Source organism: Salmo trutta, chromosome 9 (assembly GCF_901001165.1).
Source record: "Salmo trutta chromosome 9, fSalTru1.1, whole genome shotgun sequence".
Lineage (NCBI taxonomy): Eukaryota > Metazoa > Chordata > Actinopteri > Salmoniformes > Salmonidae > Salmo > Salmo trutta.
In genome coordinates this window covers 18,448,472-18,512,928 of record NC_042965.1, presented here as the reverse complement: position 1 = coordinate 18,512,928, position 64,457 = coordinate 18,448,472, and the positions used below count along the sequence as shown (strand labels likewise).

At 43.0% G+C, this 64,457-nt stretch overlaps 1 protein-coding gene across 7 annotated transcripts; it reads right to left on the bottom strand.

Annotated features, from left to right (window-relative positions):
• Positions 1 to 6,923: 6,923 nt before the first annotated feature.
• Positions 6,924 to 59,288, bottom strand: fgfr1a (fibroblast growth factor receptor 1a). 7 transcript variants are annotated; one of them, XM_029762815.1, is made up of 18 exons: positions 58,615 to 59,285; positions 45,221 to 45,401; positions 20,428 to 20,676; positions 20,211 to 20,300; positions 19,393 to 19,565; positions 17,437 to 17,560; positions 16,101 to 16,291; positions 14,613 to 14,763; positions 11,672 to 11,868; positions 11,098 to 11,243; positions 10,847 to 10,968; positions 10,076 to 10,186; positions 8,888 to 9,114; positions 8,684 to 8,806; positions 8,495 to 8,565; positions 8,230 to 8,367; positions 7,941 to 8,046; positions 6,924 to 7,704 (listed from the first exon to the last, which is right to left on the bottom strand). In XM_029762815.1, the coding sequence occupies exons 2-18, from the start codon at positions 45,306 to 45,308 to the stop codon at positions 7,528 to 7,530; spliced, it is 2,484 nt and encodes an 827-aa protein (XP_029618675.1). In that variant the 5' UTR covers positions 45,309 to 45,401; positions 58,615 to 59,285; the 3' UTR covers positions 6,924 to 7,527. The 7 variants fall into 7 exon arrangements, with proteins under 7 accessions (XP_029618675.1, XP_029618678.1, XP_029618676.1 ...); XM_029762818.1 differs by having other exon boundaries at positions 11,678 to 11,868; XM_029762816.1 differs by having other exon boundaries at positions 59,050 to 59,285.
• Positions 59,289 to 64,457: the final 5,169 nt, after the last annotated feature.

The window sequence follows — 64,457 nt, the reverse complement described above, 5'->3', positions numbered from 1 at the left end:
AAAAACTCCTGAGAAAGGCCAAAAACCTAGGAAGAAACCTAGAGAGGAACCAGGCTATGAGGGGTGGCCAGTCCTCTTCTGGCTGTGCCGGGTGGATATTATAACAGAACATGGTCAAGATGTTAAAATGTTCGTAAATGACCAGCATGGTCAAATAATAATAATCATAGTAATTGTCGAGGGTGCAACAAGCACGTCCGGTGAACAGGTCAGGGTTCCGTAGCCGCAGGCAGAACAGTTGAAACTGGAGCAGCAGCATGGCCAGGTGGACTGGGGACAGCAAGGAGTCATCATGCCAGGTAGTCCTGAGGCATGGTCCTAGGGCTCAGGTCCTCCGAGAGAAAGAAAGAAAGAGAGAAAGAGAGAATTAGAGAGAGCATATTTACATTCACACAGGACACCGGATAAGACAAGAGAATACTCCAGATGTAACAGACTGACCCTAGCCCCCCGACACATAAACTACTGCAGCATAAATACTGGAGGCTGAGACAGGAGGGATCAGAAGACACTGTGGCCCCATCCGATGATACCCCCGGACAGGGCCAAACAGGCAGGATATAACCCCACCCACTTTGCCAAAGCACAGCCCCCACACCACTAGAGGGATATCTACAACCACCAACTTACCGTCCGAAGACAAGGCCGAGTATAGCCCACAAAGATGTCCGCCACGGCACAACCCAAGGGGGGGGGGGGCGCCAACCCAGACAGGAAGACCCTACAGGACCCCAAGGCTGGTATTATTTGGTTAGTTAGTATTTGTATAATTCACGTATAATTCATACCATCTTAAAGTTAAAATCACTGGGCAAAAACTGATTAAATCAACTTTGTTTCCACGACATTTCAACAAAAAATATCAAATGTGATACCCTGATGTGATACCCTGAATCCAATGACATGGTGAATTTTTTTTTCTCCATTAGTTGACAACTCAACCAAATGTAAATCAAAACTAGACGTTGAAATGACGTCTGTGCCTAGTGGGTTGTTTTCATCATTTGGCTGCTTGGATTAAGCGGCCATAACAAAACATCATGTGCCTAGCAAGAGACAACAATAGTGACACATGTCAATATCTAGCCAGCATATAGTGATGAAAATTATGCCAGTTTGAATTCAGGACAGTATAAAAAGTCAGATATTTGGCTCAAAATTTCAAGCAGGGAAAGAACCTAAATGGGCATGTACTGAGGGAGTTTCCTCACAAGTAACTTGTTTCTGTTTGGAGAAATTCAAAATGTTACAATTGCCCCTGGTGTCCCCCACAAACATTTTAATGTCTCAAAGAGGCTATGTTTTCAGAGTGGCTATTAGTAGTTCAGAGAGGATATGAATGTGGCTGGACGTCACTGCATGCATTAGTTATCCCTTTCTCTGTGACGTGTGTATGCCAAGTTTATTCTTTCCCTTTGAGTACAAGACCGCTCCCGTGATGGGCATGGAGGGAGGAGCAGGACAGAAACTGAGAGACAATACTGTGATGGCCAGTGAGTGACAGGCCTCGCCCTACGATAACCCCCGACTGTCAGTTCTGTCCCAGTGAGCAGAGGGCACTGGGGACCTGTCACAGACACAGCCATCCCATAGACAGGGGCCCAGCCCTCAACAGAGACCCCTGCATCAACAGCCAAAGTGTATGTATACTCCCTGCCAACAGCTGTCATATTTACCTCAGTGTGCTGTTAGAAATTGTATGCTATACTGCTGAGACTGCTGTTTTCTTTATCCTTTTCTTTTGAAAACATTTACATCATCATAAAAATATTACGTATTTTGTTCCACTGCAAACTGTGTTGCAAGAACTGAACTACACCCCAAAAACCACAATGGCCACAGTAGGATGAAAACACAGATGATCATCAACTCCTAACCCTCAATAAAGAGGCTGGCGAAACAACCCACTAGAGAAAGTAAAATATATTGTTTCTGACGTTATTACTGAGTAATTCACAGACCACGGTTTTCCTTCCTTGTCTGCATTTGTGCTTCAAAATATTTATTTTGGGTTGTAAGTCTTGGTTACAGCTCATTATAAGTGACATGGTTTTAGGGTTCGATTCCATCCGTATCACGGAAGTTCCGAGTTATAGTGTGATTGAAATTTAAAGGCAATGTTTCCGCGTTAGCAGAGACCACATTCACGGTAAATGCTGCATATGTCGTCTGAAACCGAAATGGCCTTTACATTTCTATCACGCAATCTTTAGCGCTTCACAGATACAGACTGAATAGAACCCTTAGTGGCTATTAAAGAGACCAGTATGTTCATCGGCTCTAACAACACAGTGCTGTTCCCTCATTCTGGGAATGTGCCCACCCTTCACTTTGGGCACTGCCTCCCTCACACTCTGGCCTCAGCATGTGGAGAAACCGCCTCTAGGACAGGAGACGGGCCTCGGTCTCCTCCACAACTCATAGCAGATGGAAGCTGGCCGAATTGATATTCATGAGCACCTGCATTGTACCGCTCCCTTTTGTCCCCTTCTACCCCGCATGTGCATTGACAGCCCCCTCCACTTTCTCCTCCCTTGTTCCCATAAATTATCGGCTCAATTGCAATGTGACAGCCAAAGGCGCACAACAACAGGCTGATGTCACCACTTCTCTCTCTGGTGGAGGCTTTAATAAGCAAGTACCCCCTGCCATCCTCACAAGCTCCACTCGCTATTGAAGGTGAATAATGATATCTGATTGACAATGCGTCACCTCTGTGGGGAGTCTGCAAGGTGAAGGGCAGGTCATCTGTCAGTCCTGACAGGGCACAAAGTCTGGACAATAATGGAGGATTTGTGTTGCTTGAAAAACAGGGACTAGGAGCCCAAGGTTGAATAAATCAGGACAACTTAAGTAAACAAGAAAATAAAGCAATTCATCTGAGTCCCTACAGCCATGGACAGGGTCAGTGTTAAAACACCAATAACTAATCCAGCACTCTGTGGAAACGTTATGCATTTTAAATCAGGCATTTTCTTGAAGCTGAAGCAGTTCTGTTTTAAAATATCATTCCCAGACTTCAAATTAGGACTTTTTATTGACTGTTATTTCTTCACACTATGCTTGTTTTTCTCAGTCTCAAAGACTCAATAGCACATCCTAATGACAACGATGAACAAAAAGTGATGCTTGAAGACATCACCTAGCGTTGCCCGCTTCTAAAATAAACAGATATTGAACACTATGAGACATTATTTAACACATTTATGTGCTCATAAATCAAAGCTGCACCCCAAGCAGGTACGGAGCTATTAGTAGCCCTGATCATCTCACTGTTGCTATACTGAACACTCACTAATTAACTTTGCCCCACCCAACTCTTCCTGGACCATCTGTCAGAAGTGATAATACCATCCATTTAATTGCACCTGCCGTCTTAGCAATGCATTAGCTGCCCATAAACCCAGGTTCCTGGGGTCCATTCTATTCCTACATGGAGCCCTTGATGGTCACCTCAGCCACAGCACACAGATGTACCTTTTATTAGTACACGTTTCCAGGGATTAATACAATTCCTCCCAAAAACAACATTCAGGTGACATCATTGGCCTCTCAGATTCCAGGAAGGGAACAGAGGTGGTTTCTCATTTCCTGGTAAAGGACAGATGAGGCACTGTGTCCCTGGAAAGGCCTTTTCTCAAAACAGTGCCATTTGAAATGTTCACTTCATCCCTCCTGCAGCAATTAGTCATTAGTTGACGTTATTTCAGTTCAAATACACAGATCTGAAGGATAAAACAGCTCACACATGAATCAAAAACCTAACTCGTTCTTGCATCCTTCCATATTTACCTTCAGCAATGATATACCGTAGGCACTAAAGGCTACTTCCATTGAACCCAGCAGTCAAAGCTAGCTCTTAACAGGGATCAGGAGCTGTCCCACTGCGTGGCTTTAGTTTAAGCCTGTTGCATGGAGACAGCAATCCAGGTGATGCATCAGCCCATAGCAGGAAGCCAGAGGCAGACATGGGTATCTGGGTCTGTGGGGGTTGATGGATGGCACTGGAGAGCCAGCCAAAGCAAGCCATTTACACTTCAATAAATGAAATGTTTACGGCTGCCCACAGCTCTGTCCTAGCGGACATTTCTTCTGGTGTCAGCAGCACATTATCATATTTAATCGCCCCCAGTAACCTGCACTAAATGGGTAGGAGATTGAAGTGGCCATCAGTCCATCTTTGTAAGTATGATTTACATCATAAACAACAAAATCAAGATATTTATGCACCTGTTTATTAAGTCCTTTCAAACTCTGAAAGCTTTATTGATTTGTTTTTTTCGATAGCATTTCATTTAATGTAATTCTTTTACGATGACATAAGTGCTCTGCAAACCTTTATCAGAAGATCCCTAAAAACAAATGGGCCTCCTGTTAAAGCATGAAGAGGATCAGTTCATTACATGGCAGGCATGCACAATGAAAGTGCATGGTGTTATCTAAAGCATAGAATTCTGGTTCTTTTTAATAAGCATGGTTAACAACTAGAAATCTTTACAGTTGTGATCATACTTAAAATAAACGACAGATCATGAATGAGAAGAGGTACATAAAAGACTAAACCCTCACACGCACACTCCCACAACGTAAAGTACACAAGCATACACTTCAGACATTAAACATATGTACGCACGCACAACTACAGCATGGATTTTAGTAAAAGGAACATTGCTGTTGTCTCTGATCGACACCAACTGCAGATATTGAGCTAAGAATAACGCTGTATTGCAGGTTATGTCATGAAAAACCATTTGGACCTGAAAAGATTGATAGAAAATACATATGTTTCCACTAGTGGTTAAGCAGCCAATTGATTAATGAGAAAAAAGCAAAGCTGACAAATTTAGAAACAGCATAAACTGGCCAAGTAATATTTAATACAATTTATAGTTATTTTCATGTAGCAACTCCCCTCATGGACTATACTCAAAAATGGATCAAACATAAGCTTCCTTGTACAAAAAGAAAATAAAACAAATATGGTAATAAAAATAAAGAGTGCTGTGTAAATATATATTCATATTTATAAATGTAACTGTATTTACAAGGAGATTGTAGTATGAATGAAATAACTGACCACTGCACCAACATATACAAGGTATAGTGCCTTCAGAAAGTATTCACACCTCTTGACTTTTTCCACATTTTGTTGTGTTAGTCTTAATTTAAAATAGATTCAATTGAGATTTTGTGTCACTAGCTTAAACACAATACCCCATAATGTCAAAGTTGAATTAAGTTTTTTTAAATGACAAAAAAATAAAAAGCTGACATGTTTTGAATCAATAAGTATTCAACCCCGTTGTTATGGCAAGCCTACAGTCTAGGAGTAAACATTTGCTTAATAAGTCATATAATAAGTTGCAATAAGTGTTTAACATTTTCTTTTTTATGTCTACCTCATCTCTGTACCCCACACATACAGATTATTGTAAGGTCCCTCAGTCGAGCAGTGAATTTCAAACACAGATTCAACCACAAAGACCAGGGAGGTTTTCCAATGCCTCACAAAGGGCACCTATTGGCAGATTGGTAAAAATAAAAAAGCAGTTATTGAATATCCCTTTGAGCATGGCGAAGTTATTAATTACACTTTCGATGGTGTATCAATAAACACAGTCACTACAAAGATACAGACGTCCTTCCTTACTCAGTTGCCGGAGAGGAAGGAAACCGCTCAGGGATTTCACCATGAGGCCAATGGTGACTTTAAAACACTTACAGAGTTTAATGGCTGTGATAGGAGAAAACTGAGGATCAATAACATTGTAGTTACTCCACAATACTAACCTAAATGACAGAGTGAAAAGAAGGAAGCCTATACCTGGGGCGGCAGGTAGCCTAGTGGTTAGAGCGTTGGGTCAGTAACCGAAAGGTTGTTAGATCAAATCCCCGAGCTGATAAGGTAAAAATCTGTTGTTTTGCCCCTGAACAAGGCAGTTAACCCACTGTTCAAATCAAATCAAATGTATTTATATAGCCCTTCGTACATCAGCTGATATCTCAAAGTGCTGTACAGAAACCCAGCCTAAAACCCCAAACAGCAAGCAATGCATGTGAAAGGACGGCGGCTAGGAAAAACTCCCTAGGAAAAACTCCCTAGAAAGGCCAAAACCTAGGAAGAAACCTAGAGAGGAACCAGGCTATGAGGGGTGGCCAGTCCTCTTCTGGCTCATAGGCCGTCATGTTCATAGGCCGTCATGTTCCTAGGCCGTCATTGTAAATAAGATTTTTTTTCTTAACTAACTTGCCTAGTTAAATAAAAGGTAAAAATAATATTCCATAACATGCATGCAAGTAAAACTGCAAAAAAATTGTCAAAGAATTAAACATTATGTCCTGAATACAAAGTGTTATGTTTATAGCAAATCCAACAACACATCATGGAGTACCACTCTTCATATTTTCAAGCATGGTGATGGCTGCATCGTGTTATGGGTATGCTTGTCATCGGCAAGGACTAGAGTTTTTTTGGGGGGAGGGGATAAAAATAAACAGATAGAGCTAAGCACAGGCAAAATCCCAGAGGGAAATCTGGTTCAGTCTGCTTTCCAACAGACACTGGGAGACAAATTCACCTTTCAGCAGGACAATAATGTAAAACACAAGGCCAAAAATACACTGGCGTACACTGTCCAAGATGACATCGAATGTTCCTTAGTGGCCTAGTTACAGTTTTGACTTAAATTGGCTTGAAAATCTATGGCAAGACTTGAAAATGGCTGTCTAGGAATGATCACAAAGAACTTCAGAGTTTGAAGAACTTTTTTAAGAATAATGGGCAGATATTTTACAATCCAGGAAAGACTAACAGTTGGAATCGCTGCCAAGGGTGATTATAACATGTATTGACTCAGGAATATAAATACTTATCTAATCAAGGTATATTAGTGTTTTAATATTTTTACATAATATTTTTCTTCCACTTAGATATGACTATTTTGTATAGATCGTTGACAAAAAATTATAATTAAATCTATTTTAATCCCACTTTGTAACACAACAACATTTTAAAAAGGTCAAGGGGTGTGAACACTTTCTGAAGGCACTGTATGAATGTCCTTTGTTAATATATTCTCTGGATTTGGTCTTAGAAGCAAAATACTTTCATTTATTATTGATGAACATTGGAAAAAAATACAACAGACATAATCCTAACTCAGATCCATCCAATTCATAATTCTTTCAGTTTAGTACGGTCTGTTTATCTTGTTCCATGGAATGCCCAAAGTGGAGAAATTAGTCTTTCCTTCTCCTGCACCGTTTGACACAAAAAGAAAGACAATCCCAGCAATGCAAAGTGCCCCGAAAACATATCCACCTCAATCACGAGCCAAGAAACTGCGGCAGCCTTGAGTCCTTGATGCCCAACCGGTACGTTTAAAAGTTTCAGAATTAAGCTTGTCCCACTCTAAACCAGTGTTTTGCCTAGTCTCTGGGAGGGTTGGGAGAGTTCATACCAGGCCAGCGGTGCAGAGAAGGAACGACAGTAAGAGGAATGTCAGGGTGTTTGAGGGGAGTGAGGTATCAGCGCTTCTTGAGGGCCACCCCGTTGGAATGGGGAGGGAACTTTGGCAGGCAGGGCTCCTCAGCCCCAGCATCGTGGGAGAAGACAGAGTCCTCGCCAGAGGAACAGGTGGAGCTGCGAGTGTCGGGGTAGCTGGGGGAATACTGGTCCAGAGGCACAGACAGCTCCAAGTACTCCTGCAAACACACACAGATGGAATTTATGAGAGAGGATTGGACACACTGGCCAGAACACAGTCATATATCTGTCTTTGGATATCTTCCATTTCACACCCACATACAGACAAGTGGCTTAAATATCAAGTAAACACAACATTTTAACATTCGGTCCTGACAGTAATACAAGGATGTGAGTTTATCACCTTTGTTGACTGTGTGTGAACTGCTGAGGTGTGCTCAATGTGGAGACTCACCTGGTTGGACGTCATGGCCAGGGTGCGGTCCAGGTCTTCCACCAGCTGTTTGAACGTGGGCCGGTGAGAGGGAACGGCATGCCAGCAGTCCCTCATCATCATGTATCTGTGAGGGAGGAGGAGAAATAGAGAGAATAGAGAGGGAGAGTAAGAGTCCTAATTCTGCTGCTGGCTTGCCTGTCTTTTTTATTATCAGAGATCAATGTCTTTGCAGCAGCTGCATCCCTGTGCTCTAGGATAAACCCATAGCATCCATTCTAATGATAGAACACGGAGGAAGGAGGCTTACAGTTCGTGAGTGCAGGTGGAGGGCTTGTCCATGCGGTGGCCCTCCTTCAGCAGCTTGAACAGCTCTTCTACAGGGACCCCCGGGTACGGCGAGCCCCCCAGGGTGAAGATCTCCCACAGCAGCACCCCGAAAGACCATCTGCCGATACAGAGGGACAGGACAAGCCACATCAGTCAACACACAGGTCATATCATACAAGCCACGGGTATCTGGCCAACTTCTGCCCATTCCAAATATGGTAAATGTGTATTTCTTCCATACTCACACATCACTTTGGTGCGTGTATATCCGGTCAAATAGAGCTTCTGGGGCCATCCACTTGACTGGTAAACGACCCTATGGGTTAAATGCTAGTGTAAATTGGCAAATTGACACAGGAGATGGAATAAGGTCAGGGGAAGCAATTTTCACATTGATTGGCATGGCTGAGGTAGGTAATTAGTAGCATACTGACATTGGTGGTCTTCTTATAGTAATCAATATGGTGGATATCTCTGGCCAGGCCAAAATCTGCGATCTTCATCACGTTGTCCTCTGTCACCAGCACGTTGCGGGCAGCAAGGTCTCGGTGGATACACTGTACACAGACAAACATAAGAACAAGGTCCAGCCGGCCTGGTACATTCACTGCATCTTTACTGTGTACTCTATACTCAACTGTGCTGATGTAGGTAGAGTCGGATCCTGATGTTACCTTCTTAGAGGACAGGTACTCCATGCCGCGGGCCACCTGGTAGGCACAGGACACCAGGTCTTTGATAGACATGTTCTCTATGGGCACCTGGTCAGGGTTGTAGCAGTACTCCATGCCTGGTGGACGCCGAGCTCTCAGGTACTCCCGGAGGTTTCCCTTGGAGGCATACTCCACAATAACATAAAGAGGGCCTGGGGAGGGAGACAAAGGTCACTCCTCAACACCACTGGAGGACGTGACATTTGAAATACCTTTTATGTGACACCTAACGCAACAAGACAGACTGATGGGAGCACACCATGTTTACTGTCAGAGAACAGCATTTCCGGCGGCGAGGAGGGATGTCACTGAGCGGTGGAGGGGTCATGGTGAGAGAGTTAAGCTCTGAATTATAACCAACAGCTGTATCTTTCTCCTAACATGCCAATGAGCACCAAGAGTAATGGTGTATTCTGGACAGCTATTTTGTGGTCAGGGAAAAAGACCATTACAAATCAAGGCATTAAGAATTTACAAGCTGTAACTAAAGAACAAGAAAAAGAAACCAAATGTCTGTTAACACTTGTATGCTGTGTGAAGAAGAAAAACAAAATATCCACCATCTATAGTAAGTAAATGCAAAGACTTGAAAACATTTTGCCAAAGATGAAAGTTTGTATGTCAAACAGGTCCGGGTAATAAGGTGTGAAATGCTAACAGATTGCTACAATAACCTACTGGAACTTCTCAAGGGACCAGGTGGAACAAAGAGCAGCCTCCTGTGTTCTGCTACATGATATTTAGAACAGAGAGCTCTCCAATGTTCACAGCAGGGTCAGAGAAGGCTAATGTTCCTCCCCAGCAGAACACAGCTCATGGTGCCAGGGCTTGTCAGTCAAGATTTGAAAGATATGGCAACCCTGGCAGCAGCTGTGGTCATCTCAAACAGAGCTCGGAAGTTGGTGTCAGAATCCCCTTACTCATACCATTACACACATTTTTGCATGCTGATCTGATCATGCTGTGCTTTTTGTGGTCTTGTTAAACAACTGAACAATGCAAGGGTCTAAAAACACATTCCCAAAACACTCACTTTCCCCTCTCCAAAACGAAACATGTTTTCAGCCTTTCTGAATGAAGGATTTGAAGGGAGTGCGCCAGTGTGAGACCTACCATCCTGGGTACAGGCTCCCAGCAGGTTAATGATGTTCTTGTGCTTCCCAATGATCTTCATCATCTCCATCTCGGAGATCAGATCTGACAGGTCTTTCTCTGTAGCATCAGCTGAGGGGAGGGAAAAAATGAGAAAGAAATTAGACTCATTACAACAAATCACCCAACCCTGAACTCTATGATTGGCAAATCAAAAAGAGTTCTCATGTAAAACATCCCAGTTGTGTACAGCGCAAAAGACACTGCTATGCAAAATGATTTCAAAGTAAATTTACATACCCTATTTAAAAATGTTTCAAAAGGCACCAACTGTAGGGAAAAGTCTACAGACACCACTAAGCTAACCAAGAGGAGAGTCTACTTTCAGAGGGACATGCAGGTAGGGGGGAGGGGGGAGATGAAGGTAGCACTCTCTGGGGGGAGGCACTTAAAAAGTACCAAGCAATAAATGGTTATTTTCCTACATCCCCACTCTTCACAGTTTTATGAACCCTGTCATATATCCAAACTCAGGGGTTCTCATAAATGTTTACTCTGGTCTCCCATTTGCACAGTGGCCAGGAGCCAGTGGCAGATGCCTCTTATAATGTCTGTGCATCACAGCACTAAGTAGAACTCTCCTCCCATCCTGTAATAGCAGTTGTGGTTTTCTGCTCAATTCTGTGCTCCTTGCGTTTGAAATAACTTTCCAACATGCAGTATCGGCAACCCAGCCATGTGCCTAAATCACAGGTTTCATATGGTTTATGAAAGAAAAAAAAATTGACTTACATTTGAGCATCTTGACGGCCACTTTGGTGACCCTATTTGGCTTCTCTTTGTCCATCCCTAAAGCCTCTCCCATCACCACCTGGCCAAAGCAGCCTTCTCCCAGGGGCTTCCCAAGCACCAGTCTAAGTGGGTCACAGGGATAGGAAAAAACAACAAATGTGAGATGATTGAAACAGTCAGGCAATGTTCCCATTCAAAGGAGTGTGATGTTATGTCTGTATTTAATAGGTGTGTTCCAGTCATCTGTGTACCTGTCCCTGGGCAGCTCCCAGCGTGGGTCCTGGGGCAGCTCGTACTCAGACACCCCAGACAGCATAGGAGAGCCGCTGGACGAGAGGCGGGACGGCCGCACCAACATCACCCCGGAGTGGAGGGAGGAGCTAGAGTCCACTGACACCTGGAATACAGAAGCCTGCCGTTACTCTCTCATAGTGGAGCCAGGGAAGGTACAACAGAGACAGACAGAAGGATATCCAGTGTGTGGACAGAAAATAATGTTAAACCTTCAAAATGTTACTTAAATAAGTCTGTAGACACTAAATGTAACAACTAAAACTACTTGAATCCCAGTGGAAGCAGATAGCAGGATGAGACGAACACATGCCCTCTACTCATACCAACCTGACTCACCTCATGGGCTCTTTGAGGAACCAGAAGTTCGAGGAATTAAGGTTTTTTATTTTCACAAGATAATGAACACTTCCATTTGATAAGAATAAGTGATAGGAATACGTTAAAAAAAGTATTAAGATACCATAAAGATTACACTAAATGGGATGAGAAAGCAGAAAAGGTATAAAGATGTCAAACCCCCTATCTACTTTCTGTTACCTGTCTGCGCAGGGGGATGCTTTTAGCCAGCTTGTGGACAGCCAGCTGACTGTTGAAGTCACTTTTCTTGGACGAGCTGCGCATCTTGATGACGATGGCCACGGCCACCATGACAGCAATGAGGAAGAAGCCCACGCAGTAGATCAGCACTTCCAGGTAGGTTTGGTTGGGTGGTGGGGAGCGGGGGACTGCTGGATGAGGGCAACGCGACGGGGGACAATAGGATACGGGGCAATAGGTCAGCCACACAGGGTCAAATCACACAACAGAGGTCCATGCATTCTCAAATATCAATCGCACTTTCACAACAGGCATGTAACAAAAACACTGAACACACAAACACCACCCTGATACATTCACTAAGACCACTCAGCTGACATGTACAGAAAAACAGAGCCCTTAACACCACTGGCATAGAGAGCGGAGCACAAACTCCTATTGTGGCACCATAATCACTTCTTTCAGGCATAGGGTTTCACTCCACATTCTTTGCCAGTTTGACCAGCAGCCATAGTCTCTAGTGGCAGAGAACGGCCAAGTCCTCTTGAGCTGGGACAAACCCAAATAATACAGAGCCTTGTGCAAACTGATGAGCATTAACACGGATGTACATTAAGTTCAATCTTAGCTTCCTAAAACCATTTTTCCCCCAAATGTATTTCTTTTTGTGTGCAAAGGCTCGGTTATTCAGGACAATGCGTGTTAACATCACAGACAAAAACCATGCCACTCCACACTAATACACATTTTTCAAACATACTACTCATTCATAAATGTTGTAATATATGTTATAAATAGAATGTGTTCAGTAGTTTAACTTAAGCTAATTATTTATTTAAAGTAAATGTCCCATTCTGACTTCCTTAGAGCACATAAAATGGTGGTTCTGCATAAAAGCCCAGTTTGGTTTTAAAATGGCGGCTTGTGTGGTGATTGTTGGTACAAACAATTGTCATTATGATTCCCTTGTAATTTAGACAGTACAAAATTTGATATTGTCTCTCGGTATGAGGATCAAATCTACCTACATGCTGAAGACACAAAAGATAAAATGTTTAATCTAATTATCTCCAACATTTTACAATATGGTTTAAAATTAACATATTGGATGTTTCTTTTTTTTACCTCGCTTTCCGAAAAACACCAGAATGACACAAACACCAGCAACACAAGTGAGCTGTCCTTGTGTCTTGAGGCTGAATGACAAGCAGCTTGATAATTGGACAAATGCCTATTCCAACCCAGAGGAATGAGCCGTCCACAACAATGAGCCAATTATCAAAGCTAGCCTTAAGAGCAGGCTTCGTCCTCACAGCAGGAAATGACATCAGGGACATATGTCATTTGTAGTGCTTGTCAGAAAAAAATCAGCCTCACAAGGAATCAAATGTAAACACCAAATTGAAACCAGAATGGGAAAGACAAGTTGGAGTGAAACACCAACAGTACTGCCAAACAAACCCTTCTGAATGGAAAACTTCATCTTAAGGCAGTCAAGTAGAAGTGCATTGTAAAGTTACCCGTTAACCATTTGAAACAATGTGGAAATCTGACAAATGATTTTTATGAAATTGGCAGAGGAAATTGTCATTTATTTATTTTGAGGGTATGAAACACCTAAACTTTCTGATTCAGGGGTTGTCAGTTGAGGTAGATTTTATGGGTCAGATGGGTTGTTTGGCATTCTGTGATTTCTGGGAATCATTTCTCAACATGGACCATACCGTCCCATCCAGAAAGGTTGGATGGGCATGGAACCATGCTGACAGGGGAAGGGAAAAGGTTAGTATCACAACTTGGCCTGGCTTCCACACACATCCACATTACTCACTGAAGTAGGGTCTACAGAGACCATATTCAGATAAATGTGGGCAGTGGATGGCCAAGCCAAAGTGGAGAGGAGGGAGGGGAAGGAGATCAGAGGAGAAAACCATTGATACCTTTAAAAACGATCAACCATGCAGAGTGATGAGAGAACCCGATAGAATTGCCCGCCAAGCAGGTATACTCCCCAGCATCATCAAAAGACACATTCCTCAGTTGGAGGATTTCCATTTCCTTGTCGGTGGTGTTAAGGCCAGCAGTCTAGAAAAGAACAATGGTAGCAGACCCGACAAGAGGCCCAGAGGAAAAATGGAGGCATGAGTAAAAGATTCTGAAAGGGAAAGACTTCTGGTAGAGGAGGGGACAGGACAGAGGGTGGGTGGGGTGTTCATACTCCCCTCTGTCCAACACCATCCCCCCCAAGAGTAAAAACCAGTATCGGCCCTCCAGTCAGTTAGTGGAGGAGCTAGTTAGGTAGAGACCGCACCGCAGCACTGAACCCTTCACTGGACCATCACCATTTGAGAAGGAGCAGGGACGGACATCCCATACCCTAAAGACTCATCTCTACATGCAAGAGATGGGCTACATGGAAAACCCCTCAGCAGAGCACACACACACTCACTCTCAAGGCCACACACACACACTTCACCATACAACAAATCCACGAGACAAACAGCAGGAGCTCAGTGAAAGACGGAAAGGCTGAGTAAGACAGCTGAAAAGTAGGGGGGACAAGGCAGTAATAAGAGAGAGGCAGTCAGAGATCTGAGCAGAAGACTTTGAAGGGCGAGGGAGTGAAACTAACAGCAGTGGATGGCAGGAGAGGCCCTTATTAGGAGGGCACGGGAGAGGCATGGGGCAGGAAAGAGAAAGCAGTCCAACATAAAGCAAGACTAAACACATTCAACCGCTCTGCTGGGAATTTTCCATAGTGTAATTTACAGTCAGGAGCACTGAGGCGGGATAGAAGGGAGGGAGCGAGGGAGGGAGGAGAGAAACAGCTGAGGTCATCCCTAAACAAGTCCCTAGGTCTCCAGGTGGCCCTAGCAGCCCCTGGCTGAGGATCTCTCTATGTGCTGCTGCTGCTGCTGCTGCGTGGGGCGGTTACCTTGGGCCTCATGCCTGACGATGGTCAGCCAGGCCGACTGATTGGCCTCTCCTATATAATTGGACACTTTACATATATACTCCCCGCTCTCCTCCTCAGTGACATTGTAGAGGGTCAACACCTGAGTGTCCGAGCTATTGACCCCAGAGTGCTGTAAACAAAAACATGTCATGTGCAACAACAAGTCAAGATGAGGTTGTAACAAACGTCTCTGTTGAATGAGATCACAATCATTTGTTAGCATTGACTTTCCCCTCTCAAGCATAGACTTTTACAAGGCACAGGAAACTACTTACCGTAATTTCCGGACTATTAAGCGCACCTGAATATAAGCCACACCCACTGAATTTAAAAAGATATATTATTTTGAACATAAATAAGCCGCACATGTCTATAAGCCGCAGGTGCCTACCGGTACATTGAAACAAATGAACTTTACACAGGCGTTAACGAAACACGGCTTGTAACAAAAATAAAAAATTAGCAGTAAGCTTTAGTTGTCTTTTTGCACTGAGTCAATTCCTCACGCTGCTGTTTCCAACGTCTTATCATCGACTCATTAAGACCAAGCTCCCGTGCAGCAGCTCTATTTCCTTTTCCAACAGCCAGATCAATCGCCTTCAACTTGAAAGCTGCATCATATGCATTTCTCCGTGTCTTTGCCATGATGAGGGTGACAAAATGACTACCGTAATCAGAATGATGGGAAGTTTGAGAGCGCTCGATTTAATCTAAACAGTAAACAAAAAAGTTGTTTGACCTTAACCCGTTCGGCAATTTCATTGGTCTAATGAAAGCTTCATGCCGCCAAAAAACTGAGCACGTCACAGAATGTGTGTTTTTGGAAGAAAAAAAATTGAAAGCGGGAAAAATCCATATATTAGCCGCGTCATTGTTTAAGCCGTGAGGTTCAAAGCCTGGGAAAAAAGTTGCGGCTTATAGTCCGGAATTTACGGTATATAGAAAGATAAAATGTAAATTTTAGTCATTTAGCAGACACTCTTATCCAGAGTGACTTACAGAAGCAATTAAGGTTAAAGTGCCTTGCTCAAGGGCACGCCGACAGATTTTTCACTAGGTCGGCTAGGGGATTGGAACCCACGACCTTTTGGTTACTGGCCCAACGCTCTTAACTGCTAGGCTACCTACCTGCCATATCCTCGAAGATGGATACTATTTGCTATCCTTTGCCAGACAGTCTTGAAGGGTTATAATAGACATGATGCAACAGGAAATGAAAATGATACAAACTACTCAACAAAGACATGCGCTTAAGAGTGTACTACACAATTTAATTGAAATCTAATACGGTTTGGCTGTATTACTACACAGTTGTATGTCTGCATTCCCCCAAGCATAACATGGGGTGTCATCTCTTACTTAATGGAGGTTTTCACATTTAGTTCCTGACTGAACAGAATAAACAAAGCTATGTTGTGTCCTGTGTAGGCTGGTGGTGGACCCAGTCAGTGCGCTGCGAGCCCCTACCTTGAGGACGCGGACGTAGGGTAAGCCATCAGGGCCTACGCGACTCCCATTGACCTCGATGTGCTTCAGCCACTGGATGTGGGGCTGGGGGTCGCTGAACACCTTACACTCAAACGCCACATCACTGCCCACCACCGCAGTGAGATTGGCTGGCAGTCCGGCCTGAAGGATGGGTCTGTGGGGGGAACGCTCTGCAACGGATACACACAGACGCATGACAATAACATTGAAATACGAACATTAATAACAAAAAAGACACACCTTAAATCACATACAAAGACACACCTTAAATCACATACAAAGACACACCTTAAATCACATACAAAGACACGTCAAAGACATAGTGGTGGAGAATCCAAGCGGGCAGTGCAACAGAAATACCTTGGTAAAAACCACCATGCATTACCATTGGAAAACAACAGCAAATGATTAGGCTATGTTTCTCGTTCATTCCAGTAATGAATAAGCATTGAGGCATGGCTGATCTGGGAAAGTAAAAGACAACAGGAGGAGGACAGCTCTGTCAGTCTGGCCTTGGTAGAGGTTGATCTCAGGCCAGGTTACAAGGTTACCCAGATCTCATGTCCTTTCACTACTTACAGACGGTAATTTCACAGCCAAGGAAATAGCAGCTCCCCAACTACTCTGCCGCCTGTATAATTGCTGCCATTTTTCCCAAATTACTGGAAACACAAGCTTGCAGACAAGTTTCGAGCCATTTCCCTGAGAGAAATGTTCTCTGTGTGCCATTTTGATGACTGATAACTTGCCAAACCATACTAATGAGCCCAGCATCTGGCAGGGAAACAAACTGTTCAGGCTTCATTTGCTTTCCTGATACAGAGATGAGTGTGGCGCTTCACACACATTTTGTAGAATTACTCTGTCTGCAAAATGATCTCACAGTTGACCGAGGTTGGGGAGTGAAGTCACGCCAACACAGGCCCTGGCCGCAAATATCCCAGGAGACACCACTGTCTGTGGAGGTGGAGCTTTGATTTATAGAACCAATGGAGCATGAGTAAGTCACAGGGCAGGTCCAGGATGAAATAATAATTTCACCTTTTCAGACAGCTTCATTGGCAGGGCCACAACGTAAACAAGGTTAATAAAAAAAAAAATGCTAATTTGACAACAGTTCAGACCATATGACTCTCTCCTTGGAAAAAGGGCACGCCATTACTTTGATTACTAGCGCTTAGTGTTGTAAACCATTAGCGATATTGAACCAACAACACATTTAAGCTACATAAATATCCAATTGATGATTAAACCAGGTGAATGGATTAGCAAGAAATTTCCCCGATAAAATGACCCGGAGAGGAAAGAGACTTACCAACAACATCCAGCTGGTAAGTGTGGTTGATGCTTCCATGTTTGTTTTCAACTACACAGGTGTAGTTCCCCTTGTCGGATGGCACTACAGACTCCATGATGATGGTCCACATGTGTTCTCGAACCTACAAATGGGAGAAGAGAAAGGTAAAATATGTAGTCAGAGGAGGAAGTATGGAATGCACTTCCAGATGACAGCTGGTCCAACCAAAGCACTAAGACTTAAATAGATCCCCAAAGCCCCATACTTTCACAAAATGTCCTATAACACCTACTATAAAACACTTTAGTGAGACACTTGTGTCTAGATTATAAAAAAGATGGGCAAGCCAGCTTGATACAACACTATTCATTCATAAGTTCATTTCTGGAATTATTTTCTTTGACATTGGGGTGTACATAACCTCTCCAGAGCACATTTAATTTGTCATGCTGCTAGTTAGTTATTTGTACAAAATGGGGAAAAATGTACGAGTTCAATGACGTGTAATGAAATGCAGATCAAACCATAATTACTTTGTTTTTATTTTAACATCCATGGGAAGGAGGAACTTGCTGTCAGGAGACTATTTCCCATGTCACATAAAACTATATTGTGCTCCATTGCTTGAGACACAGTACATTAATGCACTCTTGGAAACATATTGGAGCGGGGAAACGGTTTTCTTAGTGGTTACATGACTTGTCACAACCTGCTCCGGGAAAAACTGTAGCTCACTGTAGACCAGGTTACATCCTATGCACGTCGAAGGCTAAATCCTGTTCTCTATATTCCAAGTTATTATTTTCCTTCCATATATCTGACCAAGACCGGCAGTGTGTGATTAAACTAACAAACCTCTCAGGCAATGGCGACATCAAACATGTGTACACAGAGCCTGCGTTAAGGTTTCCCTCATTTAGCTTAAATGCGCTGGGGTTCCACAGCTGCTTTTGGCCAGATGTGTTGTGCTTGGGTTAATACATGTGGTCTGTATTATTCCCCCTGCCTTCCCTCTCCATACATTAAGACTATATAAACAATGGAGCTGTGGTCATAAAACCAAAGCGCGGGGGTTGGCGAGCCTCGTTCATAGACGTCCCCAGCTGCCCATCTAGACCTTTGCACCTTGACTGAAAAAACAGCAGCCAGATGGTAAAGTGTGCTGCGTGGCCCGGTAGGGCCGAGCTGGGGGAGAGAAGGCAGCTGAAAGGAAACTCTTTAATGTTTCCCAGCAGGGGGGGGGGGCTGCCGAGGACAAGGCTGGACAACACCTTGATGGGAAGAGCAGATGCACAGGACCCTAGACTCCTACAACATCCCAGCACATCCTACATGAGGCTGTCGCAAGCCAACACACTCACCATCGTCCACACCACGGCACGGATATGGTCAACTTTAAAAGCCAAGCGCACAGTATACACATGCTATCTGCACCAGGGAAAAGAAAAGGAAACAGACTTATCACCACCACGCCCATTATTGTGAAATGTTTACCCCGTCTCACTTCCTCTGTGACAGTGAGCTGTCCTGTCCTGCTCCCCAACACTGAGATGCAGGAGATCTGCAGGATTTATTCCGTCTCCTCATTATAAACAAATTTCCTTTGAGAAGTTGGTTTTGCTATACGCAGAGAAATCTGGACTGAAAACAAATGCTGTAAACAGCAGATACCCAGATATGTTAAATGAGGACAGCCAGGCGTATTCTGCCTCCAGGGCAAAAATTGCCATCCTCGAGGCATGCTTTTTTGTGGCACAATCATCTCGTTGTGGCATTGGATTTCACTGTGCATTGTTCCCTAGTCAGGTGCGACATGCCTCTAATGCTGGGGGTGGGGGTTGGTGATTTAACAGTGACGAGATCACCATCACACCTGCACTCATGTTCAGGGAGTTTGGGGATCTTCTATTAGGATAATACAGTATGGTCTCTGGCCGCCCAGTACCAAGGGGTGAATACAGGGAGGGGGTTTACCTTGAAGCCCCCGATGCGCTGATCCCTCTTGAATTCCTTGCTGTTCTTGAACCACTTGAGTGTTGGGGTGGGGTTTCCACTGGCCTGGCAGCGGAACTTGACCGTCTTACTGGCTGGGACAGCATGTAGCTTTTTCTCCATCTTCTCGGGCTGAGCCCACTGAGGGGCCATTGCTGAGGAACAATGGGGAGAAAGAGAGAACACTTAAAGACCTATTCTGACAGAAGAATTGACACAACAATTGTGTGTGCAGGTAGTTTCCATCTGGCTTAGGAGAGTTCTATACAACGATCCACAAAAACAGTACAAGTCAAGTGACAATTTCCAGTTTTGCTTAAAAACATACAAAACTCCAATATAGGATTGCCTAGTTTCTTGGGGCCCAAGGTCATCGTCAGGGGTGCCCGCCACGCTAGCTGCTTACTTCCCTGTGGGCACATGGCGTTCACCAGACGGCAGTAGGCAGCTGACCACGCCTGACTGGCTTTATAATGCTGCGTAGACAAACAGTAATCAGGGGACGTCTGGAATGTACTGAGTTTAGTCACTAGTGTGACATTCCTTACTCAAGTGTAAACAGCAGTGTGGGGTGCTACTGGCCCTCTGAATCACAACTGTGAACAAATCACTCTTATATGAACAGCAAATGCCTAATAGGTGAATCACATATGAAATGTAACAGGAAATAACCAAATTAGTCAGGGCTGTCATGTTAAGTTCAGGGCATTAACCTCAACAGGAGCAGAATCGGGTCCAGACCCAGTCCTGGTCTACCATTCCAGTGACAGGTGGTAGGACTAGGAGGATCAGACACTTACGTAAAAGCTTTTGACTGCTAGACATCTTTGCCTCCTCTGAGGAAGACTCATCCTCCTCGTCTTCATCTTCAGAGGATGCCAGGATATCAACTGGTGAATAGGCAGATAGGACAATATATGTCATTTGACTTGGGCGTAGCTGCATTACCACGTACCTTGAATTGTTTCTCTCTACAGGACCAGTGATTTGAGCCCTCAGTGGTAGCTTTGACCTTACCTGTGACATTGACAGAGAAGTAAGAGCTGTGGTTGCCAAAGGTGACGCAGGTGTACAGGCCCGAGTCAGCCGGCTCCACCCCCTCGATCTCCAGCTGGCCATCTCGTAAGCGTGTGTGCTCCCCGTCCAGCACCACTGCATGGTCCTTGGTCCAGTTGACTGAGTCGGTTTTACAGCTCAGCTCCAGTCGGTCCCCAGGGTAAAGGGTGTAACGCTCTGCTTGGATTTCCACAGGTGGCACAGGGATGACTAGGGTACAAACAGGGCAAGGAGTGAGGGCCTGATCACCGACAACAATAAGACTATAGGGAGGAGGTCAGAGACCTGGCAGTGTGGTGCCTGGACAACAGCCTCTCCCTCAATCTTGTTAAGACAAAGGAGCGGATTGTGGACTACAGGAAACCGAGGGCAGAGCACGCCCCCAATCACATTAACAGGGGTTATAGCGGAGCGGGTTGAGAGCTTCCAGTTCCTCGGTGTCCACATCACTAAGGATATATCATGGTCCAAACATACCAACACAGTCATGAAAAGGGCACGTCAACGCCTCTTCTCCCTCAGGAGGATGAAAAGATTTGGAATGGGCCCTCAGATCATCAAAAAGTTCTACAGCTGCACCGTTGAGAGCGTCTTGTGTCACCGCTTGGTATGGCAACTGCTTGACATCCGACCGCAAGGCGCTACAGAGGGTGGTGTGTACAGCCCAGTACATCACTGGGGCAGAGCTCCCTGCCATACAGGACCTCTATACCAGGCAGTATCAGAGGAAGGCCAAAACATTTTTCAAAGACTCTAGTCACCCAAGCCACAGACTGTTCTCCCCGTTACCAAATGGCAACCAGTACAAATGCACCAAGTCTGGAACCAACAGGAAAGGAATCTGAACAGTTTCTATCCCCAAGCCATAAGACTTCTAAACATTACTGCTAAATAGCTAATCAAACGGCTACCCGGACTACCTACATTGACCCTTTTTTTGCACCGACTATGCACACACACATGCATACTGACGCCACACACACACACTGCTGGTACTGTCTATCATCTATCCTGTTGCCTAGTCACTTTACCCTACCTACAGTATACTGCTGCTACTGTCTATCATCTATCCTGTTGTATAGTCACTTTACCCTACCTACAGTATACTGCTGCTACTGTCTATCATCTATCCTGTTGTATAGTCACTTTACCCTACCTACAGTATACTGCTGCTACTGTCTATCATCTATCCTGTTGTATAGTCACTTTACCCCTACCTACAGTATACTGCTGCTACTGTCTATCATCTATCCTGTTGTATAGTCACTTTACCCTACCTACAGTATACTGCTGCTACTGTCTATCATCTATCCTGTTGCCTAGTCACTTTACCCTACCTACAGTATACTGCTGCTACTGTCTATCATCTATCCTGTTGTATAGTCACTTTACCCTACCTACAGTATACTGCTGCTACTGTCTATCATCTATCCTGTTGTATAGTCACTTTACCCTACCTACAGTATACTGCTGCTACTGTCTATCATCTATCCTGTTGTATAGTCACTTTACCCTACCTACAGTATACTGCTGCTACTGTCTATCATTTATCCTGTTGTATAGTCACTTTACCCGACCTACAGTATACTGCTGCTACTGTCTATCATTTATCCTGTTGTATAGTCACTTTACCCTACCTACAGTATACTGCTGCTACTGTCTATCATTTATCCTGTTGTATAGTCACTTTACCCTACCTACAGTATACTGCTGCTACTGTCTATCATCTATCCTGTTGTATAGTCACTTTACCCTACCTCCAGTATACTGCTGCTACTGTCTATCATTTATCCTGTTGTATAGTCACTTTACCCTACCTACAGTATACTGCTGCTACTGTCTATCATCTATCCTGTTGTATAGTCACTTTACCCTACCTCCAGTATACTGCTGCTACTGTCTATCATCTATCCTGTTGTATAGTCACTTTACCCTACCTCCAGTATACTGCTGCTACTGTCTATCATCTATCCTGTTGTATAGTCACTTTACCCTACCTACAGTATACTGCTGCTACTGTCTATCATCTATCCTGTTGTATAGTCACTTTACCCTACCTCCAGTATACTGCTGCTACTGTCTATCATTTATCCTGTTGTATAGTCACTTTACCCTACCTACAGTATACTGCTGCTACTGTCTATCATCTATCCTGTTGTATAGTCACTTTACCCTACCTCCAGTATACTGCTGCTACTGTCTATCATCTATCCTGTTGTATAGTCACTTTACCCTACCTCCAGTATACTGCTGCTACTGTCTATCATCTATCCTGTTGTATAGTCACTTTACCCTACCTACAGTATACTGCTGCTACTGTCTATCATTTATCCTGTTGTATAGTCACTTTACCCTACCTACAGTATACTGCTGCTACTGTCTATCATCTATCCTGTTGTAGTCACTTTACCCTACCTACAGTATACTGCTGCTACTGTCTATCATTTATCCTGTTGTATAGTCACTTTACCCTACCTACAGAATACTGCTGCTACTGTCTATCATCTATCCTGTTGTATAGTCACTTTACCCTACCTACAGTATACTGCTGCTACTGTCTATCATCTATCCTGTTGTATAGTCACTTTACCCCCACCTACAGTATACTGCTGCTACTGTCTATCATCTATCCTGTTGTATAGTCACTTTACCCTACCTACAGTATACTGCTGCTACTGTCTATCATCTATCCTGTTGTATAGTCACTTTACCCTACCTACAGTATACTGCTGCAACTGTCTATCATCTATCCTGTTGTATAGTCACTTTACCCTACCTCCAGTATACTGCTGCTACTGTCTATCATCTATCCTGTTGTATAGTCACTTTACCCTACCTCCAGTATACTGCTGCTACTGTCTATCATTTATCCTGTTGTATAGTCACTTTACCCTACCTACAGTATACTGCTGCTACTGTCTATCATCTATCCTGTTGTATAGTCACTTTACCCTACCTACAGTATACTGCTGCTACTGTCTATCATTTATCCTGTTGTATAGTCACTTTACCCTACCTACAGTATACTGCTGCTACTGTCTATCATTTATCCTGTTGTATAGTCACTTTACCCTACCTACAGTATACTGCTGCTACTGTCTATCATCTATCCTGTTGTAGTCACTTTACCCTACCTACAGTATACTGCTGCTACTGTCTATCATTTATCCTGTTGTATAGTCACTTTACCCTACCTACAGTATACTGCTGCTACTGTCTATCATCTATCCTGTTGTATAGTCACTTTACCCTACCTACAGTATACTGCTGCTCCTGTCTATTATCTATCCTGTTGCCTAGTCACTTTACCCTACCTACAGTATACTGCTGCTACTGTCTATCATCTATCCTGTTGTATAGTCACTTTACCCTACCTACAGTATACTGCTGCTACTGTCTATCATCTATCCTGTTGTATAGTCACTTTACCCTACCTACAGTATACTGCTGCTACTGTCTATCATTTATCCTGTTGTATAGTCACTTTACCCTACCTACAGTATACTGCTGCTACTGTCTATTATCTATCCTGTTGCCTAGTCACTTTACCCTACCTACAGTATACTGCTGCTACTGACTACCATTTATCCTGTTGTATAGTCACTTTACCCTACCTACAGTATACTGCTGCTACTGTCTATTATCTATCCTGTTGTATAGTCACTTTACCCTACCTACAGTATACTGCTGCTACTGTCTATTATCTATCCTGTTGTATAGTCACTTTACCCTACCTACAGTATACTGCTGCTACTGTCTATTATCTATCCTGTTGTATAGTCACTTTACCCTACCTACATGTACAACACATAGCTACCTCAACAACCTTGTACCTCTGCACATAGCCACGTTGTTATTTTCTACTCCCTGTGCATAGCCACGTTGTTATTTTCTACTCCCTGTACATAGCCACGTTGTTATTTTCTACTCCCTGTGCATAGCCACGTTGTTATTTTCTACTCCCTGTGCATAGCCACGTTGTTATGTTCTACTCCCTGTGCATAGCCACGTTGTTATGTTCTACTCCCTGTACATAGCCACGTTGTTATGTTCTACTCCCTGTACATAGCCACGTTGTTATTTTCTACTCCCTGTGCATAGCCACGTTGTTATTTTCTACTCCCTGTGCATAGCCACGTTGTTATGTTCTACTCCCTGTGCATAGCCACGTTGTTATGTTCTACTCCCTGTACATAGCCACGATGTTATGTTCTACTCCCTGTACATAGCCACGTTGTTATTTTCTACTCCCTGTGCATAGCCACGTTGTTATGTTCTACTCCCTGTGCATAGCCACGTTGTTATTTTCTACTCCCTGTGCATAGCCACGTTGTTATGTTCTACTCCCTGTGCATAGCCACGTTGTTATTTTCTACTCCCTGTACATAGCCACGTTGTTATTTTCTACTCCCTGTGCATAGCCACGTTGTTATGTTCTACTCCCTGTGCATAGCCACGTTGTTATTTTCTACTCCCTGTGCATAGCCACGTTGTTATGTTCTACTCCCTGTGCATAGCCACGTTGTTATGTTCTACTCCCTGTACATAGCCACGTTGTTATTTTCTACTCCCTGTACATAGCCACGTTGTTATTTTCTACTCCCTGTACATAGTCACGTTGTTATTTTCTACTCCCTGTGCATAGCCACGTTGTTATTTTCTACTCCCTGTGCATAGCCACGTTGTTATGTTCTACTCCCTGTGCATAGCCACGTTGTTATTTTCTACTCCCTGTACATAGCCACGTTGTTATTTTCTACTCCCTGTACATAGCCACGTTGTTATGTTCTACTCCCTGTGCATAGCCACGTTGTTATGTTCTACTCCCTGTACATAGCCACGTTGTTATTTTCTACTCCCTGTGCATAGCCACGTTGTTATTTTCTACTCCCTGTGCATAGCCACGTTGTTATGTTCTACTCCCTGTGCATAACCACGTTGTTATTTTCTACTCCCTGTGCATAGCCACGTTGTTATTTTCTACTCCCTGTGCATAGCCACGTTGTTATTTTCTACTCCCTGTGCATAGCCACGTTGTTATTTTCTACTCCCTGTGCATAGCCACGTTGTTATGTTCTACTCCCTGTACATAGCCACGTTGTTATGTTCTACTCCCTGTGCATAGCCACGTTGTTATGTTCTACTCCCTGTGCATAGCCACGTTGTTATGTTCTACTCCCTGTGCATAGCCACGTTGTTATGTTCTACTCCCTGTGCATAGCCACGTTGTTATTTTCTACTCCCTGTGCATAGCCACGTTGTTATTTTCTACTCCCTGTACATAGCCACGTTGTTATTTTCTACTCCCTGTACATAGCCACGTTGTTATGTTCTACTCCCTGTGCATAGCCACGTTGTTATGTTCTACTCCCTGTGCATAGCCACGTTGTTATTTTCTACTCCCTGTGCATAGCCACGTTGTTATTTTCTACTCCCTGTACATAGCCACGTTGTTATGTTCTACTCCCTGTACATAGCCACGTTGTTATTTTCTACTCCCTGTGCATAGCCACGTTGTTATTTTCTACTCCCTGTGCATAGCCACGTTGTTATTTTCTACTCCCTGTACATAGTCACGTTGTTATGTTCTACTCCCTGTGCATAGCCACGTTGTTATTTTCTACTCCCTGTGCATAGCCACGTTGTTATTTTCTACTCCCTGTGCATAGCCACGTTGTTATTTTCTACTCCCTGTGCATAGCCACGTTGTTATTTTCTACTCCCTGTACATAGCCACGTTGTTATGTTCTACTCCCTGTGCATAGCCACGTTGTTATTTTCTACTCCCTGTACATAGCCATGTTATGTTCTACTCCCTGTGCATAGCCACGTTGTTATGTTCTACTCCCTGTGCATAGCCACGTTGTTATTTTCTACTCCCTGTACATAGCCACGTTGTTATTTTCTACTCCCTGTGCATAGCCACGTTGTTATGTTCTACTCCCTGTACATAGCCACGTTGTTATTTTCTACTCCCTGTGCATAACCACGTTGTTATGTTCTACTCCCTGTACATAGCCACGTTGTTATGTTCTACTCCCTGTGCATAGCCACGTTGTTATTTTCTACTCCCTGTGCATAGCCACGTTGTTATTTTCTACTCCCTGTACATAGCCACGTTGTTATTTTCTACTCCCTGTGCATAGCCACGTTGTTATTTTCTACTCCCTGTACATAGTCACGTTGTTATGTTCTACTCCCTGTGCATAGCCACGTTGTTATTTTCTACTCCCTGTGCATAGCCACGTTGTTATTTTCTACTCCCTGTGCATAGCCACGTTGTTATTTTCTACTCCCTGTACATAGCCACGTTGTTATTTTCTACTCCCTGTGCATAGCCACGTTGTTATTTTCTACTCCCTGTACATAGTCACGTTGTTATGTTCTACTCCCTGTGCATAGCCACGTTGTTATTTTCTACTCCCTGTGCATAGCCACGTTGTTATGTTCTACTCCCTGTGCATAGCCACGTTGTTATGTTCTACTCCCTGTACATAGCCACGTTGTTATGTTCTACTCCCTGTACATAGCCACGTTGTTATTTTCTACTCCCTGTGCATAGCCACGTTGTTATTTTCTACTCCCTGTGCATAGCCACGTTGTTATGTTCTACTCCCTGTGCATAGCCACGTTGTTATGTTCTACTCCCTGTACATAGCCACGATGTTATGTTCTACTCCCTGTACATAGCCACGTTGTTATTTTCTACTCCCTGTGCATAGCCACGTTGTTATGTTCTACTCCCTGTGCATAGCCACGTTGTTATTTTCTACTCCCTGTGCATAGCCACGTTGTTATGTTCTACTCCCTGTGCATAGCCACGTTGTTATTTTCTACTCCCTGTACATAGCCACGTTGTTATTTTCTACTCCCTGTGCATAGCCACGTTGTTATGTTCTACTCCCTGTGCATAGCCACGTTGTTATTTTCTACTCCCTGTGCATAGCCACGTTGTTATGTTCTACTCCCTGTGCATAGCCACGTTGTTATGTTCTACTCCCTGTACATAGCCACGTTGTTATTTTCTACTCCCTGTACATAGCCACGTTGTTATTTTCTACTCCCTGTACATAGTCACGTTGTTATTTTCTACTCCCTGTGCATAGCCACGTTGTTATTTTCTACTCCCTGTGCATAGCCACGTTGTTATGTTCTACTCCCTGTGCATAGCCACGTTGTTATTTTCTACTCCCTGTACATAGCCACGTTGTTATTTTCTACTCCCTGTACATAGCCACGTTGTTATGTTCTACTCCCTGTGCATAGCCACGTTGTTATGTTCTACTCCCTGTACATAGCCACGTTGTTATTTTCTACTCCCTGTGCATAGCCACGTTGTTATTTTCTACTCCCTGTGCATAGCCACGTTGTTATGTTCTACTCCCTGTGCATAACCACGTTGTTATTTTCTACTCCCTGTGCATAGCCACGTTGTTATTTTCTACTCCCTGTGCATAGCCACGTTGTTATTTTCTACTCCCTGTGCATAGCCACGTTGTTATTTTCTACTCCCTGTGCATAGCCACGTTGTTATGTTCTACTCCCTGTACATAGCCACGTTGTTATGTTCTACTCCCTGTGCATAGCCACGTTGTTATGTTCTACTCCCTGTGCATAGCCACGTTGTTATGTTCTACTCCCTGTGCATAGCCACGTTGTTATGTTCTACTCCCTGTGCATAGCCACGTTGTTATTTTCTACTCCCTGTGCATAGCCACGTTGTTATTTTCTACTCCCTGTACATAGCCACGTTGTTATTTTCTACTCCCTGTACATAGCCACGTTGTTATGTTCTACTCCCTGTGCATAGCCACGTTGTTATGTTCTACTCCCTGTGCATAGCCACGTTGTTATTTTCTACTCCCTGTGCATAGCCACGTTGTTATTTTCTACTCCCTGTACATAGCCACGTTGTTATGTTCTACTCCCTGTGCATAGCCACGTTGTTATGTTCTACTCCCTGTACATAGCCACGTTGTTATTTTCTACTCCCTGTGCATAGCCACGTTGTTATTTTCTACTCCCTGTGCATAGCCACGTTGTTATTTTCTACTCCCTGTACATAGTCACGTTGTTATGTTCTACTCCCTGTGCATAGCCACGTTGTTATTTTCTACTCCCTGTGCATAGCCACGTTGTTATTTTCTACTCCCTGTGCATAGCCACGTTGTTATTTTCTACTCCCTGTGCATAGCCACGTTGTTATTTTCTACTCCCTGTACATAGCCACGTTGTTATGTTCTACTCCCTGTGCATAGCCACGTTGTTATTTTCTACTCCCTGTACATAGCCATGTTATGTTCTACTCCCTGTGCATAGCCACGTTGTTATGTTCTACTCCCTGTGCATAGCCACGTTGTTATTTTCTACTCCCTGTACATAGCCACGTTGTTATTTTCTACTCCCTGTGCATAGCCACGTTGTTATGTTCTACTCCCTGTACATAGCCACGTTGTTATTTTCTACTCCCTGTGCATAACCACGTTGTTATGTTCTACTCCCTGTACATAGCCACGTTGTTATGTTCTACTCCCTGTGCATAGCCACGTTGTTATTTTCTACTCCCTGTGCATAGCCACGTTGTTATTTTCTACTCCCTGTACATAGCCACGTTGTTATTTTCTACTCCCTGTGCATAGCCACGTTGTTATTTTCTACTCCCTGTACATAGTCACGTTGTTATGTTCTACTCCCTGTGCATAGCCACGTTGTTATTTTCTACTCCCTGTGCATAGCCACGTTGTTATTTTCTACTCCCTGTGCATAGCCACGTTGTTATTTTCTACTCCCTGTGCATAGCCACGTTGTTATGTTCTACTCCCTGTACATAGCCACGTTGTTATGTTCTACTCCCTGTGCATAGCCACGTTGTTATTTTCTACTCCCTGTACATAGCCACGTTGTTATGTTCTACTCCCTGTGCATAGCCACGTTGTTATGTTCTACTCCCTGTACATAGCCACGTTGTTATTTTCTACTCCCTGTACATAGCCACGTTGTTATGTTCTACTCCCTGTGCATAGCCACGTTGTTATGTTCTACTCCCTGTGCATAGCCACGTTGTTATGTTCTATTCCCTGTGCATAGCCACGTTGTTATTTTCTACTCCCTGTGCATAGCCACGTTGTTATTTTCTACTCCCTGTACATAGCCATGTTATTTTCTACTCCCTGTACATAGCCACGTTGTTATTTTCTACTCCCTGTGCATAGCCACGTTGTTATTTTCTACTCCCTGTACATAGCCACGTTGTTATTTTCTACTCCCTGTACATAGCCACGTTGTTATGTTCTACTCCCTGTGCATAGCCACGTTGTTATGTTCTACTCCCTGTGCATAGCCACGTTGTTATTTTCTACTCCCTGTGCATAGCCACGTTGTTATTTTCTACTCCCTGTGCATAGCCACGTTGTTATGTTCTACTCCCTGTGCATATTCACGTTGTTATTTTCTACTCCCTGTGCATAGCCACGTTGTTATTTTCTACTCCCTGTGCATATTCACGTTGTTATTTTCTACTCCCTGTGCATAGCCACGTTGTTATGTTCTACTCCCTGTACGTAGCCACGTTGTTATTTTCTACTCCCTGTGCATAGCCACGTTGTTATGTTCTACTCCCTGTACATAGCCACGTTGTTATGTTCTACTCCCTGTGCATAGCCACGTTGTTATGTTCTACTCCCTGTGCATAGCCACGTTGTTATGTTCTACTCCCTGTGCATAGCCACGTTGTTATGTTCTACTCCCTGTGCATAGCCACGTTGTTATTTTCTACTCCCTGTGCATAGTCACGTTGTTATGTTCTACTCCCTGTACATAGCTACGTTGTTATTTTCTACTCCCTGTGCATAGCCACATTGTTATGTTCTACTCGCTGTGCATAGCCACGTTGTTATGTTCTACTCCCTGTACATAGCCACGTTGTTATGTTCTACTCCCTGTGCATAGCCACGTTGTTATTTTCTACTCCCTGTGCATAGCCACGTTGTTATGTTCTACTCCCTGTGCATAGCTACGTTGTTATTTTCTACTCCCTGTGCATAGCCACGTTGTTATGTTCTACTCCCTGTACATAGCCACGTTGTTATTTTCTACTCCCTGTGCATAGCCACGTTGTTATGTTCTACTCCCTGTACATAGCCACGTTGTTATTTTCTACTCCCTGTGCATAGCCACGTTGTTATGTTCTACTCCCTGTACATAGCCACGTTGTTATTTTCTACTCCCTGTGCATAGCCACGTTGTTATGTTCTACTCCCTGTACATAGCCACGTTGTTATGTTCTACTCCCTGTACATAGCCACGTTGTTATGTTCTACTCCCTGTGCATAGTCACGTTGTTATGTTCTACTCCCTGTGCATAGCCACGTTGTTATTTTCTACTCCCTGTACATAGCCACGTTGTTATGTTCTACTCCCTGTGCATAGCCACGTTGTTATTTTCTACCCCCTGTGCATAGCCACGTTGTTATGTTCTACCCCTGTGCATAGCCACGTTGTTATGTTCTACTCCCTGTGCATAGCCACATTGTTATGTTCTACTCCCTGTACATAGCCATGTTATGTTCTACTCCCTGTATATAGCCATGTTATGTTCTACTCCCTGTGCATAGCCATGTTATGTTCTACTCCCTGTGCATAGCCATGTTATGTTCTACTCCCTGTGCATAGCCATGTTATGTTCTACTCGCTGTATATAGCCATGTTATGTTCTACTCCCTGTATATAGCCATGTTATGTTCTACTCCCTGTACATAGCCATGTTATGTTCTACTCCCTGTACATAGCCACGTTGTTATTTTCTACTCCCTGTACATAGCCACGTTGTTATTTTCTACTCCCTGTACATAGCCACGTTGTTATGTTCTACTCCCTGTGCATAGCCACGTTGTTATGTTCTACTCCCTGTGCATAGCCACGTTGTTATTTTCTACTCCCTGTGCATAGCCACGTTGTTATTTTCTACTCCCTGTGCATAGCCACGTTGTTATGTTCTACTCCCTGTGCATATTCACGTTGTTATTTTCTACTCCCTGTGCATAGCCACGTTGTTATTTTCTACTCCCTGTGCATATTCACGTTGTTATTTTCTACTCCCTGTGCATAGCCACGTTGTTATGTTCTACTCCCTGTACATAGCCACGTTGTTATTTTCTACTCCCTGTGCATAGCCACGTTGTTATGTTCTACTCCCTGTACATAGCCACGTTGTTATGTTCTACTCCCTGTGCATAGCCACGTTGTTATGTTCTACTCCCTGTGCGTAGCCACGTTGTTATGTTCTACTCCCTGTGCATAGCTACGTTGTTATTTTCTACTCCCTGTGCATAGCCACATTGTTATGTTCTACTCGCTGTGCATAGCCACGTTGTTATGTTCTACTCCCTGTACATAGCCACGTTGTTATGTTCTACTCCCTGTGCATAGCCACGTTGTTATTTTCTACTCCCTGTGCATAGCCACGTTGTTATGTTCTACTCCCTGTGCATAGCTACGTTGTTATTTTCTACTCCCTGTGCATAGCCACGTTGTTATGTTCTACTCCCTGTACATAGCCACGTTGTTATTTTCTACTCCCTGTGCATAGCCACGTTGTTATGTTCTACTCCCTGTACATAGCCACGTTGTTATTTTCTACTCCCTGTGCATAGCCACGTTGTTATGTTCTACTCCCTGTACATAGCCACGTTGTTATTTTCTACTCCCTGTGCATAGCCACGTTGTTATGTTCTACTCCCTGTACATAGCCACGTTGTTATGTTCTACTCCCTGTACATAGCCACGTTGTTATGTTCTACTCCCTGTGCATAGTCACGTTGTTATGTTCTACTCCCTGTGCATAGCCACGTTGTTATTTTCTACTCCCTGTACATAGCCACGTTGTTATGTTCTACTCCCTGTGCATAGCCACGTTGTTATTTTCTACCCCCTGTGCATAGCCACGTTGTTATGTTCTACCCCTGTGCATAGCCACGTTGTTATGTTCTACTCCCTGTGCATAGCCACATTGTTATGTTCTACTCCCTGTACATAGCCATGTTATGTTCTACTCCCTGTATATAGCCATGTTATGTTCTACTCCCTGTGCATAGCCATGTTATGTTCTACTCCCTGTGCATAGCCATGTTATGTTCTACTCCCTGTGCATAGCCATGTTATGTTCTACTCGCTGTATATAGCCATGTTATGTTCTACTCCCTGTATATAGCCATGTTATGTTCTACTCCCTGTACATAGCCATGTTATGTTCTACTCCCTGTACATAGCCATGTTATGTTCTACTCCCTGTATATAGCCATGTTATGTTCTACTCCCTGTATATAGCCATGTTATGTTCTACTCCCTGTATATAGCCATGTTATTTTCTACTCCCTGTACATAGCCATGTTATGTTCTACTCCCTGTATATAGCCATGTTATTTTCTACTCCCTGTATATAGCCATGTTATTTTCTACTCCCTGTACATAGCCATGTTATGTTCTACTCCCTGTATATAGCCATGTTATTTTCTACTCCCTGTATATAGCCATGTTATTTTCTACTCCCTGTATATAGCCATGTTATTTTCTAGTTCCTGTACATAGCCATGTTATGTTCTACTCCCTGTACATAGCCATGTTATTTTCTAGTTCCTGTATATAGCCATGTTATTCTTACTCGTTATTCAGTATGTATTTATTCCTCATGCCACTATTTCTATTTTTTATCTTATCTTTAACCCTACATTGTTGGAAAAGGACCAGTAAGTAAGCATTTCACTGTTTGTCTACACTGATTGTTGTCCTACACCTACGAAGCATGTGACAAATAAAATGTGATTTATTTGAGTACCTTCCAGTACAATAGTATACATCAAAAATGCAAGCAAGGTCCAACTAACACAATAGCTTCACTGGGCAAATAGTAAAACCACAGACAGACTCAATTGTTCATATGATACTGGGAAATGCTTATCAACATGTATGTAACAGTATACAGCAGGAGACAGCATATAGTATCCACAACAACCAGTCTTGAGGAAATGTATTGAAGAAAAAAGTGCATAACTCAAAAGTGCATATAACTCAACGTAAAATTTGCAACATGTCTGACATTCGGTAAATGTCCAAAAAGCTCATATACTGTGATGCAACCATCTGTCTAAATGTTGTGCCCAGCTACATGAGAAAGGAATGACAAAGACCAGGGAGCAGCTCTTTCCTCGATGTCCCTGAAAGAACCATCGTCCACATTCACAGGCAGCTTATTGAATCTAGGCTCTTGTTTGCGTTTGCAGAGCTGAAAATCGAGCTACAGCCTCTTACCTTCTTCACCCAATCCTTGCCTATCCTCTCCCTTAAATTCAATCGCACCCTGAATTAGTCAAGGGCCAAATTGTGAGGCTGGCAAGGAGCTCCTCGGGAGAGGAAGGTGGAATTAGATTTGAGGAATGGGGAGGGGGACGGCGACACAGAGCTAGACACCTGAGCCCCTGTTCTCTATGACTACATAGTCGACCAGGGGGAGGGGGTAACCCAATTATGTTGACACATTGTCCATCACAACGGTGTTGTCTGTCTGGTTACAAAAGCACACAGCTTCACAAGCTAAACTTGCCTGGGAGTCTTGCTCTTTATGGGGACATTTGTTGAAAAGACACTGGAAAAGCATTAAAGGACAATGTGATCTGAATCTTAGCTGTAGGCTGCGGACTGGGCAGTGAAAAAGCCATCTTTGCCATTTCCAGATGGTAATGTCTGTCACAAACACTGTGGCCCAAATACATGTTCTGCATCCTTTGCCATTCTCATTGCTCCTCTGTCACAACTATCTGTACATCTCACGTACCTAGATCCTCCTATATCCTTGATGGATTAAAATCCATACATTCCAACAATTATGATTCCAAGAACATGGAATCCCAAATGCTTCTAGACATAATCTAAAGATCGCTTAGTTATGAACAGATAACCTACAGATTGATGTAAAGAAAAGTTAGTGTTGTTGAATCTACTTTCTTCCTGGGTCCAAAGAAGACAGATTCTTGGTGCGTTCATAATGAAGTGAAGACTGAACATACAGCACACTGCTACATGTAACATATACTAGGCTCTTCCTCCAACACAGGGAGCACGCCCATATACCATACCCTCAGGACAACGTTAGCAAACCTGATCACAGTAATCCCTCCCTCCATCTCAACAAAGGCCTCTCAACAATAAAGGGGGAGAGAGAAAGAGCATGTGCACAAGAGAATGAGGGAGAGAGAGAGAGCGAGTTAGGGCCTGCAGTGGCAAGTTCTAGTGCCAGTTGCCATGGTGACCCTCAGTTGGGCCTAGTAAAGGTATTTCCTGGATCACATATGTCTGACAGGCCTTTAATCCCAGCAGGAAAAGGGGCCAGGGGGTAGGATCAACTTTCTCCTCAAAAACAAAACCAAAGGGAAGGGGGGGGACGGGAAGCCCAGAACTATCCAATTGAGACTTGGGCTAAAACGTTAAGGGCTCCACCATGCTCTGTGTGGGGCCATGATCGTGCTTGTCTTTTTCCTCCTCGTCCTAAACCTGATAAGGCTATGTCAACATTAGTTATTAATCTAGCTGCAGACGCCCCATAAATATCCCATGAAAGATGTACAAAATGTACTCGTCACTGTTGTGGAGCAAAGTCAATCCAGTTTTATAATTACCGCTGGGAACAGCAACAAAGTACAACATTGTCATCACTATTGAGGAGCAGACATACCTTGCATACATAATAACCAGATTTTTTTCTTTCTTCCAAATGGGAGAATCAAGTGGGAAGCGCACATGCTGTAAGGAGATTGAGTCAATGTCCAGTTGAGGCCTGTCTAGTTTGTGTATTTAGAAAGAAAGTGTCATCTTAATTAATACTGTGAGTCACAGTATTTTCACAAACAGTCATTCCATCATCATGTGTGTAACTCAAAATATAAAAGGTGAACAGACAGCTAGCCCATTAGGAAATTGTGACTCAGTTAATCCTTCTGCTTCAATGATTGGATTAGAGACCATATTTTCAGAAAGCACCCCAGCTGGAATATTCCTGCTTGCATGCTTTCTTCCAACTATTTGGAAAAATTGATTGACATTCCTGAAAATCAACTTAATTACACAAAATCATGAAAGGTATTTTGACCGAGAAGTAAGCATGCAAGACAGGGTTTGAACAACAACAACAAAAAGTTCATGAGTTTATGAGCGCAGAACTGAATCCAAAAACGGAACATATAGGCAGCAGTCTATAGAACCTGTGCTGGCTTCCAGATAGGAAGCAATATGCCATGTGAATGACTGTTGGGATTTCCTGCCGGAGTGATGGTTGAGTGCAGCACAGAGACCAGTTAAAGCAGGGAGATGGCGTGAGAAGAAAGACCTCGCTCTCTCTGTGGCCAGTCTACCCCCACTGATTTGACCCCGACACAGAGTGAGTGAAGAGTTGATCGTGACAGCAGACAGGAATAGCAGGAAGTGAGAGCAACACAGGGTCTATTAGCAAACCCAAAAGTTTACATTAATGGGATAACCTTTGCTTAAAGTTTTTCAATGGCCAACATTTCCATCTGGACCCCTCATGTCTACTTCATTAGCACCATAATATCCCTGATGTTCAGCAGGTATGGTGCCTTTAACCCCGCTCTCTGTATACAGTGCCTTTAACCTCTCTCTCTGTATACAGTGCCTTTAACCTCTCTCTCTGTATACAGTGCCTTTAACCTCTCTCTCTGTATACAGTGCCTTTAACCTCTCTCTCTGTATACAGTGCCTTTAACCCCGCTCTCTGTATACAGTGCCTTTAACCTCTCTCTCTGTATACAATGCCTTTAACCCCGCTCTCTGTATACAGTGCCTTTAACCCCGCTCTCTGTATACAGTGCCTTTAACCCCGCTCTCTGTATACAGTGCCTTTAACCCCGCTCTCTGTATACAGTGCCTTTAACCCCGCTCTCTGTATACAGTGCCTTTAACCCCGCTCTCTGTATACAGTGCCTTTAACCCCGCTCTCTGTATACAGTGCCTTTAACCCCGCTCTCTGTATACAGTGCCTTTAACCCCGCTCTCTGTATACAGTGCCTTTAACTCCGCTCTCTGTATACAGTGCCTTTAACTCCGCTCTCTGTATACAGTGCCTTTAACCCCGCTCTCTGTATACAGTGCCTTTAACCCCGCTCTCTGTATACAGTGCCTTTAACCCCGCTCTCTGTATACAGTGCCTTTAACCCCGCTCTCTGTATACAGTGCCTTTAACCCCGCTCTCTGTATACAGTGCCTTTAACCCCGCTCTCTGTATACAGTGCCTTTAACTCCGCTCTCTGTATACAGTGCCTTTAACCCCGCTCTCTGTATACAGTGCCTTTAACTCCGCTCTCTGTATACAGTGCCTTTAACCCCGCTCTCTGTATACAGTGCCTTTAACCCCGCTCTCTGTATACAGTGCCTTTAACTCCGCTCTCTGTATACAGTGCCTTTAACCCCGCTCTCTGTATACAGTGCCTTTAACCCCGCTCTCTGTATACAGTGCCTTTAACCCCGCTCTCTGTATACAGTGCCTTTAACCCCGCTCTCTGTATACAGTGCCTTTAACCCCGCTCTCTGTATACAGTGCCTTTAACCCCGCCCTCTGTATACAGTGCCTTTAACCTCTCTCTCTGTATACAGTGCCTTTAACCCCGCTCTCTGTATACAGTGCCTTTAACCTCTCTCTCTGTATACAGTGCCTTTAACCTCTCTCTCTGTATACAGTGCCTTTAACCTCTCTCTCTGTATACAGTGCCTTTAACCTCTCTCTCTGTATACAGTGCCTTTAACCTCTCTCTCTGTATACAGTGCCTTTAACCTCTCTCTCTGTATACAGTGCCTTTAACTCCGCCCTCTGTATACAGTGCCTTTAACCTCTCTCTCTCTGTATACAGTGCCTTTAACCTCTCTCTCTCTGTATACAGTGCCTTTAACCCCGCTCTCTGTATACAGTGCCTTTTACCCCGCTCTCTGTATACAGTGCCTTTAACCCTGCTCTCTGTATACAGTGCCTTTAACCCCGCTCTCTGTATACAGTGCCTTTAACCCCGCTCTCTGTATACAGTGCCTTTAACCCCACTCTCTGTATACAGTGCCTTTAACCTCTCTCTCTCTGTATACAGTGCCTTTAACCCCGCTCTCTGTATACAGTGCCTTTAACCCCGCTCTCTGTATACAGTGCCTTTAACCCCGCTCTCTGTATACAGTGCCTTTAACCCCGCCCTCTGTATACAGTGCCTTTAACCCCGCCCTCTGTATACAGTGCCTTTAACCTCTCTCTCTGTATACAGTGCCTTTAACCCCGTTCTCTGTATACAGTGCCTTTAACCTCTCTCTCTGTATACAGTGCCTTTAACCTCTCTCTCTGTATACAGTGCCTTTAACCTCTCTCTCTGTATACAGTGCCTTTAACCTCTCTCTCTGTATACAGTGCCTTTAACCTCTCTCTCTGTATACAGTGCCTTTAACCTCTCTCTCTCTGTATACAGTGCCTTTAACCTCTCTCTCTCTGTATACAGTGCCTTTAACCTCTCTCTCTGTATACAGTGCCTTTAACCCCGCTCTCTGTATACAGTGCCTTTAACCTCTCTCTCTGTATACAGTGCCTTCAGAAAGTATTCACACCCCTTTACTTTTTCCACATTTTGTTGTGTTACAGCCTGAATTTAAAAAGGAGCTAATTGAGGTTTTGTGTCACTGGCCTACACACAATACCCCATAATGTCTAAGTGGAATTATGTTTAGACTTCTTTACAAATTAATAAAAAATGAAAAGCTGGAATGTCTTGAGTCAATAATTATTCAACCCCGTTTAAATAGCAAGCATAAATAAGTTCAGAAGTAAAAATGTGCTTATCGAGTCGCATAATAAGTTACATGGACTCACTATGTGCAATAAATAGTGTTTAACATAATTTTGAATGACTACCTCATCTCTGTACCCCACACATACAGATGATTGTAAGGTACCTCAGTCGAGCAGTGAATTTCAAACAGATTCAACCACAAAGACATGTCTCGCGAAGAAGGGCACCTATTTGTAGATGTGTAAAAACAACAAAATGGTGTATCAATACACCCAGTCGCTAAAAGATATATAGGCGCCCTTCCTAACCTAGTTGCCGGAGAGGAAGAAAACCGCTCAGGGATTTCACCATGAGGCCAATGGTGACTTTAAAACAGTTAGAGTTTAATGGCTGTGATAGGAGAAAACTGAGGATGGATCAACAACATTGTAGTTACTCTACAATACTAACCTAAATGACAGAGTGAAAACAAGGAAGCCTGCACAGAATAAAAATATTCCAAAAACATGCATCCTGTTTGCAATAAGTCACTTAAGTAAAACTGCAAAAAATGGGAAATTAACTTTATGAATACAAAGCGTCACACAATAAATGGCCAAAAGTATGTGGACACATGCTCGTCAAACATCTCATTCAAAAATCATGGGCATTAATATGGAGTTGGTCCGCCCTTTGCTGCTATAACAGCCTCCACTCTTCTGGGAAGGCTTTCCACTAGATGTTGGAACATTGCTGCAGGGACTTGCTGTAGCATTACATTTTCCCTTCACTGAAAATTAGGGGCATAGCCTAAAACCATGAAAAAAAGCCCCAGACCAAACTTTACAATTTGCACTATGCATTTGGGCAGGTAGCATTCTCCTGGCATCTGCCAATCCCAGATCCGTCAGTCGGACTGCCAGATGGTGAAACGTGATTCATCACTCCAGAGAACGCGTTTCTACTGCTTCAGAGTCCAACGGCGGCGAGCTTTACACCACTCCAGCCAACTCTTGGCATTGTGCATGTTGATCTTAGGCTTGTGTGCGGCTGCTCGGTCATGGAAACCCATTTCATGAAGCTCCTGACGAACAGTTCTTGTGCTGACGTTGCTTCCAGAGGCAGTTTGGAACTCGGTCGTGAGTGTTGCAATCAAGGACAGACGATTTTTACGCGCTACGCGTTTAAGCACTTAGCGGTGCTGTTCTGTGAGCTTGTGTAGCCTACCACTTCACAGCTGAGGTGTTGTTGCTCCTAGACATTTCCACTTCACAATAACATAACTTACAGTTGACCGGGGCAGCTCTAGCAGAGCAGAGGTTTGACGAACTGACTTGTTGGAAAGGTGGCATCCTATGACGGTGCCATATTGAAAGTCACTGAGCTCGTCAGTACAGGACATTCTACTGCTTAATGTTTGTCTATGGAGATTGCATGGCCGTGTGCTCGATTTTATGTACAAGTCAGCAACGTGTTTGGCTGAAATAGCTAAATTCACTAATTTGAAGGGGTGTCCATATACGTTTGGCCATGTAGTGTATTTGGGGCAAATCCAACAGAACACATCACTGAGTACCACTCTTCATATTTTCAAGCATGGTGGTGGCTGCATAATGTTATGGTTTTTATTGGGGGGGGGGTAAACGGAATAGAGCTAAGCACAGGCAAAATAGTATTTCTCTTTGTATTTTAAAGTAAGTTATCTTAGCGCACTCACTATCTTGAGTGTTATAAACATGTGGAGGCTTGAGTATTTGTTTGTGGCTTGTTTGTCTGTGAGAAGGATTGTATTTAAAAGGCCCTCCCTAGAATTATATATTGTTTCCCAGTGGAATCTTTTGACTGTGCTGTCCTCCTGTCCTGAGGCCTAAAAACATGACAATTTCCACATAAGCTATTTTGTTTCCCACTCATGTGCAAAAAGAACGTGACCAAATGCTTCTACCGTGATGGTTTGTGGACAGCTGAAGCGATCAGTCCCCCAGTGGGAGAGCACAGGGAAAGGACTGGAGGAAATGCAGAGGGGGCCCTAGACAGTACCTGACCATTTGGGTATGAAAACTGTTTGGAGAAAGACAATGCATCATGCTCCCTACCCCACTGGCAATATGTGACTTGTTTCAGAAAACTAGGCGTATGTCATGCGTCACTACTTTACATTCAAATGCCTCTCGTGTGAACTTAACTTTTTTTTTGTCAAAATGCGTTTTTTGGCAGAAATGCCTTCTGGAACGTGTGAACTTAATAATCAACTTGTATGCCATCTGTAAATATGAATACGATATTGTTAAATGACGAGCCGAGTTGGTTTAGCCACGGAAAAAGACTAGCAATGAATGGCTGAGATAATGGATGGGCTGGACATGCCGAGAGAGGAGTTGCGATTGGTCCTCCATGTAGAATGCTTCAGTCTGTAACTGAAGGGCTGCTCAGTATGTGTTGGTAATCCTTTCTAACGTAGCTTTTTTGAAAGACATCACAAATAACTGCAAAAGTGTTGCTCTACACTTTCTGGAGGACAGTTTTGAAATCAGTGGAATGCCTGGTGGAAGCAGAGTAGGATAGCTAAGGAGGTGGAGAAAATTCTGGAATTTGATATGCGGGCGGAGTCGAAAAGAGAACACACAGAAGGTTGTTGTATAAAACACCCATCTCTGGATTACATTGTAATGGCTCCCGAGTGGCGCAGCGGTCTAAGGCACTGCATCTAAGTGCTAGAGGCGTTATAACAGACCCTGGTTTGATCCCAGGCTGTATCATAACTGGCCGTGATCGGGAGTCCCATAGGGCGGCGCACAATTGGCCCAGCATCGTCCGGGTTAGGGGAGGGTTTGGCCGGGGTAGGCCATCATTGTAAATAAGAATTTGTTGTTAAAACTTCTTTGGGATAGGTGGGACATTAGCGTCCCACCTGGCCAACATCTGGTGAAATTGCACAGCGCATAATTCAAATTAAATTACTATAAATATTAAGACTTTCATGAAATTGCAAGTCCAATACATCAAAATATAGCTTAACCTGTTAGGGCTAGGGGGCAGTATTTACACGGCCGGATAAAAAACGTACCCGATTTAATCTGGTTACTACTCCTGCCCAGTAACTAGAATATGCATATAATTATTGGCTTTGGATAGAAAACACCCTAAAGTTTCTAAAACTGTTTGAATGGTGTCTGTGAGTATAACAGAACTCATATGGCAGGCAAAAACCTGAGAAGATTTCATGCAGGAAGTGGCCTGTCTGACAAGTGGTCGTTCTTCTTGTCTCTGTTTATTGAAGAGTCAGGATCTTAGCTGTAACGTGACACTTCCTACGGCTCCCATAGGCTCTCAGAGCCCGGGAAAAAGCTGAACGATATCGAGGCAGCCTCTGGCTGAAACACATTATCGCCTTTGCCAAGTGGCCGATCAGAGGACAAAGGAATTAGGCGCGTGCCCGAGTCGACCCAGTGATATATTTTCTTTCGTCTGTTTACCAAATTGCAGATTCCCGGTCGGAATATTATCGCTTTTTTACGAGAAAAATGGCATAAAAATGGATTTTAAACAGCGGTTGACATGCTTCGAAGTACGTAATGAAATATTTAGAAATCTTTTGTCACGAAATGCGCCGTGCGCATGACCCTTATTTACCATTCGGATAGTGTCTTGAACGCACGAACAAAACGCCGCTGTTGGAACATAACTATGGATTATTTTGGACCAAACCAACATTTGTTATTGAAGTAGAAGTCCTGGGAGTGCATTCTGACGAAGAACAGGAAAGGTAATCAAACTTTTCTAATAGTAAATCGGAGTTTGGTGAAGGCTAAACTTGCTGGGTGTCTAAATAGCTAGCCCTGTGATGCCGGGCTATCTACTTAGAATATTGCAAAATGTGCTTTCACCGAAAAGCTATTTTAAAATCGGACATATCGAGTGCATAGAGGAGTTCTGTATCTATAATTCTTAAAATAATTGTTATGCTTTTTGTGAACGTTTATCGTGAGTAATTTAGTAAATTGTTAGTAAATTCGCCGGAAGTTTGCAGGGGGTATGCTAGTTCTGAACGTCACATGCTAATGTAAAAAGCTGTTTTTTGATATAAATATGAACTTGATTGAACAAAACATGTATGTATTGTATAACAATGTCCTAGGTGTGTCATCTGATGAAGATCATCAAAGGTTAGTGGTGCATTTAGCTGTCTTCTGGGTTTTTGTGACATTATATGCTAGCTTGAAAAATGGGTGTCTGATTATTTCTGGCTGGGTACTCTGCTGACATAATCTAATGTTTTGCTTTCGTTGTAAAGCCTTTTTGAAATCGGACAGTGTGGTTAGATTAACGAGAGTCTTGTCTTTAAATAGCTGTAAAATAGTCATATGTTTGAGAAATTGAAGTAATAGCATTTCTAAGGTATTTGAAAATCGCGCCACAGGATTCAACTGGCTGTTACGTAGGTGGGACGATTTGGTGCCACCTGCCCTAGAGAGGTTAACTTGTTGTTAATCCAGCCATGGTGTCAGATTTCAAAAAGGCTTTACGGCGAAAGCAAACCATGCGATTATCTGAGGACAGCATCCAGCACACAAATTCATAACAAATCATTTTCAACCAGGGAGTTGTGACACGAAAGTCAGAAATAGCGATATAATATATGCCTTAGATTTTAAACGTTTAAGTTGAAGTGCATTGTTCCTCCACTTAGCTGGCTGGCTGGCTCGTTAGCTAACATTAATTGTATGATCTGTGTAGTACTATTATTCATATCTCAGAGCCATTTGCATTGCTAGTTATATAGCCTAATGTTAGCTTGCTAGCTAATATTGAATCTCAGAGTATTAACATTATGAGTTGGGATTACGGTTCATTGTTTAGCTAGCTAGCTACATGTCTAAACAAAAGACTCCACTATGCAAGGTACCATTTCACTGTACCGTTTACACCTTCTGTATCCTGTGCATGTGAAACTTTGATTTTATTTCATATAGTGTGTGTTTACCAGAGACGTTAATGTAAAGAACATGACCTTCACCAAAGTCAAATTAGGATATAACGTTAGGTCAACGAAAGTGTCCAAGTTCTAAAATGATCCAGTAGAATGCCCTGCTTTTGTTTCGAGACTCACAACCGTAAGCTATTTTCTGTAATTAGCTTGCTATTAACTTGTAAATAATTATCATGTTGTGAGTTTATTTCCCTGTAATAATGAATACAAATTAGCTAAAGTTAAGACGTTGTCAGCTATATGATGTGGTCATTATTTGAAATGGCTAGCCATTTACCTCCCTGCACTAACATGCCAGAGACAGTTTGCTCTGCGTCAACCAGACTTCATGTCAGAAGGGAACGAAGGGTTCCCACATGAGTCAACATGAGGCCCCCTCCCCACCTCCCCACACCAGCCCCCCCAAGACAGCACGATTTATCCTTGTCAGGTGTACAAGCTAGAAACAAAAAATAATATTGTGTAGAAAGTTGCTTTTAGTTGCCTGGTATGCTATATTGACATATACTAAATACATTTTTTTAAAGGATGGGTTTGTTGGTGTTAAAATACACCAGTTATACTATTTTGGACCACCAGGCTGCTGATGCATGTGAATCCTTAAAAGAGATGGGTGGGGCTAAGGCTTAAGAGGGTGTGAACTATGCTGAATGAGTGTAGACAAAGAAGAGCTCTACAGTACATGTACCAAATCATTCAAGGGCCATTTTCTTAAAAGTTGATCAACTTTTAAAGCAGAATTACTTTTACATTGTATATCATACACTACAGTTGAGGAACAATTTTCTAGCTCTTAGTCTCTACTTTCATCCAATGTAAAAAACACAATTTCAAATTTTGCTACCTAAGACCGAATCGAGCTGGGCGGTCACATATATCCTCCGGTCTCTCTCATTCTAGCTGTAAGAAAATACACTGTTTTCTTAAAAACCATCTCTTTGGCTTAGAAAGGGCTCCAAGGGTTCCAACCTTAAAACAAAGGTTAAAAAAAAGTTGTACAGCCTATTTATAGTTTCTCTGGCAGTTAACTCTTCCCTCTGTGACAAAAAAAACCTTTTCATTACAAAGGAGGAGAGGATAGGAGCAGGAATTTCTAGCTATGTAGTGTAGCTGCCTGGGCCTGAGGCTACAGATGGGAGCTATTTACTCCCTCCCTGTCTCAGTGTTGGGATAAACACAGCTCTGACTAGTTTTATTTTAAGGCTTACTGCCCAAAAAAATACACTCTTTCATAATTACTCTAATTATAATGCTGGACTTCATTATATTCCATTTGCAGCACTCTACTTCCGATTCCAGAGTGTAAACACCCAAAACTATCCACCCACAAGTCCAGGCAGCCATTACAGTATTGGAATTCAGCCCAAATAAACATTTTTCAGGATTCTATTTCAGTGACTCTATTCCATTTTTTCCAGCTGAGCTTGTGTAACAAATAGGTAGCCTATGAAAAGGCAACTTAGAAGTTACCTATCTGAGCTTTACAAGAATATTAAAAGAGTAGATACTGAGAGCATACAGCGAAATGTCTCCAGGGTTACAAACGCAGCCCCGTCAAGTTAGATCCAGTCAGGCTCACTACATTACATCAAATACAGGGAAATGGGAGGGGGCTACACAGACTACAAAGAGAAAAACTTCAAACACTGGAAAAGTCTCCAGATTATTGCACAGCTACAGAGACCAGAGGAATTCAAGAATTACTGGTAAAATGGAGTGCTTGTAAAATAAAACTACATCATCTCTAAATCCATCTACGGATGTAAATTAATAATAAAAAAGGCCATCATATGACCCATTTCAAAAGGGTCTGGGATAAGAGCCAGTAAAATATATTGTGGTTCATTTTGACTAGAAAACATGATCAAGAGAAATGTGACACACAAGAAGACATACATTTAGGTGATGGACTGGCGCCATATATGTGTATATTTTAAAAGAGGCCAGGCAGGAGCCTTACCTTCATCGGGGATGGCAGGCCGGGCCTGGGATGGTAAAATGTGGGCAAGCAAGGCCAGAACCACCAGCGTACTCCGCACCGCCAACATCCTGTGAGGGCCGCTACAGCTGTTGATTGCTCTGTGAATGGAATGCCATCGGGACCTCTGGGGAATCAGCACTGAGCCATTCACTGTGCCAACCTGGAGGAACAAAAACACCACCAGGTGAAACTGTGCTCACAAATGAGGCATGTCAAACACAAATGCGAAGTTATGAGCCTTTGTTGAGTGCCTTGCATAAAACGAGAGCTTTGAGAGTTAGCGTGCGGAGGAAGAGTAGATGCTGAGCTGTGCTGAAACACTCAGAGGGATTTCTCACAAGGGATCTATTGCATTTTAAGCCAAACTCACTCATTATTCATGTAAAGACTAACACTGTACAATTGAGAATTAACAAGTACAGCAGATTTAAAAATTGTGTTAGAATTATTTTGAACTGCATTGTTGGTTAAGGTCTTGTAAGTAAGCATTTCATGGTAAGGTATAATACACCTGTTGTATTCGGCATTGTATGTGTTGTATGTGACAAATAAAGTTTGATTTGATTAAAAAAAATCTATTTTTGGACAGTATGATTTTGAATTTCAAATGAGCTTGGTGGTTTGCAATTTTTGCAAATGCAGATACTCCCAGTGTGATAAGAAAATACAAACAAAGCATGCATCAGATTGTTCAGGTATTACAAAACAAACAAGTGAAATTGTATTACGTAGTTCTAAAGAACTAAGAACAAAAGAAACAAGAGGCATGATACATTTTCATGGCCTGTACGTAATAGTATTACTACATACAAACCCTGGGAGGGGAGATTCAAATGTTTCACTGTCAAACTCATACAGGGCCTTCCCTGTGGCTTCCCTGTGGCTCAGTTGGTAGAGCATGGTGTTTGCAACGCCAGGGTTGTGGGTTCGATTCCCACGGGGGGCCAGTACAAAACAAATGCATGAAATGAAATGTATGCATTCACTACTGTAAGTCGCTCTGGATAAGAGCGTCTGCTAAATGACTAAAATGTAAATGTAATACAGCTAGTCTCTAATTACACAGAGGAAAAGGGTTACTTTAACTCACATTGTAACAAAAAGTATTTACATGCAACAGTATCTAAAACACCTTTCTTCACAAACAGTAACTTTAAATAAGCGTCTTCTAAAAAAGAAAAGGCTACAATGAGTGTTAGTCATCTTCTTGCCAAGATACAACAAGGACGATACAATTAAGAAGGATGAAGAGAGGAAACAAAAGGTGAATTCCTATAGGGATTCATGAAAGGCGATAGATAACTGGGCAGGCAGAGCTCATGTCACGGACAGGGGGGATGGGGAATCCCAAGAGCATTGAGAGTATTGCTCCCCCATGGCTGTCGATGGCATAATGAAGCTGAGGACGTGTTGTAAATAGGCACGCTGCTGTGGGTGACCCTCACATGCACATCTGCTCGCCCCATCACCCTGCAGCATCTGGCCAGGGAGATTAACACTTGCCCCTAATTCCCATAATCCCCCTTTAGGAATTTGTTAAAGGACCCCAAAACTCAGGGTTGTTATGTGATACCCCTGTAGAGAGGCAGCCAAGACATAGTTTCCACACTTACAGATCTATCACCTAACAGTTGGTTTTGGCCCCAACCCCCATTTGTTCTCATGCCTGTCAAGTGGTGTGAAACAAATGCTTGTTGTAGGGTGCAGGCTTCTGAGAACTAGCCTAATTGTTGCATTAAAACATTCATGAAGTAGGCTATACACAATTAACTTACAGTTTGTCCAAAGTATTAAGCATTAAAAGACATATGGAAATATGAATAATCTCTAGAATGAATCAGCAATAAACGTGAGGAGATATAGGATGTGTCAGGGCATGTGGTAACAGTCTACATAGTTCACTTATGTAAAAGCAGGTTGGTGTGATCCAGATTCTACAGATCCAAGCAATCAGAAAATAATCTATGGGAAACATCCAGTGGAGGTCAGGTCATCCCCATGACTCGACAGAGGAATAATGTTCAGTCAATTCTGATGGTCTTCATAAGTGTTCTCCACTTAAACATGTTCCTTGTACTGTCATCTAAAGAAATTCAATTTCACTTTCCAAGAATGGCCCAGTGTTCCGGCAGCTGAGTTGTATCAGAGGGTCCCGGGGGATAAAGGAGCTTGGTCATCACAGGCCCGTAAGCAGTGAGTCAGTGCCTGGTCAGGCTCCAAGTATCCACTTCAGCTGCCAGACAGAAGTCCACACAGCCAACCACGGTCCCCGAGCGCGACCACTACACAACCATTTAGACAACGTTTCATGATGAAGGAACAAATGGGGTCTTCGGGGAGTGAAATATGATGCAACGGCCCACTTCCAAGTTTGTCAAGTGCAACCTGTGTTTTTACTGTAGGCCTATGCTAAAAACATACTGCATAAAACACACACTAATGGTGAGAGTTTTTCTGAATATTACGTTACGGTTATTTTTAAGTTCACATAAAAGGGATAATTGACATGGACAAAGTGTTCAGGCCTAGGTTGTGGTCTGCTAGTCTTTTCTGGGACCTGATAGGACATTTTGAGAAAAGCACACAAAATAGGAACAAGACATGAAATTAAATTTATTCTCAGCATTTCCTATAACTAAGGAGAATAACAGTCATTGACATATTATGCATTGTGAGTCTGCAGCAAAGCTTGACTCGTGGAAAAATATCCTCCTCGTCTCACGGATGTTACAAAAGACGTAGCCTCTAACAGTTGACACGAACATTGTTTATGGGTCCTTGAAATGGGACCCTAAGGCTGCTTCAATACAATCACACTGAACGTAAGCAGACATTCATCCAAGTAAACAAAAACATTTTCTCCCAAACCATAGCTGCTCCTCGTGTCACATAGCCTCCACTGAATTTACGATCACACTGAATCCACACTGAGCCACACTAGCTGAGACAGAGATGAGCAATGAAGTTTACACCCGAGTGGTGAGTTCTGCAAAAACAACACTTTTACAGAGAGACACAGAAATGTTAAAGTTATTAAAGTTATTAAGAAATCAGAATGCTCTGCCTTCACATTGACAATGAAAAGTGATGGTGCATTTATTTTCCTTCCCACCCAAACATGCAGAGACAGGGTATAAGCCCAAGCATGGCCCCGTAATTACTGTTCACTGTATCCATCCATCCATGCATGAAATTCCTTAGCTCTCCGTTTGATTCTGTAGTCCAACCCCAGTAATTTCTCCACTCCCAGCGCCAGTGTACAGCAGATTCACCAAGCTTCTCTCCACAGGGGTTCAAGTTTAAGTTTTATTAGTCGTATGTACATGAACAACAAAAAAGCAATAGGAGAGCACTCCGGGGAATAAACTTAACTAAACATATTTGTATTGCCGCACAAATGTTTTGGGTATGAGCCCGTCTTCAGCATGCATAGGAGGCAATGTTACGACAACAATACAGGCCACACACAGGGGGGCATAATTATAGATTCACAATGTCAGTATTACCCCAATCAAGAGATCCCAGCAGAGGGAGTTGTGGGGGAAACACACACACACACACACACACACACACACACACACACACACATATACACACAGTACATTATGATGTTAAAGCCTATAGGAGGGTATATTTGGCCTACAAATGTATAGCCTTCCACAAAAAACAAGAAAAGGAACGTAACTCATTGAGACCTGCTGGGGCAAGATTGCCCAAGTGGTCTAACCAATATGTCTCTCTTTGGAGAAGTAATTTATCCCAATCTCCTCCCCTACATGGCATCTTCACCATTTCAATGCCCATATAACGCAAGGCACTTAGTTCAAGATTATGGCTATTGAAATGCGAGGTTGCAAATGGAGCTCTTATGCTCAAAAATCCTTGTCTTCAGTCCCCGTTTTGTCTTACCCACATAATAAAAATAGAAGATCAAATCAAATGTATTTGTCACATGCACCGAATACAACAGGTATCAACTTTACATTGAAATGCTTACTTATGAGCTATTGCAATGGATTCAAAAAAAGGAAATAGTAACACAATAAAATAACAATGCTATATACAAGAGTACCGGTACTGAGTCAATGTGAAGGGGTACAGGGCAGTTGAGGTAATATGTACATGTAGGTAGGGCTAAAAGTAACTACGCAATCAGGATAGACAGAGTAGCAGCAGCGTATGTGAAAGGTGTGTAAGTGTGTCGACATGGACAGTACCAGTCCAAAGTTTGGGCACACCTACTGATTCAAGGGTTTTTCTTCGTTTTTACTATTTTCTAAATTGTAGAATAATCGCTCTGCGGTCCAACTCATCCCAAACCATCTCAACTGGGTTGAGGTCGGGTGATTGTGGAGGCCAGGTCATCTGATGCAGCACTCCATCACTCTCCTTCTTGGTCAAATAAGTCTTACACAACCTGGAGGTGTGTTGGGTCATTGTCCTGTTGAAAAACAAATGATAGTCCCACTAAGCGCAAACCAGATGGGATGGTGTATTGCTGCAGAATGCTGTGGTAGCCATGCTGGTTAAATTTTCCTAGAATTCTAAATAAATCACAGACAGTGTCACCAGCAAAGCACCCCAACACCATCACACCACCATGCTTCAGGGTGGGAACCACACATGCAGAGATCATCCTTTCATCTAATCTGCGTCTCACAAACACACGGCGGTTGGAACCAAAATCAAAAATTTGGACTCATCAGAACAAAAATGACAGATTTCCACCGGTCTAATGTCAATTGCTTGTGTTTCTTGGCTCAAGCAAGTCTCTTTCTTATTGGTGTCCTTTAGTAGTGGTTTCTTTGCAGCAATTCAACCATGAAGGCCTGATTCACGCAGTCTCCTCTGAACAGTTAATGTTGAGATGTGTCTTGAAATCTGTGAAGCATTTATTTGGGTGCAGTTAACTCTAATGGACTTATTAACTCTGGGTCTTCCTTTCCTGTGGCGGTCCTCATGAAAGCCAGTTTCATCATAGCCGTTGATGGTTTTTGCGGGTGCACTCAAAGTTTTCCATATTGACTGACCTTCATGTTTTAAAAGTAATGATGGACTGTCATTTCTCTTTGCTTATTTGAGCTGTTCTTGCCTTATCCCTATTTGGTAAAATACCAAATCTATATTATCTTCTGTATACCACCCCTACCTTGTCACAACAAAAATGATTGGCTCAAACGCATTAAGGAAAGAAATTCCACAAATTAACTTTAAACAAGGCATTCCTGTTCATTGAAATGCATTTCAGGTGACTACCTCGTGAAGCTGGTTGAGAGAATGCCAAGAGTGTGCAAATCTGTCATTAAGGCAGAGGGTGGCTACTTTTAAAATATATTTTGATTTGTTTAACACTTTTTTGGTTACTACATGATTCCATATGTCTTATTTTCACATATAGTAAAAAATAAATAAAAACCCTGGAATGAGTAGCTATGTCCAAACTTCTGACTGGTACTGTATGTGAGAGTATGTGTGGCGTCAATATGCATGTGTGTGTGTTTTGTGTTTGAGCGTATGTGTGTGTGAGCGTGTGTATTTTGGTTTAGTATATGTGAGTGTGTGGGTAGAGTCTGGAGAGTGTGCATAGAGCCAGTTCAAAAAAAGAGTCGATGCAAAAAAGGAGTTCAACGCAAATAGTCCGGGTAACCATTTAATTAACTGTTCAGCAGTCTAATGGCTTGGCGGTAGAAGCTGTTCAGGAGCCTTTTGGACCCCAGACTAAACCCTCCAGTACCACTTGCTGTACGGTAGCAGAGAAAACAGCCCATGAATTGTGTGGCTGGAGTCTGAACAGTTTTAGGGCCTTCCTCTGACACCGCCTGGTAAAGAGGTCCTGGATGGCTGGGAGTGCCTTGCAGTTAGATGTCAAGCAGTTGCCATACCAAACGGTGATGCAGCCAATCAAAATGCTCTCAATGGTGCAGCAGTAGAACTTTGAGGATCTGAGGGCCCAAGACAAATATTTTCAGCCTCCTGAGGGGGAAGAGGCGTAGTCTTGGCCTCTTCATGACTGTGTTGGTGTGTTTGGACCATGATAGGTCCTTAGTGATGTAGACAGAGGAACTTGAAGCTCTTGATCCGCTCCACTACAGCACTGTCGATGTGAACGGGGGCGTGCTCGTCCCTCCATTTTCTGTCGTCCACGATCAGCTCCTTTGTCTTGCTGACATTGAGGGAGAGGTTGTTGTCCTGGCACGACTCCTGCCAGGTTTCTGACCTCCTTCCTGTAGGCCGTCTCATCGTCATCAGTGATCAGGCCGACCACTGTTGTGTCGTCGGCAAACTTAATGATGGTATTGGAGTCATGCACGGCCACGTAGTCGTGGGTGAACAGGGAGTACAAGAGGGGACTAAGCATGCCCATCTGAGAGGCCCCCGTGTTGAGGGTTAGCATGGCGGATGTGTTGTTAACTACCCTTAGCACCTGGGGATGGGCTGTAAAGAAGTCTTGGATTCAGTTGCAGAGGGAGGTGTTTAATCCCAGGATCCTTAGCTTAGTGATGAGCTTGGAGGGCACTACGATGTTGAACACTTAGCTCTAGTCAATGAACAGCATTCTCAAGTAGGTGTTCCTTTTGTCCAGGTGGGAAAGGACAGTGCGGAGTACAATAGAGATTGCGTCATCTCTGGATCTGTTGGGGCGATATGCAAATTGGAGTGGGTCCAGGGTATCTGGGATGATGGTGTTGATGTGAGCCATGATCAGCCTTTGAAAGCATTTCATGGCTACAGATGTGAGCTCTATGGGGTGATAGTCATTTAGACATGTTACCTTGGCATTCTTGGGCACAGAGACAAACTTCCGGTTCGAGTTTTTAAGCAGGAATTAGGAGGATAGAGTTATGGTCAGATTTATCAAATGGAGTGCGAAGGAGAGATTCGTATGCATCTCTATGCGTGGAGTTGTGATCTACAGTTTTTCGCCTCTAGTTGCACAGGTGACATGCTGGTAGAAATTAGGTAAACCGGTTTTCCTACATTAAAATTACCGGCCACTAGGAGCGCCACCTCTGGATGAGCATTTTCTTGTTTGCTTATGGCCCTATACAGCTTGTTGAGGGCGGTCTTAGTGCCAGCATCAGTTTATGGTGGTAAATAGACCACTAAGTAAATAGTATTGTCTACAGCTTATCAAGAGGTATTCTCCTGATTGGAGGAGAAACTCGAAACGTCATTAATATTAGAGATTGAGCACCAGCTGTTAATAAAGAGACACCCCCCCAACCTTACCTGAATCTGCCGTTCTGTCCTGCCGATGTATATAAAAACAGCTGTGTATGTTTTCTATGTTCAGCCATGACTCTGAAAAACACCGGATATTACAGTTCTTCAGATCACGTTGATAGGATAGTCTCAAACGGCGCTCGTCTAGTTTATTCTCCAGTGACTGCACGCTCGTCAATGGAACGGAGGCTAGAGGCGGTTTATCCACTTGCCAACGTAGTCTCGTCAGGTATCCCGCACTCCGGACTCTATAACGCCTTTTCTTTTTTTGAGTGTCAGGGATTTGGGCCTGGTCCTGGATGAGCAGTTTGTTCTTCGCTTCCGACTCAATGAAGTAGAAATCTTCCTCCAAATCGAGGATAGTGATCACTGTTTATGTCCAGAAGCTCTTTACAGTCATAGGAAACGATGGCGGGAACTTTTTAAGTACATAAAAAGGTAAGATCAGCGGAAAAAAAAACCACAAAATAGCACAATTGGTCAGGAGCCCGTAAAAAGACTGCTATTCCCTTCTGCGTCATTCAGTTAGAGGAACACTTAAAGAGATATACAACATATTTCATGTTACAGGTTATTCAACCTCAAACCTTTGTCCTGTCACCCGAATGGAATGGATAAGAGAGCTCCCTCTGATCATGGCATAACAGTGAACGTAGTTGTGACAAGGGAAATTGCCACCTAGAATGATAGACATGAAATGCTATGCTTTTTTTGGGGGGGCAAATCTGACCTTAAGCAATTCCTTAAATTTGAGGGTCTTTTATAGGAAAAACCTCAGGACGGATTGAAATGCTTTACCAAAACTGGGGTCGCTGTGAAATAATGCGCCAATTTCTATTAACCACTTCCTTGATCGACCAGGAAATGGGACTGTAGGTGGACACCAAAGTTGCAAGGGAGGAGAGGAATACCTTTCATGTGGTTGCAATAATGCATTGTAATGTGTGTGTAGCATGTATGAGTGCCTTCAGAAAGTATGCATACTCCTTGACTTATTCCACATTATCTTGTTACAGCCTGAATTCAAAATTGATGAAATATATTTTCTCACCCATCTACACACAACACCCCATAATGACAAAATGAAAACATGTTAGAAACCTTTACGCATTTATTGACAATTTAATACAGAAATATTCCATTTACATAAGTATTCAAACCCCTGAGTCAATACATGTTAGAATCACCTTGGCAGCGCTTACAGCTGAGTCTTTCTGGGTAAATTTCTAAGAGCTTTCCACACCTGGATTGTACAATAGTTGCACATTATTCTTTAGAACATTCTTTAAGCTCTGTCAAGTTGGTTGTCGATCACTGCTAGACAGACAATTTCAAGTCTTTCCATAGATTTTCAAATCGATTTAAGTCAAAACTAGGCCACTCGGGAACATTCAATGTACTCATTGGTAAGTAACTCCAGTGTAGATTTGACCATGTGTTTTAGGTTATTGTCCTGCTGAAAGGTGAATTTGTCTCCCAGTGTCTGTTGGAAAGCAGACTGAACCAAGTTTTCCTCCCTGTGCTTAGCTCTATTATGTTTCATCCCAAATCCCTCCCTAGTCCTTGTCGATTACTTTTATACTCTTATTTTACCAGGTAAGTTGAATGAGAACACATTCTCATTTACAGCAACGACCTGGGGAATACTTACAGGGGAGAGAAGGGGGGATGAATAAGCCAAATGGAAGCTGGGGATGATTAGGTGGCCATGATGGTATGAGGGCCAGATTGGGAATTTAGCCAGGACACAGGGGTTAACAACCCTACTCTTACAATAAGTGCCACGCGATCTTTAGTTACCACAGATAGTCAGGAGACCCGTTTAACATCCCATCCAAAAGAACACACCTTACATAGAGCAATGCCTCCAATCACTGCCCTGGGGAATTGGGATAATTATTTATTTTTTAGACTAGAGGAAAGTGTGCCTCCTAATGGCACTCCAACACCACTTCCAGCAGCATCTGGTCTCCCATCCAGGGACCAACCCTGCTTAGCTTCAGAGGGAAGCCATCAGTGGGATGTAGGGGGATGTGTGGGATGTGTTGCTGGCTAAAGTATACCCATAACATGATGCAGCCACCACCATGCTTGAAAATATAAATGTGGTAGTGATGTGTTGCTGAATTTGGATTTCCAAACATAAATTTTCTTTGTCCTGAATACAAAGCATTATTTGCCCCTTTATATTGCAGTTTTACTTTAGTGCCTTAATGCAAACAGGATGCATGTGTTGGAATATTTGTATTCCTTACAGGCTTCCTTTTTTCACTCTGTCATTTAGGTTAGTATTGTGGAGTAACTACAATGTTGTAGATCCATCCTCAATTCTCTTATTACATCTATTAAACTCTGGAACTGTTTTAAAGTCACCATTGGCCTCATGGAGAAATCCTTGAGCGGTGTCCTTCCTCTCTGTCAACTGACTTAGGAAGGACGCCTGTATCTTTGTAGTGACTGGGTGTATTGATACACCATCCAAAGTGTAATTAATAACTTCACCTTGCTCAAAGGGATATTCAATGTCTGCATTTTCTGTTTGTTTTTCCTATCTACCAATAGGTGCTCTTCTTTGCAAGGAAAACCTCCCTGGTCTTTGTGGTTGAATCTGTGTTCGAAATTCACTGCTCGACTGAGGGGCTTACAGATAAATGTACAAAGAGGTGGTAGTGATAAAAAAAGTAATGTTAAACACTATTGCATACATAGTGAGTCCATGCAACTTATTGGGACTTAAGCTCATTTTTACTCCTGAACTTATTTAGGCTTGCCATAACAAAGGGGTTGAATATTTATTGACTCAAGAAATTTCAGCTTTTCATTTTGTATTAATTTGTAAAATCATATTTCCATTTTGATATTATGGGGTATTGTGTGTAGGCCAGTGACACAAAATCTAAATTGAACCCATTTAAAATGCAGGCTGTAACACAACAAAATGTGGAAAAAGTCAAGGGGTGTGAATACATCCTGAAGGCACTGTAGGTATAGGTGTGTGAGTGTGCTAAGGTGCAGGGAGTTAGCGCAGGTGCTCGGTTCAACCCGACAGTAAGGGAGTGAACAGCTTGTGGCTGGGGTGTGTGGGGTCCTTGATGATGCTATTGGGCTTCCTCAGGCACCATTTTGTGTAGATGTCCTGGATGGGTGGGAACACGACCACAGTGATGTACTGAACCTTCTTCACCACCTGTTGGAGAGCCTTGCGGTCGTGGATGGAGCAATACCCGTACCAGGCTGTGATGCAACTGGTCAGGACACTCTCGATGGTGCAGTAGTAGTATTTGAAGAGGACCAGGCTGTGATGCCAAATTTCTTCAGCCACTTTAGGAAGCAAAGGCACTGTTGCGCCCTCCCGACAAGAGTGGTGCTGTTGTTGGTCCATGTCAAATCCTCGGTGATGTGGACTTTCTCAACTGCAGTCCCGTTGATATGGACCAGGGCGTATTCCCTCCTCTGCTTCCTGTAGTCAACAATCAACTCCTTTGTTTTGCTGATGTTGAGGGAGAGGTTGTTGTCCTGGCACCACAATGCCAGTTCACTTACCTTCTCCCTATAGGCTGACTCGTTGTGGTTGGTTTTCATGCCTACAACCATGGTGTTGTCAGTTCAATTTTGAGGACTTCAATTTGGCAATTCCACCCAGTTATGATGCTTTCACATGACGGCAGCAGTCAGATTTTTTGGTCCTTTGAATTCTCCCAAGTGTATAACTATTTTTAGTTATTATGCACACTCATTATTGTATTGTAGCTGATCACCATTTCAAAAGATGTGCAACTTCAGTCTATTTTTTCATATACACGGAGTAAACCAAACATTAGAAACACTACCATACCCCATTCAAAAGGCACGTAAATATTTTGTCTTGCCCATTCACCCTCTGAGCGGCACACATACATAATCCATGTCTCAATTGTCTCCGGGCTTAAAAATCCTTCTTTAACCCGTCTCCTCCCCTTCATCCACACTGATTGAAGTGGATTTAACAAGTGACATCAATAAAGGATCATAGCTTTCACCTGGATTCACCTAGTCAGTGTTCTTAACGTTTTGCAAACTCAGTGTAAATTATACATAATCTACATTCGAGAACATCTTGGTAAGTTATTTAATGCCACAACTTTCCACATCAACAGCAAGCAACAATAATGATGTGCCAACCCAGCAACCCAGTAAATTAGAGGGCAGGAAAACTCTTAACTTCCTTTCCTACAGCTCAACAGAACAACTGTTTTCCTGGTCAACTCCTTAAGGGAATGCCTCTTAGCTCAACCATCCTCTCTCTCTCTCATTTCAAACCAACTTGGAAGTAACATTTTAGGGTGCATTGACACTATCCATGCTTAACCTGCTTCCAAAGACAGGCAGCATCAGCAACACTAATATTGGCAAAGCGGGCTTTAGGGACGGACAGATGATTTCATGTAGTGAGTTTCACTGAGGTGTGTACTACAGAAAGTGATGGGAGAAATGTTCCTTGCAACACATAGGCTACAGGGATGATACCCAGAGGGAGTGTCATGGACATTATCCTTTACCTTAATTCACATAGCAAGAGATGGTAGATCTCAGTCAGTTGTTTTCAAGAAGAGTCACAAGTAAGGATTAATCGGCAAACAGCACAGTCACCTGTTCGCATTGTATATGTTATGTTAACCTGTAAGTAGTGTTTTTGTACAGCAAGAACGCCTAATTCAATCAATATGCTTTTGAGAGCATGTTTGTAAGTGGCTCTGGATAAGAGCGTATGCTAAATGTAAATGTTTGCTTCGCACTAAACACTTTTGTTGTGTACATTCAACATGTGCATTCTTGCTACTGCATGTCATTTTTGACTGAGCTCATTCTCGAAAACCCGTTTATAGTTTTCTTGTTTTTGTTTAACAGAACACCTCTGGAGTACTGAAGCATCTTTCCCTAAAAACTATCCAAAGACGCTGAATCTGAGGGAGATGGACTATGATGGCGTAGTGATTTGGCTGGTGTAAATCAGGATTCTTCCCTCTTGAAAAGATTGGGGATGTTAGGATGGGTGATGACTTCATGACTCCACTGGAAATGTTGCAGAGAAAATAAGTGATGTGCTATAAATAGAGAGAGCAGGGGCGTGGTGACCCCCTTAGTCGTATCTCTTCTAAAGCAAAAGGTGACCCATCTACCTTTAAAGTACGACACCCTCTCATTTTTTAAAGGTAAGGGCACCTACCTCCAATCTCGCTGGTGTAAATGAACCATGCTAAGGAAACTAAAACTGTTCTTCAGATATTCATTTCGGATGATTGGCTATTTTGATGATGCACTCAAGCAAATTCTTGCGCAAAAGTGTTTTATGTCAAAACAAGCACCGACTTGTATTTGTAATTTGTCAGTAACACAAATGAGGGAGGAAAAGCCTATAGAATATCTCTGGTAAAGCTTGGGAATGACAAACAATGATCAAATCAAACAAAGAAAACAGATTAAAATACATTGCATAGCCACCATGCCCTAACACTTCTTGGTTTAATATGCAAACCGATGCACAACCCTACGCTAAATGTATTTACATTTTGCATGTCACACTGACCTAGGGTAATTTGAATCCTAATGTAAGCTTATGCGTGGGCTAATTGAAGAGATCAATCGAAAGTCACAATAAATTCCAACAAATACTGACAACTTTAATGTTATCTCTCCCAAAATTCCAAGTGTTAGCAGTGGTGACTGAGCGTCCACAGATGGCAACTTAATTGCCCCCCACTCTTCCCAACCAATTAAACACATGAAAAACAAATTAAAATACAAAACTAGCACCAAATGTTAATAAATTGTCAACCGACTTCACAGGAGGGAAAACACAATTCTAAAATCTGTGAAAAAGGGGAAAAGAAAAGCTCTAGTCACGTCATTAGTGTCAGGGTTTGTTTCCAAACTAGAAACACATGCCCTCTGAAGACTCCATATAGGAGGGGGGACTAGTGCTACTACAGACTATAAAAACACAAACAAAATGTCCTTGCTGAGACCTGTGTGTATCTGTCAAAATGTGGATACCTGATACTGATCTAAATCATGCTAGATACCTCCCTAAAAGTTATTCTAACAGCACGCTCTGTGCCGAACATGTAGCCTTAAGTAATGATCCCAATTCCCACCTTGGAAAAACCTACCTTCTTGAGGGTCGACGAAACAGCCAGCGTAGAAAAATGTCGTACTCAAGAGTGCGAGATTGATGTTAAAACTTTACAAAAGCTTGAATATCCAACGTCGTTAACTTTAGCCCGTAAAGACGCTCCAGTATTAAGAGGAAACTTTTAGAAGATATTTGCCTTTACCCTACTTGCCCAAAATAAAAGAAAATGCGCAAGGCATCAAAAGAAAAATCGCTCCTGAGAAAAGCGTGCCCCAATCCCAGATCACAGAACTCAAAATGTCAGTAGCTACGTAGAAAGAGGAAAACATTTAGCATAGGCCTACATCGGCTACAATAAAATATGATTAAGTCTAGTTGTACTTTTGTCACAAATCTCCCCTACTCCAGTTCTAAGAGATTTTAGAATCGATAGAAGATCCGTTCGTCGTTTTTCATAAATCCATTTACTCACCGGCTCAAATATTCCTTTACTATGATTTTACTGCCCGAAACACGAGAGGGTAAATGTATAATAAATAAAATAATTGTACTCTCATGCCTATCTAACTTCTCTCGACTCAGGCTTCTCCTCACCACCCCGGGTCAAATGACTGCATAGACAACGAGATTCCGGACTCGTGGAAGCCTTCCCCCTAGCATTGCATAGCAAATGCCTTTTCGCATCACTCGGATTGAAGAAACCTGGCTCCCCCTGCCATCCCATCCGCAACACCGCTGTAGCGTACCCATAGAGGACTATAGTGCCCAAAAACCTGTTTTAGCATGGACAGCGCCATTGATACTACTATGTGCCAGATGTTAATTACACTTTTATTTAACCTTTAGTTAACTAGGCAAGTCAGTTAAGAACAAATTCTTATTTACAATGACGGCCTACCGGGGATTAATTGCCTTTTTCAAGGGGAGAATGAAAGATTGTATATCTAAGAAGCTCGGGGATTCGATCCAGCAACATTTTGGTTATTGGCCCAACACTCTAACCACTAGGCTACCTGCCGCCCCAAAAGACAATAAACCCTTATAAATGACCTATTTGTGAAATCGACTTGTCATTTCAATAAGCATAGGCTACTGAAGAAAATCTGGGTTTATGATTGTAATTCAATTTTGCTATGGGTTACTGAACTAGATGCGGGTAGCTTATAGCCCCTGATAGGCCTACATCTAATTTCAGGGTCCACAATAATACTGACAATAAATATGGAGAATGATACATTTACGATGGAGCTGTGACCATGATCACAATTCATAAATTCCAATCAATTAACTAAACATGGCCATGAATAATTGCATAATAACACAAGGCTACAACAACAATAAACTTAAATTATAGGCTATTTATTAAATCCGTTTGCCAGCTCCAGGTAGGCTACACAAGTGGCACAAATTGATTTGCAATGACTCCAGCGATATCATAATTTCAACATATTTATTGTATCAAATGGTAACGTTAGGCTACAGTAGCCTTCAATGGCATAAATAAAATGTATAGACTACTTGATGGCCAACAGATGCAAATGTGTCATTCTCCACATTTAATGTCAGTTTCATTGTGGACTCCCCACCCCCCATGACAGAAGCACAGGAGGGAGTTATATAACATCCATTTCAAATGTCCACTCGCCGCCGCGGGGCTAGACCCAAAAACTGAGAATTCGTAAAATCTTAACTTGATACGGTTTTCCATAAGCAGACATTAGAATGCAGTTAAATTCGCTCAGAACTGGTTTAAAGTTATCTACAGCGTTCTAGTGCACCGAATGTTGTTTTCCAATTCCTTGTCGCTGTTATTTCTTGATGCGCACGTTCATATGTTTTATTGGAAGAGGGTTTGAAATAGATGTCTCCATAATGACAATCTAAATAGCCTACGTACAACTGGTAAAAAGTTATCACGAAGTGCGCAAGTGACTCAGCTGCCGGCTGCAGCGCTCTCTTAACCAGTGCTCTCAACACACATACAGCCCTCCGGCCAACCCCACCAATCACTTACTCACTCACTCAGCAACAGCCAGCTCACTGACTAATAGTCAGCAGCAGCAGGCCACAGTGAACTACAGTACGTTACAACCAGATTCTAAAACGGATTAAATAAATGTAACATCATCATCAATCTACACACAATACCACACTATGTCAAAGGGGGGGGAAAACATGTTTTATAGATTTTTTTCAAATTTATAAAACATTAAAATCAGAAATACCTTATTTACATAAGCATTCGGACCCTTTGCTATGAGACTCGAAATTGAGCTCAGGTGCATCCTGTTTCCATTGATCATCCTTGAGATGTTTCTTCAACTTGATTGGAGTCCACCTGTGGTAAATTCTATTGATTGGACATGATTTCGAAAGGCACACACCTGTCTATATAATGTCCAGTGACAGTGCATGTCAGAGCAAAAACCAAGTCATGAGGTCAAAGGAATTGTCCATAGAGCACTGAGACAGGATTGTGTCGAGGCTAAACATCTGGGGAAGGGTACCAAAACATTTCTGCAGCATTGAAGATCCCCAACAAACACACTGGCCTCCATTATTCTTCAATGGAAGAAGTTTGGACCCACCAAAAGGGAGAGAAGGGCCTTGTTCAGGGAGATGACCAAGAACCCGATGTTCACTCTGACAGAGCTCCAGAGTTCCTCTGTGGAGATGGGAGAACCTTCTCTGCAGCACATCACAAATCAGGACTTTATGGTAGAAACGGAAGCCACTCCTCAGTAAAAGGCACATGATAGCCTGCTTGGAGTTTGCCAAAAGGCACGTAAAGGACTCTCTTATCATGAGAAATAAGATTCTCTGGTCTTATGAAACCAAGATTGAACTCTTTGGCCTGAAGGCCAAGCGTCACATCTGCAGGAAACCTGGCACCATCCCTACGGTGAAGCATGGTGGTGGCAGGGTCTGGGAGACTAGTCAGGATCAAGGAAATGAGAAAAGTACAGCGAGATCCTTCATGAAAATCTGCTCCAGAGTGCTCAGGACCTCAGACTGAGGTGAAGGTTTACTTTCCAACAGGACAACAGCCCTAAGCACACAGCCAAGGCAACACAGGAGTGGCTTTGGGACAAGTTTCTGAATGTCCTTCAGTGGCCCTGCCAGAGCCCGGACTTGAACCTAATCGAACATCTCTGGAGAGACCTGAAAATAGCTGTGCAGCGACGCTCCCCATCCAACCTGACAGACGTTGAGAGGATCTGCAGAGAATTATGGGAGAAACTCCCCAAATACAGGTGTGCCAGGCTTTTAGCGTCATACCCAAGAAGACTCTAAGCTGTAATCACTGCCGAAGTTGTTTCAAGAAAGTACTGAGTAAAGGGTCTGAATACGTATGTAAATGTGATATTTCCATTTTTTTATTTTAATACATTGCAAAAATAAAAAATAATCTGTTTTTGCTTTGTCATTATGGGGTATTGTGTGCAGAATGATGAGGGAACAAAACAATTTAATACATTTTAGAATAAGAATAAGTAACAAAATGTGGAAAAAGTCAAGGGGTCTAAATACTTTTCAAATGCACTGTGTTGACCCTTTTTGCACTAACTATTTTGACTCATCACATACGCTGCTGCTACTGTTTATTATCTGTCACTTTATTCCCTGTTTAATGTACATGTCTACCTCAATGACCTCGTACCCCAGCACATCGACTCGGTACTGGTACCCCTTGTCTATAGCCAAGTTATCATTACTCATTGTGTATCTATTATAAACTTTTATCATTACGTGTTTTACTTTTCTATTATTTCTCTATTTTCTTTCTCTCTGCTTTGTTGAAAAGGGCCCGTAAGTAAGCATTTCACTGTTAGTCCACACATGTTGTTTACGAAGCATGTGACAAAGAAAAATAGGCAATATATATATTTATATATATATTTAAATGCCATTGTGGCCACGGTGCAATTTAAAAGTAGCCCAAAAACCCACAACCCCCGACCAATACATTTTCACCCATGACATTGTTTTTCAAAGTAGCCAAATTGCTGGAAACCCGTGGACATGGCAACCCTGCTTTCACCCTTTTGAAGTAGTCAACTGGGTGGGACTTCCTATGAGTTAAGGAAGGATCACATAAATCCATCCAGGTCACCAGGAGGGATAAGCCAATCAATTATACTCGTGAGCAAACATTCCATAACTACAGGTGGCAGTAAATCACCAACCTTGGTTTTATACCTGTTCAAACTACACACTCCAGGCAGTATGCAGCCTTTCAGTTTGTTTGCCAGCTCATAGAAGTAGTAGAAGAAGAAAATTTACTACTTCAAAATTAAGATTTTGCCTCAATGGCACTACCCGGGCTCTCACAGATGCCATAATGAGGCAGATACAATGATGCAATGTCTATCTAAGTCTATGAGCCTATCCAAGTTTTTCAGCACATACTTTGCATTATGGGATTTTAGTTCTATGCTCCATCTTTGCCCTCACTCTTTGCCCTCACTTATCCTAATTACTGAATGTGTATGCTGATGTTCCTTTGAATCCTCAGTATTTATCCCAGAACAGACTTATTATAAAAGCCAATTTGGGCACTGTTTCACCACCTGGGCCTGAACATCTCCCTCTGCAACTGGATCCTGGACTTCCTGACGGGACACCCCCAGGTGGTGAAGGTAGGCAACACCACATCTGCCACCCTGACCCTCAACACCGGGGCCCCTCAGGGGTGCGTGCTTAGTTCCCTGCTGTACTCCCTTTTCAACCACGAATGTGCGGCTGCGCACGACTTCAACACCATCATTAAGTTTTCCGATGACACGATGGTGGTAAGTCTGATCACAGACGACGAAGAGACAGCCTATAGGGAGGTCAGAGACCTGGTAGTGTGGTACCTGGACAAAAACCTCTCCTTCAACGTCAGCAAGACAAAGGAGCTGATCGTGGACTACAGGAAACGGAGGGCTGAGCACGTCCCCATTCACATCGACAGGGCTGAAGTGGAGCGGGTCGAGAGCTTCAAGTTCTGTTGTGTCCACATCATTAAGTATCTATCATGGTCCAAATACACCAACACAGTTTTGAAGAGGGCACGACCACGCCTCTTCGTGCTCATGAGGATGAAAAGATTCGGCATGGGCCCTCAGATCATCAACATGTTATATAGCTGCACCATTGAGAGCATCTTGACTGGCTGCATCACGGCTTGGTATGACAACTGCTTGGCAAGGCCCTACAGAGGGTAGTGTGTACAGCCCAGTATATCCCTGGGGCTGAGTTCCCTGCCATCCAGGACTTCTATACCAGGCGGTGTCAGAGGAAGTCCCCAAAATTTTAAAAGACTCCAGCCACCCAAATCATAGACTGTTCTCTCTGCTACCGCATGGCAAGCTGTAGGAATGCACCAAACCTGGAACCAACAGGACCCTGAACAGCTTCTACCACCAAGCCAGCTTCTACCCCAGACAATCTGCATTGACCCTTTTCGCACTAACTATTTTGACTCATCACATACGCTGCTGCTACTGTTTATTATCTGTCACTTTATTCCCTGTTTAATGTACATGTCTACCTCAATGACCTCGTACCCCAGCACATCGACTCGGTACTGGTACCCCTTGTCTATAGCCAAGTTATCATTACTCATTGTGTATCTATTATAAACTTTTATCATTATGTGTTTTACTTTTCTATTATTTCTCTATTTTCTTTCTCTCTGCTTTGTTGAAAAGGGCCCGTAAGTAAGCATTTCACTGTTAGTCCACACATGTTGTTTACGAAGCATGTGACAAAGAACAATTTGATATGACCTACAAAATCCAGATGTAACCCTAGCGGAACTTTAGTTCTTCCCTTTATGATGGTCATCATGTTTTTATCATTTTATTCTCTTTCTCTCTCTCTCTTACACACACG

Coding starts and splice junctions, on each gene's coding strand:
- fgfr1a (XM_029762815.1), bottom strand. CDS start 45,308: ATGTTGGCGGTGCGGAGTACGCTGGTGGTTCTGGCCTTGCTTGCCCAC. Junction 11,869..14,612: donor CGTCAGGCATGAGGCCCAAG/GTAACCGCCCCA, acceptor GCCCTCATCCAG/CAGTCCCCCGCTCCCCACCA. Junction 8,566..8,683: donor ACTATAAGAAGACCACCAAT/GTCAGTATGCTA, acceptor TTTAACCCATAG/GGTCGTTTACCAGTCAAGTG.